Below are 50,776 nucleotides of genomic sequence, written 5' to 3' on the forward strand. Positions count from 1 at the left end.
AGAAGTGAACTACGCTATCAAGCAGAAAAAAAGGGAATGCACCTAATCATCACTACATAGAGTTAGCAATAGTGATTAAGAAAGATACATCACCAATTGCCCTAATAATACATTACCATCATCCAGATTCGTAGTCACTGGGGGGCCCGGTTGCAGTGAAGATTTGGAGAGTCCTTCCCGGCAATTGGGAAATCTCTATACAGTGCATCCACTGTATAGATGAGGCTTCCAATTTCCCTGCAAACATTCCGGACTTTTATACAGTTGAATAAACAACTTTAGATCTTAAACTATGAAAAACATCTGGTGTGGTTTTCTCCTTGTTAACTCGTAGTCACTGGGGGGCCCGGTTGCAGTGAAGATTTGGAGAGTCCTTCCCGGCAATTGGGAAATCTCTATACAGTGCATCCACTGTATAGATGAGGCTTCCAATTTCCCTGCAAACATTCCGGACTTTTATACAGTTGAATAAACAACTTTAGATCTTAAACTATGAAAAACATCTGGTGTGGTTTTCTCCTTGTTAACTTCCATCTCGAGCCTGGCCGGGGCAGGAGAGGGGAGATAACCAAAAAAAAAGAATCTACTAATCTTGATCATCTGTCTCTCAACAAAGCTTGTCATGACTTGCCACATTCCTTTGCCATCTGTGGTGACAGGGCACATCCATGCTTAATTTTGGCTACTGTTACACAACTAGTATCTTTCTGCTGACTAACCTTACACAGCAAACATTACAGCAAAGCTCTATAAGCATTACAACAAAACTTTTATAAATTGGCATATGTTAATAAGGTAATACCTTGCATATGTGATCGATATTATACATATTAGATATATTGTTAGGTTGTGAGGTTCATCTAGAGGTCAGCTTTGGTTCAGGGCCTCACTGCCCAGGCCCTAGTATTTTGATCTTCTTCCCTATTTAAACTACTATTTACTTCTTCTAGACAAAGCAATACTAATGTCCTCTCACCTTTTCCCCTCCGTACTTTTGTAATGTGTGCATGGTGTGCAAACCTTTATCTTCAAAACTTTTCTGGATTGTTAGCGCATGCTATTATTGTTTCTAGGCAGAGGATGAAATTAAGATCAGAGTGGCTATATTTTAAGGTCTGTGCTGGTTTTGGATACTCACATTGAAAAAAAAATCAGATCTATCTTTTAATGAGTATTTAACATTCTGTTCCCCTGTACATATGCCTACAACAGTGACTGATTTGAGCGTGTGACATTTTTACACCTAGAGTTTTTACATGTACTGCACAATAGGTACGCCTTCACAACCAAATTGTGTAGATAAGCAGTGTTAAAATATGCACTTTCACTTGGTGTTTTTCAAGCTCTTTTCTCACACCACAAGGATGTTAAGATTCTGGACTCATTGATCCAGTGCTGTTTCTGAAGGGATGTTGTCTCATAGCATATATGAGGCTTGTAGTATTTGGCCTGTTTTGTTTGCTTCTGTCCATTTTATTTTTTTTTAGCTTTGTTCTCTGTAAAAACTGGTATAATTATTTAGTGTATGTTGTTGCCACTTTTTCCTAAACTACCTGCCTGCTTTTATTATATGCATATCTCTCTGTTCCTTCTTGTCCCTATATTCTCATGTTCCAGATGCACAGCCTTTTCACTCTCTCACTCTAAGGAAAAGGAAGAAGAGACAGGTGATTGCAGCGAGCCAGCTTTGTATATTGTCATGCTTTTTTCTACAGCCCAGATAAAAGTTTTTGCAGGGAAAGAACCACTTGATTTCTGCAGCAGTGAGAGCTGGAGAGTCTTCGCCACAGAATGACCTGGAGCAGTGACCATGCCCAAGCTAGAACTGTTAGACCTCCATCAGTACCACTTAGTATTCAGAGAATAGAGCTGCTAAATTTCAGCTGGTCTCTTCTGAACAGTGGTGAAATGTGATGTTTTGAACAGCAAAAGTGCTTCATTAAATCTGGGAGAGTTTCCACAGGGTTAGATTAGAAATGTTAGAGTAGGAACATCCAACATATTGGACTCTTGGGCAGTTCCAGTGTAGCTCTGCCTTCAGGACAGCTGGATATACCTGGCAGGTGCAGATGATTTGGTCAGTCCAGATCTGTAACTGTAGAAGCAGTGATGCTGCAGTGATTGCTTAAGGCTGATGTTGCCAGATGATGTTGGATCCCAGCTGTAAACCCAACCCTGTTTAGCCCTGACTCTCACAGAATGGGGGGAATCCCCAGAGAGGATCCCCCCCATGCACTGTTCGTGGGATTTCCCTTTCCCTCGTGTCTTGGATGTGTAATATTTATTGCATGGCTCTGAGCCACATGAAGATTTACAGCTACTGCTCAGGATGATAGAAAGGTTGGGCAGCCTGGTGCTGAGCCAACTGCTAAATTGGCTGAAATGGTTTTAAGATGGAGCATACGATGGGTGACTTTCCCATAATTGTGCTTTGGAAAACAGACAAATTTGTTCAGCTACGGCTTTCAGAGAAATAGAATGTGGAAAATCTCAACTGGAAGCATTCTCTTTAGCAAACACAAAAATAAGTAAACAGGGACTCAAAGAACAATTTTAACCTTCTCTAAAATGCTTGTGGCTTCCGGTACTGTTATTATTCATTACTGAAATAGCTATACCTTTTTTCATCGTTTTGACTCACTGATCATAGAATCATAGAATCATAGAATGGTTTGGGTTGGAAAGGTCCTTAAAGATCATCAAGTTCCAACCCCCCTGCCATGGGCAGGGACACCCTCCACTAGACCAGGTTGCTCAAAGCCTCATCCAGCCTGGCCTTGAACACCTCCAGGGATGGGGCATCCACAGCTCCCCTGGGCAACCTGTTCCAGTGTCTCACCACCCTCATAGTGAAAAATTTCTTCATAATGTCTAGTCTAAATCTACCCTCTTTCAGCTTATACCCATTACCACTTGTCCTCTCACTACACTCCCTGATAAAGAGTGCCTCCCCATCTCTCCTGTAGGCCCCCTTCAGGTACTGGAAGGCTGCTATTAAGTCTCCTCATAGCCTTCTCTTCTCCAGGCTGAACCACCCCAACTCTTTCAGCCTGAGCTCACAGGGGAGGTGCTCCAGCCCTCTGACCAATTTCGTGGCTCTCCTCTGGACTCTCTCCAACAGGTCTGGGTCTTTTTTATGTTGGGGGCCCCACATCTGAACACAGTACTCCAGGTGGGGTCTCATGAGAGCAGAGTAGAGGGGGAGAATCACCTCCTTCAACCTGCTGCTACCGCTTCTCTTGATGCAGCCCAGGACACGGTTGGCTTTCTGGGCTGCAAGCACACACTGCTGGCTCATGATATAGTAGTTCACTTACTGCAAGCATTTAGCTGCATGTTGTTTTGCTACACACACTGCATTTTGCTGCTTAAAAATGCTGTAGGAAAAGGTGGTGCTTGATATTGATCTGGTGTATAATGCCTTCTTAATTGTACTGTGATGAAATGTAATAATCTCAGAAGTCATTCTAATGTGTTAAGCTTTTCTTGAAAGTGTAGGAAATAAAGGAGCTTTTTTATGCCCTGGGATGTATGATGTTTAGTTAAGTTATTGTCTTTCTATAAAATGAAGTCAGAGAGAAATAATATCATATGTGCTCAAAATGCTTACTGGTTTAATAGATCAAATGGTGAATTAGTGTTTTGCTTTAGACAGAGACAAGCTCTTGAGCTCTTATGGCATGTTTATTGTTCTTTCCTAGCTGTTCCGTATAATAGTGTAATGCAGGGTGATTACTGAAGTTTTTATCTGGTACATTACCCTGTTAACCTGGCACTCCAGTAAAGTGTCATGTTCTAGCAAAAAAGGCAGGACATTATGCAAAAGAGCACTTCAGCACACAAATCTGTTCAGCACACAAAGCACATTATGGTTTTCATTTTATTTTACCATTTTGTAGGATTGCATTGATGTGGGCTGGTGGGAAGGAGAACTCAATGGCAGACGAGGTGTGTTTCCAGATAACTTTGTCAAGCTACTTCCTTCTGATTTTGAAAAAGAGGTAAGCAATGTATTTTTTCATTTTTGTTTTAGAATACAGAATAAATGTGGACTTGAAGGAAATTCTCTTTCGAATATGTGCTTTTCGCAAAGTTCTAACTCAATAACAAAAAAAAAAAAAAAAGTGAAAGAAGCAAATTTCTGGGTTACAAAGCATCCATGAAGAAAACGTGTGGCACTCAAAGTCACATTATGGAGTTTCTCTGAAGGGTTTGATTGGCCTGTTCAGTCAGCCAGCCTCCACTGTGGTGCTCTGAAAGCCCTCTGTCCTGCATCCTAAGTTTGAGAGAGAAACTGGAGGTCCCAGGGTAATTTGCTGGGTCAGGTGAAGCAGTGATGACCAGATTTGTTAACTTTTCTCTGTTGTTTTTGTGGTGGAATATGGAAAGTTAGCATACCATGCTGATTGCCAGCAGTCAAGCACTCTTCCAGAATGAAAAGGGTGAAATTTTAACTGTGAGTTTCAAAAAACAGTGAACTTTTGGTATCTCAGAGACATGTTTCTTTACCTGTCTCAGAATATATTTCTCAGAATAGTGAAAGAGAAGGTATAAAATATATGCAGAAGGTTTTTCAGCTTCTCTTTATTTGAAAGAGATAGCATTGTTATTTGCCAAACAATATTTAGAAATCCTGCAGCTTCCTGGAAGAAAGTAGTGGATTACTTCCCCCAAAAGTCCATTCAGTTTTTAGGAACCTTTTCAGTCATCAGTGGGATATTACAAGCTTGCAATCAGGCTTTTGATGAGTGTTTCACAGGGACAGTGTAAGCCTTCTGTGATAAAACCGAGAATTACTGACACTCAGCAATCTTTGGCAGTAAAATTGGACGCCGGAGGCAAAAATTGAATAACTTGGAAGGCTTAATAAAGCAACTATTAAACAACTCACAGAAGCTAACATGATAATTATTGAAAATGAAGGTAGAAGAGCAGCAAAACCATGGGAGATGAAAATGCAATTCCATAGCAGAGTGGATATCCTGGCTTTAGGCCTAGTAATAAAAGAAGATGATTTCCAGAAGAGGCAGAAATCCTAAACCTTAAGACATGGTGAGCCTATTACAGAAGAAAAAAAATCTTTACTCTTACCCATTTTTTGGTGGTAAAATTTATTCAGTCTTTTTGAAGTTATAAATTATATATTGTTAATTGTTTTTTTCTTTAGAGTACAGTGAATATAACTTGTAGAATAAATTAAATATTCAGATACTTAAAAATTGCAGCCAGGTTTGCTGTAAATGTGGATAATAAAATTTTATTAGTTTTTAAAATGGCACAGATCTGACCACATGAGTAAGTAACTGGTAGGACTATAGACTCACTGTCTTTGCTTGAATCAGTGCTAAAAGAGAGGCAAGTGGATACTTTTCCAGTGGTTTTGTCAGGTATTTTCTGGTGTGATCCAGCAACCTTGGATTCCATCCCATGGTCCGAAAGTATTTGTTGCACTAGTTCTTCTGCTTCTTGAACAAAGGCTTGGGATCTTTTCTCCTTGTTCCATCCCCAGTTTTCCAAACCTGATTCTTTTCCACACATGGCTATTTGTCCCAGGACTTTTCTATTCACTGCCTAGTCCCAGTCTCCACCTCTCAGGTGGTCTCAATTACAGGATTTTCCCCTGAGCTCACTACCTGAGCCTAGATCACCATCTGGATTTACTTCTATCCCTACACCAAATTTCTTTATCCGGCTTGTTTTCCTCTCCCCTCTCACACTCTGTCCCTGCTCTGTAGTTTTGTTCTCTTCTTGTCCAGTCAATCTTTCTGTTGGCTTCACTTCTAATCTCTCTCCATCACCTTCTCGGTTACCTCATCTGGCCACACACCCTTGTAATTCCTCCTCGCTTCTCCATCTTTCCCTCAGCAGTCTTAAGGCTCGTTCACACTACTTCCTTTTTGATCTTTGTCTGCCTTTTGTATTTGCCTCAGCAGCTTCCAGTTGAAGCCACTTTGTCTAATGAACCGTAGGATCCTTTCTTCTTTGTGTTTATCTATGTTAGTGTTTTAGTTTTAGCCAGGAGCAGAATTAGTAGTGAATATCTCACTTGTCCGTCTGCACTTGCTATGCTTTGGTTTGCCTTGAAGACAGGTCTCAGGGGACATGAACCAGACTCCTTTCAGATGAGAACGAAGCCAAAAGATGTGCTAAAGGAGTGCACCTCATATATCCCAGCTGCTGACCTGCGGACAGTCAATGGGATCAGGCTCACACCACTCCAGAATAAAACTCCAAATATTTATATTGTGCTGTTGGATCCTCAGCACCAACTATTTCACTCTGCAGCCTGTTATCAACCAAACCCCCAGTTGCTATCACAAGACATTCATTGTCTCTGGCTTCTTTCCTTTCCACATTTTTCTGCACTTTGCTGCATTTAAACCTTGAACTATGTTGCCTACATTCTTGCAGAACTGTCTCTGAGAGTATAGGGGACTCACTGTTCATGGACTATGGCCCATGACAGCCAGGCTAGAGAAGATCATTCTGAGCTCCTGGGTTCTTGACCACAGCTTTCTCAGGTTCATGACAGGAGGTGATCTGGTTAGGATGAGGTGGTAGCAGAATCCTCAGGTATGCAGGATGGCAACTTCAGAGATTTAAGCTGTTAGGTTTATTCAGTCTGTGCAAAACTGGTGGGTTTTGTTTTGTTTTGTTTTGTTTTGTTTTTCTCTCAAGAGATTAATACATTTGCTAGATTTGAGAGAAATATTCCAGAAGGGTGAGTGGCAAGGGCTCAGCCTTCACAGAAAACCTGCTCCCTGTCAGCATTTGGACTAAGACTTGAGAGTTCTAGGGCAGAGGCTGAACTAGTTACTGCAAGTGAGCAAAACAATTGATCTCTCTTGAAAGCAGGTGAACCATTTGCCAAATATTTAGAAAATAAGTGGGGGCGTAGGGGGGCGGTGTGGAAATCAGTATGACTTTGATAGGAAATATCAACCTAAATGGTTGGTTGAAGTTTGTCAAAGCTATGCATATTTGGAAACATCATCTTATAGATAGTTCCACAAGACAAGACACTGTTGCGTAGCCAGCAGTGTAGTGACAGTGATTGTGATCAGTCTGTAGCAAAGGAAAAAAGGTCCTTCTCAGAAAAAATGATGGACATATGAAGAAAACAATTATTAATTTTTACTTAGTCTTTATTCTCAATAATTTTGACTTTTTTTTTTTTTTTTAAGAGCGAGAGTTAATGCATGTCTCTTGATCTGACATGGTGGTCCATTTGTTTATTCATTCCAAGTTATGTGTGGTGGATACCAGTATGGGTGTATGCATACACACACATCAACATGTGAGGAAAGCACTCCTCCTCTAGCCTGCAAGTGAAGAGAAATGGTTCTGGCACTGACTTGGTGATCGTGTTTCTCAGCCATACCATTACAGATCTATTAGGAAAATGGTCATAACAGAGAAGGTAAAAGTAAAAAGTACAGATTGGTTGGAATGGTTTATTTCAATTCACCAAACAACTAAAACTCTGCTAATTGCCTTTCACAGCTGGAGCTGTGAATGTATCATAGTGAGTGAATAAAATGTAACCTCTGCAGCATTCCCTGTCTTCTGCATTTTTGCCCCATTTATGGGTCTGAAAAAACACACTTGAGGTTTTGCCATATCTGGCTGTTTTTCATTTATGTTTTTTGCAAAATGGGTTGGAATATTTACAAGATTAAATTTTAAATAAATAGGTTTCTTCAGTAAACCAAAGGTCGTGTATTTCTCCAACCTTAAGGCACATAAACTGGACTGTTTTTTTCCCCCCAGCAGGACATTTCAATTGTAGAAAAAATTAACAAAGTAGCAAAGTAGAAAAATGTCATTTTACTTGTCAATTTTATTCTCTCTCTTCAGATTCATTTTAATTAAGTTATTTCAGGGGGAAATATGTGACAGATCTGTAGTCTCAATTTTTGTAATTATTAATGTTAAGCAATGTATTATTAACTCCAGCCTTTGTATGAATGAGATTTACAGGCATTTTGAAGCAACTTGTTTTCTTCTGTTATTAAATTTTAGAGACCGAAGAAACCACCACCTCCATCAGCTCCTGTCATCAAACAAGGATCAGGTAAGGTGCAGCTGATTTTGTACAGCACATGTCAGTGAGCACATCTCAGTCTAAATTAAGTGTATTCAAATTTATATAGAATTCATCTGTATGAAAATTGATAAGCAGGAGGTGTCTAGACAACAACTAATAAATCAGAGTCAAATTGCAAAAAGATGATAACCCTCAAAGACTGTGGTGTACTTTTAAAATCTATTGCAGGCAACCACCTGCACCATTTTAAAATAATATATTTTGCCCCTTAAACATGTTAATTTGAAGTGAGCATAATACTTCAGTTTTCAAAAGTTCTCCAGTTCTGCTCCTTGACGGAAGTTGATTGCGTACATGTCTTTGCAGTATAGACCTGATATGTTGGAGTCTAATAATACCTGCAGGAGGAAACCACATTAACTTCACACCTACAGATCTAATTTATTTTAGAAGTAAAGAGGGTTTTTTGCATATCTATAAGATAGTGTCAAAGAACTTGGCTGTAATACAGTGGCCCCGTCTGAGTTGCAGATCTAAGTCTTACAAATCTGCATGAATGCTGGAGCTGGCTGTCTCTAGGTTTTATGCTATGGTTAGATTCTTGGTTTTCAATACTTTGTAGCCATAAGTATAAAACTTAGAGGTATAACCCTGAATCTGGTTATGTAGATAATGGTGTTGCAAATGTATTAAAGGGCTGATTATGTTTTCCAAATGGATGAGTACTAGCAAAAATGGTTTTGGAATATGTTAGACTGAATTGTGTATGAAAACCACTTTTATTGGTAGTTTTAAAATGACCTCTCCATACTAATTATCAAAAGTGACTGCATGATGTATTTTTTCCATGAAACTTAGAAACAGTTAAGTATCTGTGCAGTTGACAGTTCTGACCTCAGAAACTGAATTCCTTTTGCATTAATGTAAAATCACAAATCACAAGGCATGGGATGCTCTGAGAGTTTTCATTTGTATTGCAGTTGTGTTCGAAACATAACTGTGGCTGGAATTCTTTAATCCCTTAACTCCAGTGGGTTTGTTAAAATTCTGCAGCAGCACTACCACTTCCCCCACTGCTGGTGCACATTAGAAAAACAAAACGAACTCGTCTAATCTAGCCAGATTGTTTTTCTTGTCGCTGTGGTCTGTTCCAGCTTTCAGTGCTTTAAAAAGTAAATTTCCCTCTCCTACAGTCTTAATCTATTAATAGAAGAACAAGTTACACCAGTGTACAATTTACTGTGAATCAATAGGCTATAATTTAACTAGTTAGAATTTGTGAAGCACTTCTTTGACTACAGAATCAGGACTATAAATATTTGGTTTGCTTATTGACACCCATGGTTTATTCTTTACTCTGTCTTGAGGCTCCTAAAAACGTAGATTTGATTTTAAGATCAGTGAGTCAACAGTGTCCAGAGAGAGCAGTGTAACTTTGCCATCTAGTGGTGGTTGCATACTGAAGATGTCTTGGTGACAACTGACATTACAGCCTGACACGTTTTGGAAAAGCTCTATAAAACATTATATTTCTTTCAGTTTATACTCCTATATTTAGAGAATAATATTTTTGATATGTTTGTCCCTGTTGCATTTAACACATTACCTGTGTCACCACAGCACAATGATGTGCCCATTTTCAGAAGGAAAAATGGATGCATAAAGGATGCAGACAATTTTATTAAGGCCATCTAATAACAAGGCTATTGCTGTTCTTTGTTTTCGTACTCAGTCTTTGACAAGTTCTGGCTGATTATGCACAAGAGTTTCTTCTGATATGTATGTAGAGGTGAAAATTGGCCTATGTTTTTTACCATCCTGACATCCTCTACTTTGTCAAATTATCATTTTCCCAAGACAAACACTGTATTTTACTACATCCCCGTGTCGGGCCTTACTGTTGATAGTAGGTAACAGTTTCCAGTAAAGTTTCTGCATATTTAACCAGTCGTAGTGTGATGAATAAATTGAGATCTGTCAGTTGCAGCCTAAATAATTAAATATCAGTATCTTCTGATGCAGAGCATAAAATCATAGCACAGAGAATTAGAACTGGTTTTTGTAGTACAAGCAGTACATATGTAAAAGAAATGACTAGTTTGTATTGTAGTATAGCTGAACATGTGGCTGTATTTCCAAATTCTGCACAGCAGAATGCCAGGGCCGTCTGTGCTGGGCTGCTTTACAAAGTAAGGTGAAAACTGGTGAACCAAAGTTAGGAGCATGAGTCCCCTACCTGGTCATTGAAGAGCAGTAGGCATTTCACTGGGTAGCTGGGGTAAGCAGTACAACTGTGTCGAGGCTGGAGGGTGGGAATACTGTGTTAGGTCCCTCTGGGAGCTGGTACAGAGTTCACCAGAGCTTCCTTGCAGGTGACCTTCTCCTGGCAGCTAAGGCAAGATCATAGTACCTGCCTGGGTATTGATTAATTTGGGGGTCACAACCCAAGTAGGGAGGACACCTGAGCCTGGGAGCTCCTAAGGCTCATTGTTTTAGACATGGCCTGAGATTGTCCCTCTGTGGGTTAATGATAACTGTCATTCTTACTGTAGTTAGGTGTATAGACTTGTGTCTCTGTTTTGCTTGAACACACTACTATGTGCAAGATTATCAATAAGTTGGTTCGTACTTTGCATAATTTGGGTTTAGAATGGCTTTAATTGTTTTCTAGCAACAGTTTCTCCTCTCAGGAGCGAAGTATTTTTCATAGAATCATTTAGGTTGGAAGAGACCCTTAAGATCATTGAGTACAGCCATAAAATATCAATTCAGTATTATTTATTGAAGTGATACAAGTGTTGCCTGTCCAGCAGCACAGTTATATAAGGACACAATGGCTGGCAATCACCACTGATGAGCAATTTGCACTGATGAGTACTGATTTCTAGGAACCAGCTGTAGAACAGAGTTGCAAGAGGACATTCAGAAAATGGAAATGTACTTGAGAACTGCATATAATAGAATAGTTTGAAGAAAAAAATTGCCTTGTGTTCCCTGCCCTGCCTCCCCTGCTTTTCTTGGATGCCATCTACTGTAATTTTTATTTAAATACTAATAGTTACCTAAAATGGTTTTCAACATGGCTAAGTTGAAATGGCATTAGCACCTAGTAGTTAGCCAGTGCAGCGAAGCCAATATGTAGTAAAGTGTTTTTTATAATATGGGGACTAGAAGATTGCATCTTGTATGTGCCAGGAAATTTTTGCAAAATCTTACCGTTATTAGTGCCACGAGTTCCCGTATTTCTTATAGCAGCAGAAGTCAGTATGTCAGGGTCTCTAGTACAGAGGCAGAAGGCAGAGGCTTAAGCCTTCAGGTCAAAAGCTGACAATTAAAATAGTTAATGCAGAATACTGTCAGCACTACTATTCTCATCCTTCTAATATATGGAAGTGAACAGCTAGTACTAGAGGTGAAAATGAGGGGGGTTTTAACTGAATATAAAATAAGCCCTGTATATTCGTCTATATTAAGTATTCTCTAGGCAGAAATGCCCAATTAATTGATTTATTCCTAATGATTCTCCACACTATTGAATTGCTCTTCAGTTAGATATATCTACAGTAGTAAAGGATCTGTCCACATTTAACAATCTGTAGTTACTGAATATTTTTTTTCACAGAATGGTCTGGAAGTGCCCATTCTTTTGAGGTGGATTCTTTGGAAACTGTGGACTTAACTGTGAAAACATAGACATCCAATTGTTTTTTGTCGTTATGCTGTAAGCAAATACTTTAAACTAGATTTGTGTTCAGTTCTAGCAAGACATTTTCAAATTGGAATATGTAAAAAGACTAAAATTTCAGAATTAAACCTTATGTGGCTGCATATACTGGTTTGTCGGCTTGTTCAGTAGTCCAATTTTCCTCTCTTTTACAGGTACCACAGATCGAAAGCATGAAATCAAAAAGGTACCTCCTGAAAGACCAGAATGTCTTCCTAATCGAACAGAAGAAAAAGGTATGAAATATGCTTTCCTGCGTGCTCTCTGCAGAGAGATGGGGGAAGTGGAACTGATGCACATCCTCATTTCCCAGTCCCTGTTTTCATTAAGTGTATTGTTTGGATGTTTATTTGCCATTCTGATAGATCTGTGATGATATGCATTTTGAACAGGATCGCATTGTTGCTTTTGGGCAAAATTCAGGGTATTCAGTTGTACAAATCCAGAGCTGTTAAGTACATGCAACCTCAACTGAAACCAAGGGGAGATACGCTCTCAATACATAAAATGCTGTCTAAAGCTCTGTACTCAGTAAAACCCTGGTCCTTGATCAAGTAAAATACCCCAGATTAGTGTGTGCTTTTTTCTTAACATCTATATGCCTTGGTTCTCTAGTTAAAAGCAGGGTTGGTGGTTTTCCTGCATCACAGAGAGGTTTTGTGGAGATATAGTCATAAATGCTTATGAATCACCCCATTATCATAGTCACAAAAGTCGTAGGCAAGCCTATGAAGAAATGAAAAAATTCTGTCTTCAAAGCCAGGTTTGAACATTGCAAGAAATGGGGCACAGTACCACGCAGAGCAGTAGCAAGCAAATTAAACCTCTAATGCTTTCCTTGTGTTCAGTGTGCATTCTGAATTGTTTGGGGAAAACTGATACTTTAATTGAATACAGTGTCAAGTTTCGTATGTTTAAGTAGAATATTAGATTGTACAGACAAGTTAGTTTATGGGATTTCTTAACTTTTAAGTATTCAAACTTGCAGTCTATTAAAGGGCGTATGTGTGCACGTGACTAAATGTATAATATGCAGTTACAGTTTAGTGCCACAAGATTCGGACTTTGCACCAAGTTCTGTTTCTGACTATACGTCTTAGGGATCTGACAGATGTTTTGGCACTTTGGTCTACATATGTTTACTTTTGGTTATGTGCATTACTTCTCATTATTATCTTAGCAATAAAAACCTTTGCTTTCCATTTTTGGACTTACAAAGCCAACTGTCAAAACGGTGGAGAAATTTAAATATGTTACTGTCCCTGGGTATAAATGTCTGTAACTTTTCTAAATGTTGAAGGGAGACCGTAGGAGTCATCCTTACATTTCTGGAGTACCAGTGAGTAACAGGAATTGTTTGGTGTGGTGTGAGAGCCAGGGTGGCACAGGAATGTTCTTTACGCTGTGTGTTGCTGCGCTGCCTAGCCTGTCCCTCGTACAGAGTTTAGATTCTTGGACACTGACACAGTATAAGTTGTCATAGGAGTAAGCGTGTAAAGATTACACAATACACTGGAAAAGCTTCAGTGTTACAGAGGACCCAATGACTACATCAACTGAAAGTGTACTGAAAAAGCATATATGCCTGTCAGTCTATTCCAAACCTAATGTGGATTGTGTTTCTGGTGATTTATTCCATGATCCTCTCAGACTGAAACCTAGAACCCATTAAGCAATGCTCTGTAACCTTCCCAGTACCACTTACATGTGTACAGAGGTGTAATATTCATGACATATCATAGACAGTGTTGGCAAGAGAAATGAGGTGTTGACATAGGAGGATACAGAGAGAGAAACATTGGTCCCTTTGAGAGTTTTGTCCTTTCTTTAAGAAGAATCAGGTTACCAGTGGTGTGGCAAATGTGTTTTCCTGTTTGTTTCATATTATGAATTTAGAGTGTATTATTTACAAGAGTTATTAATGTGTATTGCAGTTTACATACTCACAGGCATTGCGTGTGTGGCATTGGCTATTAGTATTGTCGCACTTCCTAACTATGCATAAGTTCTGCAAATGATCTGGTTTTTCATTGTTAAGCTGAAAAATTCAGCATATAAGTCTTTGCTTAAAAACCTAAATAGAAGGTCTGATTTTTCTGGGGGGTTTACATCCTGCCAAACATTGCTAAATTTTAATGCTCGTATTTTCATTTAACTGTAGTTCACTTGAAAGACATTTTTTTCCCCCCAGAAATGGTATTTCTCTGTTTGTTCAAGAGATGTTAAGAATATCTTTGTGACCTTCTAACTTAATATTGTTTCGTATTAGAATTTGATATAAGTTATGCTCACGGGAAATTTTTCCGTATGGTATGTAATTTTTTGCCATTCCTCTTTTTTACAAGCAGAAATAAGGAAGTTACTAAAATAAAAAATAGCATTCCCATTCAGTCACTGCATACACATTTCAGTCATGATGAATTACAGGAAGAACAGTTAGGCACGGCAAACAACTGATTGGTGGTAAACATGTAATTTCAAATACAGAATGATTTAGGACAGAAGTGGAAACGAGGTTTTTTCTTTGTATACAGCGTATCTACAATTGAAGATTTCTTGTTTAATTGTAGACTTGTGAGTGTAAATGAATTCCACTTGATAATATCTGTGTTCTTTTTTCTGGATATAATTGATTTAAAGAAAGATCAGAGAGAGAGCAAAAACAGTTAGACTTGCAGAAGCCTTCAGTTCCTGCTATACCTCCGAAGAAACCTCGGCCACCCAAAGCAAACTCTGTGAATAGACCTGGTACCTTGCCCCCGAGACGACCAGAAAGACCAGTTGTGCCTGTGACTCATACAAGGTATTGGTTTTCCTCTGTTCCGTGCTTTTGAGATTATTGGGAAAAACACACATTTAAATAATTTAGATTTTACAGTTAACATATTATTATTTCACAGTAAACCGTATTTAAGGGACAAAGAAAAAGAAAAAAAGAAAAGCCTTCTAGTCATCTGGCTGGATCGTAACTATCTTTGCAAGAATAACAGTCTTAGACTGTTCATTATTAGTTTATTTCTACTGATGAACACACTGTTACTGCAACTTCATAGTTTCCACTGCAAAATATGTATGAAATAGCTGAAATAGCTGCATCAGTATGTTGCGCTGATGTTGACTTTCTTAGAGTACCTCAAATTATTCCATCTTAGCCAGGGCACTAAGTTGGTGCAGAAGCTTGGATTGTACTGAGGAACGGCATTAGACAATGCATATTTCAAACACTGTCAGCTTGGTTTCAGTCTGTTTTCTTTAATAATTTTAGATTGATTTTTAGCAAAATACATTTGTCTTCACAGAATGTTCTTTAAGCTGGTGCCACTGCAAAACACTGCTGTCAAGTATTTATGCTCTAATGTTGATTGTTATTCTATAGTTACATGATGCTCTTTATTAGAGGTGGTTACAGCCTTTGAGGAGCACTGAGAAACAGGACTTGCCAACACAACAGCTGCCATTGAACTACTGGAGTTCAAGAATACTAATGGTGTATTAAATACTAGGATGGAGTATAGGGTAGAGTGGAATAAAATAGAAATCCTAGACATTGATTCCCTTGTTCTTCCACATATGGTTCATTAAACAAATGCTCTCAATGTGAAATCTGAGACACATAAATAAAAAAACCACTGCCTGCCTTGTGCTGCCAGTTTCATCTTACTGAAGTGCCTTGGCTGTGCGTCTCTGAGAACTTACCCTTCTATCCAGGTGCTACTGCCACAACTTCTTTTGGACTTCCTGGCTTTGAACACACTTGCCCAGTTATTCCAGAATATAGTCCACACCTGGTGGTCACTTGGAAAAGCAAGTATTTGCTACGACATTTAGATTTAGATAAATTATGTCTTCTTGGCAAGACCAATATGTATTCCAATGGCGAGGCTTGCAACAGGGTTAGCTATTCTTTTGTTCTCTCATTTGTCTGGAATATTTTAAACATATTATAAATATGTTTAGACATTTAGAGTTGTGGAGAGGTGTTTTGTTCTTCTGGTTTCCTTTTTTTTGAAGTACAAGTTGTATAAAGAAGCTGTACATTTTAAAAGATATTTCAATTTTTGTGTTAACAAAGTGAAAAAAAACCAGATCTAAACAGTAACCTTGTTATGTTCTTAATTGTCCAAACTCTGCTATGTCTAGCAGAGGAAAAAATGCTTCATTCTTTTTATCTAATGCCATTAAATTTGAAAGAATTTTACTTGTAACAATAGAGAGATTAAAACTTAGAAGAAAAGGTGATTTTTAAGGTGATGATGCTGCATGTTGCTGATCGCAGTGCTAGCACTTTCCCTATGAATTTCTTTGTCAGCTAATTGAAATTAATGGATTTATCTCATATAGCTATTCTGCCTAGTAAGCTCTAGCTTGTAAGGGTGAAAGAGGGCAGAAAGTTCACATAATGAAATAATCTGTGGAATAGACTTTGAATTACTTGAATAATTAAGAAATGTGAAACTTCAAATGGAAGCAGTCACTTCAGTAAAGGTGTTTTGTTTTTAAATCAGTTCAGTTTAATAAGATAGTAAATATTTTTAAGACCTGCTCGTTTCCATTTCCAGAATCTGAAAAACCTAAGGCAATTAGAGTAAAAACTGAACCAGCAGAATTTTTGCTGACCCATTATGGTTTAACCCAAGTGGGCAGCTCTGTCCCACCCAGCCACTCGCTCACTCCCCCCACAGTGGGATGTGGGTGAGAACCAGAATGGCAAAAGAGAGAAAATTCATGGGTTGAGATAAAGACTGTTAAATAGATGAAGCAAATGCTACGCGTGCAAGCAAAGCAAAATAGGGAATTCATTCACTGCTTCCCATCGGAAGGCAGATGTTCAGCCATCCCCAGGAAAGCAGGGCTCCAGCACGTGTAGCAGTGACTTGGGAAGACAAATGCCGTATCTCCAAACATCCCCCTCTTCCTCCTTTTCCCCCAGCTTTTATTGCTGATCACGATGTCATATGACATGAAATATCCCTTTGGTCAGTTGGGGTCAGCTGTCCTGCCTGTGTCCCCTCCAGCTTCTTGTGCAACCCCGGCCTCCTCGCTGTCAGGGCAGTGTGAGAAACAGAGAAGGCCTTGACACTGTGTAAGCACTGCTCAGCAATAATGAAAACACTCTGGTATTATCAACACTGTTTTCATCACAAATCCAAAACATAATACCATGTGGGCTGCTGGTAAGAAAATTAACTCTATCCCAGTCAAAACCAGAACGTGATCCTAGGGGGGAAAATTGCTGTAGTTATAAAGTGAGTCCCATGAGATTTCTATGGCAGCTGCTGAGCAGAAGAGGGGTTTTTTCTGTTCTGAGTAAGTGGCTTACATCTTATGCATCTCACTGACTTTTTGTGGTGATGATTGCTTTTCCATTTAAATATAATCCTCCTTCTTGGAGGCAGGTTAGGGCTTCAAGGGCAATAGAGAGACAAAAAACATGTGGGACAGAGAATAGCTGTCAATTTGTGCTGAAGGCTTCACAGCTTATTTAGAAGTACCTGTGATTATACAATTTACGGATGAGGCAATTCTCTGGAGTAGGCAAGCCGTAAAGACCTACAGAAAGTGCATTTTTACAGTGTCTAAACTAATCTGTGTCCATACTGCTGCTAACATGGGCAGATTCCCTCTCCTGGCAGCCCATTCCTGCCTCCTCCCTTATGTTAGCACCAGCATTTGTGCAGCCAACCAGCCATATGGGTCAGGGAGTTGTTCCAGCTGGCAATTAATCCGTTTGCAGGGGGTTTTCTATTAGTGTGGGGTTCCTGTGAGGCTGATCATGGGTCTGATCAAACTGACAGCCTGTCTGCATGGGCACAAGCAGAGGGAGGGAAGACACTGTGACTGAGAAGGGATGGCTCCACTCTTTTCACAGCAGTGTGGACTTAGATTGGCATAATAAGCCTGTTGACTCTTTCGACATCAGTTAGGTTTTTTGTGGGGTTGATGTCATATATCTTGGTATGTTTTGTAGTCAAATGGTAAATGTTGTAACTTTCAGCCCTAAATCACACCATCCTAAGAATCTCCTCCAAAACTGTACTCACACATTTCCCAGAGTGCTTCCAACTCACGTGGTGCTCTTAGTTTGCTGGGAGATATATGTATGCAAAACAGAGTATGCAGTCAAATGCTCATTACCCTGTCAGCCAAGAAACTATGTTGCTTCTTACAGATTTACAAATCTATAAGCAATTTTTAAAAAAATGTTAAAGACCAAAAGATAAGTAAACTAATTGATTAGTTAGATCACTTGGAGAGTATCCTTATTTATCATCTCAACAATTAATACATTTTTCTAGGAATATGTTAAATTTATTCTGTTTCCTTCCTGGTGCAGACTGTCTGCTATATTGATAGCTGTGTAGGACTTGTTTGTTTTTCAAGTCATAAACTGGTTGTCTATCTTCTTTAGTTCATAACATACTTGTCACCCGACCACAGTGTTCAACTGGATATGTGTTCACTTAATCTGTTACTTCCTCCGGTGTTTAACACAAATTTTCAGACCCTTTATTTATCACAGCCTTCCTGAAGTCTGAAATAGAATTTCCAGCCCATTTGTGTTTTGCTTATATGCTGCTGCGATGAGTTGAGGTTCAAGCCTCATCAGCTTATGTCATCATTTTATGGCATCAGAAGCAGAGACAAATTAAAAAATCAACAAGAATCAGGAGCTCGCTATGTGTTTTACTGTCAATGGCTAATTATTACTGTTCATAAAAATGCACGCCTGCCTGGGTATTTTCAGGGACAGATCTATATTTTTATCCGTAATTTGGGTGCCTTACATACATCATAATTGTTACAGCGCTATGCTGGGAATAGTAATTGTGGAAAAACTATGATCTTTGTTAGGTGTCCTGATAATGATGGTGGGTACAATTTATTGCGTTAATTGAACAGTTGCTATCACAGTAAATGTTACAGGGACTTGTCTGTGTGATGTTTGCAGTGCAGAGCTACTCACCTACCACTGGCCCTTCTTTAATTAATTGTTTCAACAATCAGATTATTTTGCTAAAATTAAGTAGTTGTGGGATAGAAAGTTCTATGAAGAAAGGCTAATCATGTTGCTTATGTTTGATCTCCTGTTTGATTTAAAAATAGTTCCTCTGTATAAAATATCACAGCTCTTGACACTTGCCTATTCCAAAGACGTTTCAGACAGACTAGGTGATCTTGTTTCTTTGGACCTGGGGAAAAAATACTCATAGTCTAATCTCATAAGCAATGTGCAAAAACATGTTGGAGAAGCTGCATTTATGAGTAAATACTAGGAACCTCTGAAATGCAGGATGCTAGCTTGAGATTCTCTTCCTTTCTGCAGTATTCTAGATTATAGATCTGCAAGACAATTGATTATAAAAAATTACAAATAAGAAGTTGAAGAATGTCCCTTTGCCCTTAGGTTTCCTTCATGTAGAGATGCTGTGAACATCTGAAGAATTATTCAGGACACTACGGTGTCTAAACTAGGCTTTTTTGACAGGTGTTAAGGAGAAATGAGATAAGGTTAATCCATACAGCATGTCTACTTACTGGAGATTGCTCTCTGACACATTGCTGTTACTGTGGTGCTACAAAGGAAGAATCTTTTGCTCTCTCATTATTAATTGCAAGTTAGCTATCAATTTACTGTAAACTACACAAAACCTCCAATAAAATATCTCCTCTTCTTGATCCAAATTCAGGAGTGATAGTCCAAAAGTGGAATTAGTGGGCAGTACAGTATCCGGCACTCTAGAGAAAGACTCCTCTGAAAGAAGCAATGACATCGGTAAGTTACAGTGCTTTTTATAGTTTGCCTAAGAAGTTTATGGTGTAAATCTCTGCTTTTTAGTGACTTTGTTATGATCCAAAAGGCAGATTGAGGATTTGGCAATGAATGTGAGTGCATTTATGTCAAATTTTAACTGACAGATTAACTACTTTACTTTAAAAAGTTTTGTTGGGGTTTTCTGTTTAAAAAACTTTTTAAAAAGGAAATATGGAATGGTGAGCTCCTATAGGAGGGATTTTGTTACTTCTCTTTAAAAGCGTGAAACAAGTGAGAAGGCCAATGACAATAAGTCATACTTGTTTAACAGATGTGATATTAGTGCTGCCATATTTTTAGTGCTGCAAAAGATTGTGGGTTTGGTGCAGTTAGTAATCTTTAAACTATCCAATACAGAGCCGTAGAGACTAAATTGAGGCTAATTCGAATAAATTTTACTGCAAACACCAATTTAAAAGCAGTGTAAATTTCTCTTGAAAATAATATGTGTTCCTGCAACACAAACAGTTTAATCGGTAAATCACCTGGAAAGGAGTAACGGTAGGTTGTTTTTCTGTCTTCTCTCACCTTCCTTCCTTCTTCAGTTGGCAGTGCAGGAGAAATGTTTGCTGAGGTGGGTGTTGCAGTAAGTGGCACTTGCAAAGCAAAGTGCTCTGACTCTTGTGCCAGGGCTGTAAGCCACAACAGCCATCTTCTACCTCTACTTAGAAATACGGCGGTGTCAGCTGCTGCTGTCGCTCTTCTCCACAGCTGCAGCTGTTACACAAGAGACTCCTTTTTGTAAAAGGCAGAACCAGGGTACCCTGAATGTGTAAGCATTACTACCTTTCGCTGGCAGCATTAAATGGTATTTCAGTGTGGTGGTTTCTACCCAGACTGCTTTATTAATAAAACATTTCTGTCAAATAGTATCCTTACAACAGCCAAGCCTGCCTTTTCTTCAGACTGGAAAGCAGAGCTTTAAGTTATAGATGGATTTTAATTGCAATGTAATAATAAAATACTAAATTGATTTTACATTGGTTTATGAGCTTTTCAGCATCCATGTGTCTGCTTTTTTTTAACGTTCTGCTGTTGCTGTGGTTTATGATAGTAGCATTCTTCTGCAGGAGCAAGATTTTCATTTGGGATAAACATGGAAAGCTAGAAACTTGTAGAGTAAATTGCATGAACGTTTTTATTGTAGAGATTAATATAAAGGAATGGTATGGAAATTCAGTCAAATTCTACAATTTAATGTTTGTTACTCATGCTTACAAATTTGCTTCAAAGCGTGTAAGCCTTTGCTTACTTGAAAGAGAAAGCTATGACTGCAAATAGCATATAGTGGCGTGAGGGAAGTAAACTTTTTTAATCCTTGCCCTAGTTTCCTTGAAATCACTATCAGGATAAAAGTTTAGTGTGTTTTGTGTTTTTTCTGTCTTTTTTTTTTTTTTTTTAACAACCCATAAAAGGTTAGGTAGGAAATTTGATTAATAATAATTTTTGTTCATTTCCTGAACCTAGGTGGGGTCCTTCTGTTGTTTTGTTTTGTTTTGTTTTGTTTTTCATGGAGAATGTTGCAAAGGGTTTAACTGATGACCTCCTGTTACCACTAACCAGGAGAACCTATTGAGCCTAGGGATAAAATAGTGTGAATACTTAGATAAGTATAACTTGATAGGGTCAAACCAGAATGGCATTTACAAGGGCAAATCATGTCATTCTAGCCTGTTAGACAACTCATTAAAAGAAAAAAAGAAATAAATGATGATTTTGTAATTAAAGTGGACCCAAAGATCATAACTGATATGAATTTTCAGGAGGCTTTTGACAGCTCATTGAAAGTAATGTTAAATAAATAAACAGTCATTTAAGAGAGGATAGAGCAATAAATTAAAACTTCATAAGCCAAAACAATTCACAGTAGATTAATGTCTTTTACTATGTGGAAAGGTTTGGAGTTCATAACAGTTTATGGGGCAGTGTAATTGGGAAGATTTATGATAAATGTGTTAGATTTTTTTATTTATTTACAAAGAGAACAATAGATTGGAGAAATCTTGTGGCTGAATGAGTTATTAGTAAAAATGATGCGTGAGCAAGTGGAGTTGTTCAGTGTATTCCGAAACATTGATGGATTAGGCAGTGTGAGTCCAGATAATATTTAGCTGTGGTATGTGTTACTGGTGTTGCCCCAGTGTCATGTACTCTGTGGAGAGGACAGCCTCAGCTTCTCCAAGGTTCATCCTTCTGGTCAAAATGGATCTGATTAATGGATTTTATGTCTTTTCAGTAATCCAAAATTACACAACAAATTAGAGTGGACCTATGTGACAGACAAGGTGGGGCTTAGCAGTAGCCTCTGAAGCAAGTAGAAGTTAAATAGCTTTTGCAGCAGCTTGGGTGTATGACCATTCTCGTTACTGGGCTCCTCTTTATTCTTCCATTAGCCCCAGTGCCATTCCTGGGCACTTAGAGCTCTCAGAGAGGACAGAGGGAAAAGCAGCAGTCAGTTGCATGTTGCCTCACCCTCTTCAAATTTATGCTAAGTACTGATGGTGAATCCTGGACTGAAAATGAATCCTACAGCACTCTTCTGGCTTGTTTACGGTAGCGATGTTAAGCTGGATAGTGACTGTTGCTTTCTCAGTCCTATAGCCAGTCTAAAGCTCATGCATTCAAAGCAGAGAGATGTACAAAAGAGCTGGAGAGACAGTTTTGGTTTTAAAAGCAAACCATGCTAAAGCTGGATGGAGAGCAGTTTTCCATTCTGCGAAACCTTTTTAAGGATTTCTAAGTTGGTTCCTTTTTTTTATCACGATGAGACCAAAACCTTTACAAATAGGGAGGAGAAGGTACAGGGCCTTTCCCTGTGGCATCTCCCAGAAACCAAACAAGTGATCAGCAACAACAAAATCAGTAATTCCATCAACAACTGAGAAGCAATATGCAGAGGGGAATTGGAACTTGTAGTCTGTCTAGGTCCCCTTTTCTATGAGATCAGTGTGTTAAACATTGCTTGTTTCAGAAAAAGCATTTTTCTCTTTATTTTCTAAGTAATATTCCATCAGTGGATCAGTGTTGTCTAACCAGAAAACCCCAGACCTTTGAAAACACCATTGAAAATATTCACTCAGCTTTCCTGATCAGGAAAGTCACAAATCCTTGAGCAAGGCTGAGGTGATGTGCAATACTGTGCATAATGTTCTGTCAGTTGCATATATAAAACTTTACTTTTATGTAGATGTTAGCACATGGCTTGATTTCACTAGCATGTTCTGCAGAGTTGTGACTTGACATTTAAATTTATTGATGGTAATACAGCACTGATTACAATTTTGCAATCTGTACTGACAAGAGCAAGTCATGTTGAGCAGCATCACTGCTGATTGTAAATATAATGGCAGCTATTACTGCTGTTGTTCATGTCTTTGCTTCATTCCACAATCCTTACAAAAAAAACCAAAACCAAAAACATTGGAAAAATAGCCTTCAGAACCACTCCCCATTCCTCCTCACTTCTTCTTTTGTTTTCTTTTTCCCTGTTTTCAGTGATGCCTTTACTTTCCTTTCCACACACCTTTCATCCAGCTTTTCCTATTTACCTCTCTTTGCCATGGGTAACTCTTCTTCATTTCATGAGGGTAAGGCTTTTTTTTCCCATTTCTTTTCTGTCCTGCCTTTGCTTTAGTTGACAATGCATAACAGACAAATACAAAAAGAAATATTTTGTAGAACACCTAATGTGTACATGGCTGTGGCAGATTTTTTTTTAATTAAAAGTTGAAATTGAGTGTACTGTGACAGAAAATCTTGCACCATAGCATTGAAATGAAAAATCATTATAGTTTATTTTATTGTACCGTAAGAAATTTTAGTGACTTAAGTGACATGTACAGTTTACATGTTCTGTTTGTCAGTGCTGTGGTTTCATTAACCTGTTCTTACAGACAGATGGTGTCGTCACAAAGTTTAATGCATATGTTTTGTTGTGGTGTCCTTACGTGGGACAAACAAAAAATATTTTGCAACATGCTAGGATGGTTCTCTAGTGTGAAAGAGAAAAAAAAAAACAACAAAACAAAACATAGAAATTTGAAGAGTGCTCAGTGGCTATCTGAGGAAAGTGTATATTCATGTCACAAAAGACATTGTCTCCAATATTGCTGTGGTTAAATCACAATAGTTACATCTGTTGTAAAGTCTCATGTACCAACAAGTGTTCTGGATTCACAGTGGCTTTTTGAGGTTAGTTTAAAATGCTTCTAAATGAACGTAAGCTACACTGAAAGTAAGCCCTGTTCTACCAACAGAAGGGTAGTCCTTATGTAGAATTACATTGATTACAACAGCTCAAATTCATGCCTTGTTGCATAACTTGACTTTTTGTTAGGTTGCGTGTTTCCTTTTAATTTCACAAAGAATTGTTACATCTGAGGGCCAGTGCAATAACAAACATCCAGCACATATAATAGCTTACTGGATCAAAAACTAGTGCTTCCAGAAAATTACAGAATAATTATAATTCATTGTTGGTCTTGAGTTGTTTCTGCAAGTCAGGATTAATCCTAAGTCTTTTAACTATATATATGCACACACACTTTGGAATCTTGCAATCCTGAAGCAAGTCTTGTCTATCCAAAATAGGTTTGCTTTGAAGTCATCTAACACTTAAAATCATATGTATTTCAGCTAAGTCATTTAAAGAATAAGCCACAAAGAAATAAAAAGAATGTATCTCCTGTGGAAATGCTCAGTTAATCCACACAAGAAGCAGTTTCTGTGCTTTGCAAAAAGACTGAGTTGCACAGGCATTTCCCACACAAAGCCAAGTGGACACATCTTTCCAATATTTTTCCTGGCTCTTTACACATTTTGCATAGTATTTGTGAAAGCAGTTAATAATCTTCATCAGTGCTAGCATAAGGCCTAAAAAACCTGCTGAAACACATAGTGTTGGTATGAATGTTCTTAAGAGATTCCCTGAAAGCTGGTTAATGTGAGTCCATTTTTCAGTGTTTCTTCAGACTTTAATCTTCAGAGCATTTGCTGGTGGATCATGGAGTACTGGCTAAACTCACATTATTGGCCGTACGCTTTTTCTGTCCCTCCCCCCAGGCCTTGTGCTAGGGTAGTTAAAAATACCCTACCTGAAAATATCTAATAAACAAACAAATAAAAAAGTCTCCAGTATATCGTGTTTCCTTGAGCTGTATTTGCAGTTGTTCTAGAGCTGTTACGTGATCATATTTGTTAGGAGAGCTGATTGCTGTGCCTCTGACTGGAAGAAAAAGTGATCTAATAAGATTTGGCCCACACTAGGGAAAAAGACAGAGAATCTTTCCAGTAAAAGGTTGTAGAATGGGGTAGGTTTATCTTTAAATCACAGGCTTTTTTACTGTGAGACATTATAATTATTTTGCCTGAAGATGCAGAGTAAAAGTTGGAAAAAAGAAAATACTGGTAAATATAAGGGTTGGAGGACAAAATGTGACTCATATGATAAAGACCAAAGTCTGCCTAAACCAGTTATTTCTTTCTATGCTGCTGTTCATGTTCATTTTAATAGAGTGAAGCAAAGGAACAGAATTACCCAACTGGGTTAAGTTTTAGTATTTATTTCAGTGAATCAAAATCACCCATAAACATAGTTATGAATTGTAAATATTGTAATCAGGGATATCTTAATGGTCCATTACGTAAATTAATTAGGTCTCTTGCACCGGAGGGTCCAGAAAAGGGCAGTAAACCAGAAATTTAAATCATTCTCCATGTGTGTCAAGTTGAGGTGCCTGAAAACAGCATATCCATTTCTTCTAGCTCAGTTTTCTTGACCTTTTAGTTCTTTCTTGGCATCTCCTGAATTGTTAAAAATAAAATCCTTATGAGGGCACTGGCAAGTGGTTAGCAAAGCTCATTAAGGCAGCTTTCTACATTCAGCTATTAAAGCGATAAAAGTCAGGGATGAAATGGGAAAAGACAGTTATATACTTTAGGAAAGGTGGCTGTCCAGTGACTGTCTGGGGAAGCTCGGTGAGCTAAGCTGTTTCCCTCCCAAGCCAAGCACCATGCAGGCAGGCCTCCCCAGCACATCACTGTTACACTCCTGAGCACAGTAACCCTGCAGCCAGAGAGCTCTCCCACTAAAAGTGCATTACCCAGATCTTAAAAAAGTCTGCAATTCATTATGGGTGAAATTCTGCTGCCCTGACCCTGGCTGGGAGCATGGCTGTATTCCTTGAAGGGTACAATGCTATTCAGCGTGGACGGAGTAGCAGAATCTGGGCGCTTGAAGTATTTAAAATAGTTGTGGTCTTATGAAAATTCCTTGTAATATTCAGATTATTGTTTGAGTTATTTTTAAATTAGTGCTATATATTGAATGGACATTAATGCAGAAGATCTCATCTGCAGTGTCTCTGTCTCATTTGATAGCTTTCAGGATTATTGTATTTAAAGACAGTTTATATACCGTTTCACAACCCTATTGTCAATCTTTTAAATGTATTGAAATGTATTATGAAATGAAATCTACCTCTGTGGCTTTTGTGACATTAGCTTCTTCAAATGAATTGAATGTCACCTTGGCCTCGTTTCTTCCAGCCCTGCTGTATTTCTGTCACATGAAACCTCGCCATTGTCATTCTGAATGTGTTGATTCTGCTATTATCTGTCTCTTTCCATTTCAGTTTTCTCAAGGTGAAATCTCTGTGCTAATGCAAAAGCTTTCTGTCTTCATTATGCATAAACTACTTTGCCCCAAGACTAAAAACCTAATTGGAAGATGAAGTTGAGGCCTAGATACATTTTGTGCCAGAATGGTAAATGCAAGGGGAAAAGGGGTAAGGAAGGATGCATAGCCAGTTAAATTTTTCATTTTTTTTTTTGTTTTGTTTTGTTTTGTTTGTTTTTTTTTATTATTATTTTTATTTTCTGGAGGGATTGAAAGTTGTTTTCCAGGAAGGTACAAGTCTAACAGCCTGAGAACTTTTTCCTTAAATAATTGTTTTCCTGGATCTCAACCTTTTTTAAAAACACCATCATCATGCTTAAATAACCATGTCTCCAAATGAACATAGCAGTGAGGAAAAATATCCTATTCTTAACTGGCTTGGAAGCATACCCGGGAGTCACTCTACACAGCTAACATTTTTCGTATTCATTAAACGTTTGCTCACTAAGCCAGACATTTTATCGTACTACGCTAGTATACTAGTTACTCTGATGTCTTTCTCCCCATCTTGTGAATTACTTAATGAATTACCAGCTTGATCCTGAGACAGTAGTAATGATGAATGCATCTGTTTAGTTGTAGAACAAGTATCAAGTATTTTTTTAATTAGAGAGTGCCATTGTTAATTGAAGGGTGTCCTCGATGTTGTATGTGTTCAATAGAACCTTCCTTGCTGTTTGTTGTTACTAATAGACATAGAGAAAGCTGGACCAGTGCAGAGTTTGGGTCTGTTGGATGCTGACGCTGCCTTATGGGCAGTTAACATGGCTGTGAATACAGTAAGGCAGACTTTTATTTTTAATGACTTCTCATTTGGTCCAGCTCAGGAAGGTTTTACATTTTGCTTATTAAGTAAATTTAAGCTCCCACTTTCTGATAGCTAACTAAAATCAAATCTCTGCGTTTAGTCATCTCAGTGAGTATGATATAGTCACACCCATACAACTTTGCTTTCCATTAGCAAAAAATGATCAAATAACCAGTATAAGTGGACTCATTACTGAATCTACAGTATAGATGACAGCAAGGCAGAGGTCTCCTGAGTGGTTGTGTTCCTCATTTTCTTTACCTGTTTACTACATGGGCATTTTCCTGAATGAATACCTCATGGGTGATGACTGTGAAAGGTGATGATAACCTTAGATGCAGTGTGGATTTGGGAGTGAGAAACACATCTAAATAAGGAGACCAAACTCGGGGGGGATAAAGGGCATATGGAAGTACTGGAAATGGATTTACTGTTTTAGCAATGTACCGAGTGTTGTCTGTTACACTTAAATAGAATTTCATTTATAGTGTCAGCTGAATGGCTGTGATTTCTCTAGTTTGGCAGCAGGTTCTACCTGTGGAGCCTTTACAACCTCTGCACAGCTCTTTTTTTTGTTTTGTTTTGTTTTGGTTTTTGTTAAATTCAGTGCAGGTATAGGCTGCTTTAGTTCATTTTTATAGCTATCAGAAATGCATTCAGAAGTGGAAAAAATGGAGGAATCCCAGTATTTCTTGATAATAGAAGCTTTGCACAGAAATGTTTGTCATTCATGGTATTCATAAAATGCGTAGAGATTTTATCTGCAAGTGCTTATGGGTCTCAAGGACACAAATTCATGCACTCTCTGTATATCAATACATTTTACAAATTAAACTTGAATATTTGACTATTCTGGTCAAACATAGAACTCTAGGTATTTGTTAGCTTGATTAAACCAAAGAAACACATCGAATTAATGCTGTCACTATTTTTTTTCATTGATTGTTTTCCATACTAGTATAGATACCTACTTTTGTAAGAACAGAGGAAGGGACAGTGGTGCTTACCATAAAAGCAGTAACACAGAGAGAGGGAGGTCATGCACAGGAGCCTTCCTAGGCTGCAAGATAACTCCAGACACTTTGCTACCCCCCAAAGCAGTAGTCTGCTCTTCCTCTCGGTATTAGCTGCTTGTATCAGTCCTCTGGTACTGATACTGATCCTTCCTTTAGCATGGATATTTGTGTGGCTGGGCACATGCTGTTGGAAAATGAGCTGGATTAAAACTAGCTCAGGAAAAAAAAAATACTAAAAACTGTTAGTTGGGAAAAAATGGAAGGATTGCTTCAGCCTCCATTTGTACTTGTGTATATGAGCTTCACATGTTTATAGACAAGTGTCTGGTTTTGATGGCTGTATATTCTTGCTGTTTGGCTTAAGGTAGTAACACAGTGGTGAGAACAAAGATGATATATTCAAATACATCACTGATTTGCTGTGTGATCTTAAGCAAGTAATTTTGCTGTCTCATGTGTCAGCTTCAAACCAGATATTACTGGAAACTAGCTCTTAATTTTCATCCCCCAGCCCCCCCCCGGAAAATAAGTTTTTATTTCCATTTCTCCTCTCCTGAAACTCTGAAGTTCTGTAAGACTACAAATAGGTTTTGTGTAGTCTGCAATGTTAGCTCATTTTTGCTTTAAAAGCACTGTAGCCTCACATGATGTGTTGGGTACAGTTGAGGCTTCAGATTGCCAAATTCCCATTGGCAGACTGGGTGACCTACCTTTGGATGTAGGTTGCAACAGTCAATAAAAAAGCAATGAGAGAAATACCTAGTAGAGGACAGTGGGATCACTGGTTAAATATAGGAAGAGTTGCTCCAAAAATAGAGTAGTATTTGGAGGTGAATAGCCTTAGACTATTTCAGGGCTATTGAAAGAGGTCTATTTTTTTTCTTTTTCTTCCTTTTTTATCTCTCAGAGATGGAAGAATATTGCTGAATAAGGAATGTCTGATCCCATTTACTTTGCAGCTGCCAAATCATAAGTACTTGGAACCAGTTTAAGTGTCCTTCAGTGCATATAGTTTACTGCATGGGCCCATTAATTCATTTGGTTCTCCACTGTGTAATTTTGTACGACAGTTGTAATACAGCAACAAAGCTGGATCTTCAGAGATTCATTGTTCTGTAACAGTTCAGAAAACTAAGTGCCCAGTATATATAACTATTAACTTAAAAGCTACTCCTTCCTACATGTGTGCAATGAAAAATAGTCTCTGACTAATGAATATAATCCCACTACTTGATTCATCTGAATGTAATTTTACAGAATTTTGTGTTGTCTAAGGTACCTCTTATATGTTTTCTGACTTATTTCTGATTAACATATGCGGTAGGGCATTTTGAAATAGAGGTGAGTGAAACTGATATAACCCATAAAAATAGATGAATGGTGTTAAACCATTTGATTCAGGCATGTAATCGTGAGCTGTGGTATTCCTTCAGCCTTCACATCGTTCTTTCACGTAAACATGCTACCACGTGGCTGGATTCAGTAAACACTTCCCCAGTGCATTTCACTAACCGTGGAGGCAGTCTAGACTGCATTAGGGCAGACTTGTTTTTCCTGGGCTCTGTACAACTTCGGGAGCCTGTTGGAGTTTTTACTTACCATAACCTCTGGACTGCTGGAGATCTATCTCTCACCTATAGCTACTGGAAATTATGCTGCCTCCAGCTGGGAGGGAACGAACATGCAGATCACTTCCAGCTCGATCATTCCCATTCTGTGCTCCCGTAAGCAATTGCTGCAGGTGCAGTGCCGACAGTACAGTTCTTGAGATGCGTGCACTGTCTTATGCCTCCACTTATTCATGAAAAAAATTACTGAGCTCTTCAATAGCACGATGGAAATTTTGAAACTGTTTATTCCATGCCATAGGACCCATGTTGTCATTTGGCTTTCACTAGGCCAAAAGCAAAGCCAAAGGCTCCTCTGCACATTCCCCCTCTGCTTTACTGTGTTTGAGATGGAAGGGTAATTGGACTTGGCAAGGGTGACTGGATTACAGCTGCCTTTGAATTCCAGGTTCTTTTCATGCCATCATGATGCCTAAACATGTGCAGAACACTGTGACACAATGGGGAAAATGGGATTTGGTTTCTTTGAAATTAGAAAAAAAAATGTGATTCTTTCCCTTTGAGGACAATTGCCAGAAAACCAAATCAATTCTATTTTATTTTTAAGACTTGGAAGGTTTTGACTCTGTAGTACCAATTGCTGAGAAGCTTAATCATCCAACTACAACCAGACCAAAAGCTACTGGCAGGCGACCACCCTCCCAGTCTCTCACATCTGTAAGTTATTTTTCCTTTTCTTTTAAAAATACTTTTTCTGATCTTTTTCCGTCCTCCTATTTGTGTTCCCTGGTGTTTTTACTACGCTTACACAGCCACTCCTTCACACGTACAGTGAGGCAGAGAGATGCAGGTCAGGAAAATTAGTGTCAAAAGGCTGTTTTGGATACTGATGTTTGAAACATTCCTTCCCTTACAAGATTTGTACCCCTTTATTTGGGTGCTGCCAAGTATTCCTTGCCAACCATGACTGAAGCCAGAAAAATCATTTATAAAAATATTCACAATAAACTAGTTTGTGCTAAGTATTAAGGATATCGAAAGTGTTTCCCAAGAGAAGCATTTCCCTTGGTTTCTCTAGGACATTTATCAGATTTTGAGGACAAACTGACTATTTCAGGCTTCAACAGCTCTCCTTGAGCGACCATGTGATTCTTCTCATTAAACTTAAAATTGTAAATATAAGGGTGATTTAAATTTCACTCTCTTATATGTGTCTTTAGACAAGTTGGTCTCATAAACCATAACTTTGGAAGTGACTGCTTTAGTTTTTCCGTGTCTTTTTTTGGGGGGGAGTTGTGCATTGTTGATTTCCATGCTTTTTTGAATTCTGGAATATCAGAATGAGAGCAACTACCGGTGGTTACCTGCGTTCATGTTGCTGAAGAAAAACAAAGTGGAGGGAAGCATTATTATTATTGTGAAACTCAATAGAAAACATAAAAAAGAAAGCCTTCAAAATTGGCAATGTATATAAATATAGAAATGTAAAAGACAAGTTCAAGGGTCTTTCTTCCCCTGTCAAATCTATGGGGAAAGGAACAAGGAGTGTAAGGAACCTTGCACGTTTGCACGTTTACAAGTAAGAGGCTATGCACAAGGCAGCCCTGCAATGCCAGCAGTGTGCACAGGCAGCACTGAGCAAAGCTGTGGCAGAGCTGCCATCCCCACAGCACAGTGCTCAGTGTCCCAGCCAAGGTACAGTTCTTCTTGCAAATAGGAGGGTGTTTTCATCTTCCAATATAATGCAATGAAAATATGTAAATCAATGTTGAATCCAACTGTTAAGTATATCTCATTTCATGAATGCTTTGAAAGCATTCTAGCCTTAAAAACAAGACATAAAAAAGGGGGAGTGTGAAGAGGGAGAGGCCTGATTTTAAGTGTTGTTGCTTTCACAATGATAATTTTTTAAAAATATGGGTTTTTTTACTTTGTTAAATTTTTGTACAATGAAAATACCTGCATTTTTTCCTCTCTTGGGGTGTGGGTGTTCGTCTATATAGTCATCCCTTTCAAGCCCCGATTTCTTTGACTCACCAAGTCCTGAAGAAGAGAAGGAAGAACATGTTTCCATTACACACAAAACTATTGAAGTGTCAAGGAAATCAAGAACTGTTACAATATCACAAGTAAGTTAATTGCAATGCCTCTGCTTAACCTTATCACATGCATCTTCATTTTTGAAACCAGTATTCAAATACTTATTTTTAAAATTCAATTCAAGAATTACCTGGTAACTAGCCCTTTAAAAAAGCTTAAAATAAATTGTAAGGGCTACAAAATATTGTTCTGTGTTTGAAATGCAAGTCTACAGTGAATTGAACATTTAAAATGTCTCCACAACCATACTGTGAAAAGTTCCTTCTAGTGTAAATACGTTTCACAGAATCAGAGAAGCTAGAGAAAGAAATTTTAGAAACAAAGGCCCCCTTTTTTTTTTTTTTTGCTGCTGTAAATTGAGTTTACATTAGAGTAGCCTGAGCAGAGAAAATACAGCTCTTTGACCCACTCTAGTAGTATGTGAATTTAAATTTACAAGTATAATCACTTTTTGTGCAGGTATAATTGTATTCATTTCATAGGCTTGTGCCATTCTCACTGTATATTGCTAGAAAACTATAGGACAGAAAGAGTATGTAAATCAGGCTTTAGAGGTTGGAGCTATTTTTTAATACATAAGGATACTTTTAATAATACAAATATTGCATTCTAATAGTATAAAAGAAGTATTTGAAAGATGAAGTCATGCACTTCTCTGATCAAGTTAGAAGGATAATGTTTTGCTATATAGCTCCCTCTTCTGGGAGCACTTGCATTAAGGAATACTCTTGGGCCAACATTCGTAAATTACATGCTGGTATGCCAAGGATGTAGATGTTGTTCCTGTAAAACAAGATGACCACTATCAGAAGGTAGCTGCTTGACATTTTAATGTTGATAGCCAGTTAATCTCTGGAATAAAGTATTCAGTGTGGATGACTTCAGTTGTGCCTTGTTCACTTGCTCCAGGTTTGAACTCAGGCTAACGTCTCTTTTCAGTCCAAAGGAAACTTGCATCTACTGATACAAATATTGTTATCCATGAAAGATCCATTTATAGGTACACAATACTCACACATGCATACATGTGTATATAAAATTAAAAAAAATATTACTAAGGTCATGAAGTCAAGCATTCGAGTCACTGGGCTGATTCAGCTTTCTTGTGATTATAACACCATTTTTATTTCTATGGTCACACTGTTTTTTCTGCAGAACACTTTTTTAATGCAGTGCTTGCCCAGGACAGGTTTTGTGCTCAGTCACACTCATGTAGTGGGGAAGACTGGTTTTTTTGCCGAACTCGGTGGATCCCGCTCTAACACACTTTCTCCTAATTTTTGTCTAACCACTAACATTTTTGTCATCACAATATGGTAAATAAGACTCACTTACCATTGTGATAACTGTACTTGTACACCATTCTGTGTATGCAATGAAGCAGCTGGTCGTGTATGGTAGGTGGACTTCAGATTTTCTATACCTTGTCTAACAAATAGAGCACTAGGTTGCATTTCAAGAAGAATGGGATCCTTCTGAGCTGGCCACATGGTTCCAGGGTAACTAGGTTAATGCTGCATTTTTCTGTTAAGTTCCTGAAGGAATAAAGAGCCATTGCTATTTATGGGAATTCACAGAAGATTCAGTGAACAGAGGACAGTACAGTGCATTTATTTCTTATTAATATAATTTTGAAGTTATGGCATTTTGTTTTTATATCATACCAAGAAGCATGCTTATGAATATTTTGCTATTTTTATACTGCTAAGGGCAAAGTGTAACACATTTTTGAATTTTTAAAAAGCGTTGGGTGTTAAAGATTCCTTCAGTGGTTAGTTGACGACTGTAAATTTAATCTGCAAAAAAATACAACTTGAATTCTTGTCCGTGCAGTTTTATGCTGTGTGGGAGAAATCCACGGATGTAGGTGCATTCTCACAAACTTCTAAGAGAAGCATTGAGCAGCTGTCCCTGGTTCGTTTCACTGCTGGGTCTGAGATCTTGGAAACGCTTGTTGCTGACTGGTTATAGCAAATGTGGAAAGTCTTACTGAAGCTGTCTGAACTTCTGCATCACAACTAGGCCCCCTCTGATGTACAAGTACAAAGATAATGACTGATTGTTCTATTTATCATCTTTTGGCCAAAACTGTCCATGTTTGACTACAGACTTTCAACATTGCTGAAGAGCAGCAAAGTACTTCATATTTGTTAGCGGTCAGGTCTACATAAAGCTTTCTCCAGACATTAAGTGTTATTGTTTTTGTTGCAGGTGTCTGACAATAAAACTTCCTTGCCTCCAAAACCAGGAGGTTTGGCTAGTGGCAGTAATGTACAACCATCACTATCCCCTTCACCGTCACCTGGATTTCACTCAATTGCTATGGGAACAACAGGCCACAGGTCAAATTCCCCATCCCTGTTCGGTACTGAAGGAAAGCCAAAGACTGAGCTCTTGAGCCAAGGTCAGACTGCCCTGGAGGAGCTGAGAACGCAGATTAAGGAGCTAAGAACCATCATTGAAACCATGAAAGACCAGCAAAAGTAAGTACTGCAAATCACAACTCTAGGTGGGATGCATCCATTCATGCACGATGGTGCCAGTTTCTTCTTGAGCTTGCCTTCATGTATGTTACTCTGCACAGTTTGTCTTTGTGAGTGATTTTCTTCTGACAGAACACATTCAGGGGCAGTAAGCTCAGGAAAAAAGACTGGCAATGTCTGTCTTGAACAGCTTTTTTTTCCTGTATATGACATAAGCAGATGTTGAGGTGTTGAAAAAGTTAAGTTACAAGCTATAAACAGTGAATAAGGTTCTTATGTTGTTTTATTTGCCAGTTACGATTTGGGAACTCATGCATTGATCTTAGTAAGAGGTGCATTTGTTCTAGTTGTAGTACAAATTGCTGCAAGATCCTAAAAATATTAAATCAATTTGTTGTTTGACTGTTAGCACATTTTCCCAGGAAGCTCATATTACAAAAGAAGTAATTGAATTATGATGAGGACATTTGAAGACCTTTGAGATTATGACGCTGAATCTTACTATTTTGGTGTTGGGCATCTTTATTTTCTTTAAGCTGCTCATTTCTTAGGAGAAACTCAGGCTGGCGTATAGCTTTTGCTATTCTTAAGAATATCTAAACCTTCGCTTACATTGTCAGGTATGTGTAGCCCAGGCAGGGGAAAAAAAAAAAAAAAAAAGAGCAGCGTGCAGAGACTGTGGTGGAACAGAGGTGGGTGTGGGGTGAGTTTGGGAGAAGATGCAGGAAGGTGTAGCTCAAGCTGGATCTAGCCAGTGAGCCCCACAGCTTCAGCTCTGAGGCTGACCCCTGCTCCCATGGTCTTCTCAGCCCTTCTTGCAAGGGCTGCTTCTGCTTGCTGGTTTCTCTCTGAAGGTGAGATCACTTAGTGGGAACATGAGAAGGTGTCTGCTCCTTATACCTGTGTTCTCCTTCCCGACAGAGAAGGATGACAGCAAATCCACATTTGGGATCAGTAAGTCTTATAAATGAAGTTGAAGGTTACATTGAGTTGCTGGCATACACAGCTTTTAAGTGGCTTATGTGCTAGCACAGGCAGGATTTGTGTTACCAGTTCCCCTAACTCACCAGCAGCCAATCCATTGACATTTCGTGTGGGGAAAAAGAGGCAAGTGGGTGCTGATACAGTGTTGAGACAGCTAGTCCAGAGCAAAGCCTGTGGATGCAGGGCTGTTAGGAGGAAATGTATTATTCATTAGCCATGTGGGGTGTGGGCTCTGCTGTCCTTTTATAGAGTCTTACTTTGCTGTAGTACAGCATATAGTATACAGGAGTATACTGGCTTTAATTAATTGTTCAGAGTGAAAAATGTTAACTAGTGAAGCAGGGAAGATATGTCTCCAGGAGGTGATCTTTTGTATTTTACTAGTTTAAATGTTTCCATGCCAAGCTTTTTCTGTATTCTTAACAGCAAAGTTCCTTGTTTAATCTCTTTTTCTTAACAGAAAAGAGATTAAACAGTTGCTCTCTGAATTGGATGAAGAAAAGAAGATCCGTCTACGATTGCAGGTACTTAACTTATAATGTTATGAAAGTATTGGCAGGTTTGATTTAGCATCAGGTATAGAACATAAAACTCTGCTAAGATACTTAGATTCTAGTGAATCCAAAACTACTAACATTTCTGAAGGGGATATGTACCTGTTCCCTTCATAATGTTGCCACTCTGTGTCATCTATATTGCGATACTGGGTTCTTACTGAAAAGCCTGCTAATTATCTAAACATTTATCAGCATAAGTAGACAAATTAAAAAAAAAATGAACACAATATAGGATTGAAACGATGATATTTTTCAGTCTCAGTTTTAATGGTTTGATTTTGTCACAAGTGAAATCATGTCTTTTTAAATTATTTGCTCTCTCCCAAGGCTTAATATTTTGTAGTAGGCTTGTCTTAGTGTTGTTATGCTTGGAATATTATTTCATGTAGCAAGAGTTTTATGTCTGCTTTACAGGCTGTACTCCAGTTGTCTTTACTAAATCCTAAACAATGTAAGAGAAGGTGCTCTGATTAAGACCCCAGTTATTGCTGCCATAGTTTGTATAGTTAGTACCTTAGCTCTATATGTTGTCCTGCTGGCTTAGTCATTTGCCAGGTTGCAAATTTGCCAGGCTGCCTATTTCTGTGAGAGGGGTGGAGCTGGGCCTTTGCTAGAGTCATTGACTGTGCAGCTTTGGTATGGAATGAAGTTGAAGCTGCTTTTCTGGATTTTGGAGAGTGATGTGTGTGATAAGAGGTTTGGTATTGATTATATTTTATAATGTTATGGTATAGGTCAACTGTACTTTTTGTACTAGAGACAGAAAATCAACTTGTAGTTTCATTGGGCTGTTCCTGCTCAGTAAAGTGCTTGGGAACATGGCAAAGGGTGGCAGAGCTGGGGTGACCGATGTCTGTGCTCCAGGGCTGCCTAAAGGACATTATGTGTGCAGCCACATAGGAGTATGGCTTCTAGTAACACACAGTTCATGTTCAGCTAAAATTGAAATTTATTCAGATAAAATCAATGAACATTTTTAATAGCGATCATTGATTTAGTCTAACAGGCCAGACTATTTGCAGGTCTTGATTCTAACTCCAAGGATGGCTTTACATCTTATACAGAGACCTGCATTGATGGTTTTTAAATTGTGATCTTATAGCTGAATGTTTTTACTCCAGTTCAAATGTTGCTTATGCTGGTAAATGTTCAGATGCTAGCCAAGTTGGCATAAGTAGCTTTACATGAAGATGAGAGTTCAACAAACAAAAGTTGCATTAGTTTAAGAGCACTCAGGTAGTCATAAAGTAGTGCAGCTCTCAGCCCACATATTAAAGACTGCCCTGATGGTATGGCGCAGTTGAGCACTGAGGGTGTGTTTGAATAAAGCCAATACCCCCACCTCAGGGTTCCCAGTGTCTTATCAGAGGGGCCACGTGTACAACTCGGGGGGGGATGGTTTCAGCCACCTCCTTTTACCACAAGGCCGAACGTCCATCAAAGCCCTTAAGGTGCCTGGATGCAGGTTTGATGGGTGTAGAAGGTAACCGCCATCCCTACAGAAGAGAGACAGGAGGTTTTGCTCTGCAGCTTCCAGTGCTCATTGTCAGCAGTTCAGTTTACTTGTGCAAGGTGTAAGTGCAGCAGCTGGTGCCTGGACATAGTGCTCATTCTGCAAGTAATTCCTGGCAATGAGCTAAGTGGCTTGTAAATAATTATCTAAAAATTTATCAGCATAAGTAGACAAATTAAAAAAAAAACAAACATAATACAGGATTCAAAATACGATATTTTTTAGTCTCAGTGTTAATGGTTTGATTTTGGCACAAGTGAAATCATGTCTAAAAATTAAAGAGTTTGAAAGGTCCTGTGGTACATTAAATGACTTGTTAAGCTCTGAGGGGAGGAAGCTGTGAGTGGTCACCTTACGCAGTTGAGAAAGTCCACCTCCATTTGTGAAATCTGTGGAAATGAGTAGTATAAAACCTGTACTCAACACCTGTGGACAAGATGGAGTGTATTTTTCAAGCAACACCAGCTGTACGTCAGGATCGAATTTCATCACAAATATTTTTGTTTGTTTCTTTTCAGATGGAAGTTAATGACATAAAGAAAGCTCTTCAATCAAAGTGAATACTTGATAGGTGGAATGTTGTATTATTCTTCATGACTGAGACTCGAATTTATGCCCCAGCCAAAATAACTTTGTGCCAAATGATTTAAGAATTGCCTCAACATCCCTTTATTTGAAGGATTAGCACAACAGTTTTTGATAGCACAACAAAAATTCCAACAAGGACAAAATTTCCACCTGAAGCAGTGCTGTGCAGCACTAGTTGTGACTGAAATTGATCTTATTGTGCTAAAAGCTCTCTACTTCAAGATCCTAGGTGAAATGAAAACTCAGGCAGTTTAGTCCATAGTGGTACTATTTTGATGATATTTTTCCATAAATAAAGTGTATTTCAGATTATCTGTTTACAAGCTTTATGATTTTGACTTTTGGTTTTTAATTATCTTTTGTCACAGATTTTAAAATGTTTGTACTGCATATAGCCAGGAATGAATGTTAATGTTGGGGCTGGAGGGATTATTTTTGCTTCGAGATAGAACAGCCTACTTTTTGTTATGGTTTTAAGTTCTGTTAAATATGCAATTTTATGTCCCTAAATCCCCTACACTTTAAACTTATGTTGTGTACAGTAATGTATTTACAAAAAGGAAACAAACCACCAGAAATCTGGTCTTTGCAATGATTTGTGCCTTTCTTTGCCACACACAGACTGGAGCCAGTTGCAAGCCAGGTCTCCCTAATGTAGCTACCACGATGACTCCTGTCCCTGGTGTCCGGTGGCGGTCACCTTCTCAGTGTACAGCTGCTCAGTCAGTAGAGCCACGTTTGTGTGAGGTGGCAGGACAAAAGGGCACAGCTGAAAGCAGCTTTGTCTTGAGCAGCTGTGGCTTTTAGCTTTCCTGGTTTTGGTAGGCCTCTCCCTCAACTTGAATGTTCATCTCCGCTTGATTTTCATTAGACGATTTAGACACCCGCCTCTGTCCCCAATTTTGCACAGAGTGAACAGAATATGCATTATTAAAGCAAAAATAAATAAAAGTAATCTATAAAACATGAATAAAAAGTTGTATTATTTCATGCACGAGGTTCTCTATTGTGTGACACTGTTTCATTTGCTGGTTTTGTGTGGTACTGTTTGCTACATGATGTTGTGTGCTTATGAGCTGATACACTTTATAGTCCTGTTGTTGCAGCAGGACCTTCTTTTCATCATTTTATTCAACCTGATACTGACTTCATTTCTTACAATTTCTCTGTTTGCTTTCTTCCTTTCAAAATAAGGTCTCTCTTTTTTCTGTTTGTGGTTTTGTGTTCTTTACTAGCTTCAGCTAGTACTTTATCAGCAGTCTCTGTTCAGTTTATACAAAGCTTTTAAATAGTGGATATTTTTTCGTAGCATGGAGTGGGTGGGTGGGTGATATTGGTGATGCTTCTGCGTAACAAAAAACCTCACACAAAGGATCTATTTGTCATCTCATCAAATACTAGACCTGGCTCCAGCCAGCATATCTTGTATCACAGCTAACCACCTTGCCTGCCAAGGAGCTGGATGAGACGTAGTGTTCAGTTGGCTGGTCACATTCACACATGGTTGGCAGAGTTCCCATAATCTTTTTGGTATGCATAGTTATATAAAATGCACACTCCACCATACCCAGATCTTGCTTTATGAGTCTCAACTGTCAATACAGAAACTCACTTTTGGGATGATTTCCTCTGCCATAACGTGTGCTTCTGTTGTAACGGGGGTGTCTGGGATTGAAAGATCAGAGAGTGAAACTTGAGAGGTTTTTTTAAAGTCCCGATACATTGCTCAATGCACTCAAACAGAAGCACAAATAAAATATTTTTATCACTGAAATGCTCTTATTTAAGATTTCTAAATAACTGCATTAAAATATTTTTATACAAAGGATGTTAGTCCCATCATAGCTTTCCAGCAATAAAGATTTCCAGATTACTTCCATATTTTTTGTGAAGTTAGTAGCAGAGTTAGGAGGAAATGAGGGATAAGGAATAAGAATTGTGTTTGGGTTTGTAGTCATGTATTTGCAACATGTATCCAGAAATGAACAGCTCTGACTTCCTAATCGCAGCTCTAGAAAGAGATAAACTATTGCATCTGTGGTAAGTATTGATTCCTGAGTTGTACCTCAGAAATATAAGACATATCTCAGAAATGTTCCATTTTTTGCAAATGAAAGTCTGAATTTGGCACGGCATTTCCTTAGATTACATTTGGGTTTTGTTTTTTTTTTTTCCTCCTGTTGAGATGGTAACTTGTCATTTTTATATATGCAAGTTAAAAATCCAACATATCGTGCTTTGTAAAAGAAGGTTAAATAAGAATTCGTGAAAATGCTTTTTTCTGAAAGTTGATTATTCTGGAAGAAGAGAGTTGTTGAAATACAAGATCTTCTTGCTCCATTTCCTGATAATAATAAAAAGTATTTCACATAACACATTAATTTTTCCCTTTCTAAAGTGGATCAGTGATGCATTAAACTTATGGATATAAACTGCTGCTTTAAAAAAATGTTTGGGTTTGTATTTAAAGAAAAGCAGAAAATGCTGGTGAGCTACAAAGTGATTTTGATGTGAAAATTATTAAATACTGTTGTTTGAAGAGTTGTGTAAAGTGACTTTTAATTAATATGCACACACTGGTCTTGCAGCAGACTTCTATTTACATGTAGAAGTCAGGTGTGAAACATCAGGCTCATGCCTTTGGATGATAATATTCAAATTCTTGATTTGGAAATTTTTTAGGTTATTAAGAAAACAGCTCTATGTTCTTTTAATGTTCTTTTTTCAGCTCTAAAAGGAGCAAATATTTCTTCATGTGGGATCATAGCACTTTGCATTTTAAAAAGTTCTACATGGAAATTAGAAGGTAAAGTGTTTATTATGTTCTGTTACTTAAATTTCATCTTCTGTGTTTTACTTATTAATGAACCATTCATAAATGAGCAAAAGTGTTAGATGAATCTGTTGTTATGCGAACAGGTCAAAGAACTGAACACAACCGTATGCAGTAAATTTTTGTTTCTAGGTGTATGTGAGCCAGCTGCCCAGTAAATTTTGTGACCCACTTTGTGTATGAAATATCCGTAGGTGTGCCATACTCCGTGACTGCCAGGACTGAAATTTGCACCTGTGAAAGCAAGGTGAGAGAGTTTGGCACCTTTTGGCCTCAGCTGACTCTTGAGCTGGCCTCAGGGTGAGCAGCTGGCCCACGCTTCCTGCAGCTGCTTCCTGCCCTCCCTCTGCCCCTGCCCTTCCCTGCCTCTGGGAAAGAACCAACTTCCTTAGGTCATTGGCCCTGAAGGTGAGGGGATGCCAGTGTGTCCCAGCCTGGAATAGAGCAGCTGAGGAAGTAAAAGACACTTTTTTAAACGTCCACAGGCAGCTGTGGCACTGTGTGTGCTGCTGGGGGTGAGGGGCCGTGGCGCCCACCAGGCTGGTGCTGGGCAGGCCGGGGCTCCCAGCTGCCCTTCCCTCCCCTTTCTCTTCAGGTGATGAAGGTCATTGGACCCACTCAACACACCTTGTGATGTTACCTCTTTTAATTAAAATTCTTTTCAGTCGCATGCAGGCACAAAGTTTCACAGGTAGCTGGTGTAAACCACTGGCAGCCTCGGGAACAGATGCTTGAGAGACGCTGTGCTGCCACAGTCAGGCTTTTCAAAAACTCGAAAATTACAACAAAGCAAATTAGATAAGAATGGCCAAGCTCCACAAGCAATTTTGAATATCAGAACACTAAAGAAGTATGTGTTTTCAAAACTTTCTCCAGTATAACCCCTTCCCTTCGCCGTGCCCACACCTGGCATTTTCATTTGCTGTGGGAGATCGTTTTCCTCAGTATGACAAGCTCTTCCCTCTGTGTTTCTTCCCAGGTAGTGAACAGGAAGCGTGCTTACACGAAGGGACCCCTCGGGCTGCTCTTCACCTCCTCAGGGCACAGCAATTTAGAGTTTGGGCTTTTGTGAGAGTGCTTTTCAGGCTCTTCTTAGAGAAAGTGAAAATTAGGCTTAGCAGCTGTGCCTGCTACAGGATGACCTGTCACTCGGGTTTGCCCCCTTCTGGGAGTTGTTTTCTTTGTGAAAGGCACAACAAGTGCAGGAGATGCACAGAGTGTGTGAACTGTGCCACCATGCTCTTTCTCCTAGCACAAAGCACGAAAAAGCAGAACAACAGCTAAGAAGGGATAAGTAGAAAAGTAGGTGCACCTGCATGGAAATTGCTGCTGCTAGATAATTTGGCTACTCTGGATTCAAAGATCCAAATTTACTGAGCCCCACTGGCAGCACAGATGCAGCCATTTAGCAATAAAAGCACACTGCAGGGGGAAATATGACATGAATTTTGAGACCCCAGCAAAAACAGTGTTGGCTGGAGAAAACTAGTTCATTAGTGGATGGCAAGTCTCTACTGGAGGTTCAAGATGTTTGTTGTGCTGTGATTATGCAGTGGTGCCTTGGCATGTGTCACTGGTCTCAGGAGAACAGAAAATTTCTGATGCTCTGACCTGAAGTACCTGTTCACCTCATGAAGGCAGCTCGGTATCCTGTGCTTGGGGAGCTGTAACAGAAGAAAGATGCCATGTCACTGCAATGGCTACAAGCTTCAATGTTGGCCTTGGACAAATTGAGATATATTAAATTCAATGAGGCTGATTCAGTCAAAGTGCTAATTCAGAGCTCCCAAATGTCACCAGTGCAGCAGCAGGTGACAGGTACCTGTCATCAATGCACTAGCTGGAGCAGCTTGTCTGTCTCCAGCTGGGTGCAAGTCTGCAGTAAGCCCGAGTTCTTCACTCACCTTCTAGGTCCCCCTGACTCAGGCCTCATGCTTCCTCAGCCTTCTTCTGCATAAGTACAAATGGCAGAAATTTCAGACTCTAAACCTTCTCTTGTCTTAAATCTGACACCTTCCCACTCTAGAAACATATGTCCTAGCACCCCTGTGACACATAGGAGGGGAGCTGCCCACCTAGGGATGCAGCCCACCACCCCTGCCTGTGTGAAGGTGCTGCTGCTGCAGCTCAAGCAAGCTGGTTACTTTCTGCAGGCTCTGGCTGGTGTCTCTTGGACTCTGATGTTGCTGTGCCTCTGTTAAACAGAAAACAAATGGGATGCTCCACACGTTGGTTTCATGCTGCAGTGGTGTGTGCATGCCATATGGAAAGCTGCAGCTCACGAACCTCACTTGAGGATGTAAGAAAGAGTATCTGACATTTGTCCTATATGCGTATGTATGGCAAAGTAATAACCTTATTTTTATTTCTTTGTTGCTCTGTGGATAGCTAATAGCACTCCAGAGCAATACTGAAATCATAGCAATACTGAAATCATTCACAGTTTTCCAACTGGATTTAAACTTCTAGAGAAAACAAGGCTGCCAGGTAACAAGAAACATTACCTTTTACTACTGCTTCTGGAAATCTTACTGCTATCATCAGCTCAACTCTTTTCTTCAAATAGCTGTTATTCTGAATTTCCCAAATCAAAAGAACAGGTGGATTTTTCTATTACAAGGCTGTTAGCAAAGCATGGATTGGTTCCTGTGGAAAGGTCAGGAATGCTCTGTGCTTTCTACGTGTCTTGGATTTGAACAGGAAGTGAGTTATTGTTTAACTTGTTTTTCACTGTGAAGTGCAGGAAGAAACTCTGGTACTTTGACAGAAATGTGATTTGACACAATGGTGGGCTGAAGGTCTCGCTCTTGTAGCATTGTAAAACTTCCCTGGAATAATGCCTGTCATGCTGGCAGGTAGGAATAGGGACTGCGTTTGAGTGACAATGTATCTGGCCATAAAATTTTCCAGCTGTACAAGAGTGACGTGTTACTTGGCAGCAGCTTTATAACCTCGAGCAGGTGAAACTGCTCTAGCAAAGAATAAATGTAATACAAGTTGACAAAGCAGAGGAGACAAGGTGTCTGGCATCACATCTTGTCTCACTGTGTAACCAGGAGAGCTTCAGGACCAGTTATAGATTGGTGCACGGCGAGTATAATGTACATTCAGGTCCCATCATTAAAAGTACTGAGAACTGCACCTAGCCAAACCCAGGTATTAAAATAAGACCCAGTGCTCACACTTACAAAGCAGGGGCATCATGCAAGCAGGGAAAATAATTGTCAGAGGTTTTGAGAAAAGCTAATGTTGCTTTCTGTCTCACCAGGTACCTTAGCTGCGCTCCTACTAATTATTGTCTGCTTCTCCCATGACCTTTCACACTGCTACTTCATGAATGGTAATTACTTATTGATTTAAAAAAAAAGAAAAGCCTCTGTTTTGGACATTGGTAGGCTTCTTTCTTCATGTATCAAGCTAGTATTTAATAAATGTTGCAATTTCTCGACTGCCTTAGCAAGAAGAAAATTCAGGTGCAATTTAAGGATTCCGGCTAAAGTTGTACTAAATTTCCGTATTTGCCTAGACATATGAAGTTTTCATTAGTACTTACTATAAAAGCAAGTACTGACATAACAGATGAGGACTTTTCATTTGTCACTTGAAAGCAATTTTTGCCTCTTCAGGATTCCTTTACTTTTCCCAGTCCCAACTGGTAATACCAAAACCATTGTGATTACAGATATTTGAAATACTTTTGAACAGCATTGACAGCTTTACTTTTGCTAAGCTTCAAAGCCCCATGTATCCTCATGTATCTGGCATCTACAGCAAAATAAAAGTTGACTAAAGGTGAATAAAAATGAACGATGTATTCTTGTCGTCTTCATTGTTTGTATTATATGCGTGCATAACCATGTCGTGTTCCCTGCCACAGCCACAGTTTTGCTGGGCTTTCATTAGCCAGTAGACAGAACAAGCCTGTTTAACTGAGAAGCAACATGAGCTGGCACTGTGCACTTGCAGCCCAGAAAGTCAGCCATGTCCTGGGCTGCATCAAAAGCAGCGTGGCCAGCAGGTCGAGGGAGGGGATTCTCCCCCTCTACTCTACTCTCATGAGACCCCACCTGGAGTACTGCATCCAGCTCTGGGGCCCCCAACATAACAAGGACATGGACCTGTTGGAGCAAGTCCAGAGGAGAGCGACGAAGATGATCAGAGGGTTGGAGCACCTCCCATATGAGGACAGGCTGAGAGAGTTGGGGTTGCTCAGCCTGGAGAAGAGAAGGCTCTGGGAGGACCTTATAGCAGCCTTCCAGTACCTGAAGGGGCCTACAGGAGAGATGGGGAGGCACTCTTTATCAGGGAGTGTGGTGAGAGGACAAGGGGTAATGGGTATAAGCTGAAAGAGGGTAGATTTAGACTAGACATTAGGAAGAAATTTTTCACTGTGAGGGTGGTGAGGCACTGGAACAGGTTGCCCAGGGGAGCTGTGGATGCCCCATCCCTGGAGGTGTTCAAGGCCAGGCTGGATGAGGCTTTGAGCAACCTGGTCTAGTGGAGGGTGTCCCTGCCCATGGCAGGGGGGTTGGAACTCGATCTTTAAGGTCCTTTCCAACCCAAACCATTTTGTGAGTCTAATAAAAGTGAATACTCAGGTGGCCTTTATAGTAAATATTTATTCAGTGAGAAATAACTTGAGAAAGAATAAAAGCGAGAATCTTGTCTTGTCTTAAGCAAGTAAGAACAACTGCAAAGAAAGCACGGAGACATGACATGTACAGAAGGCAAAGATACATTGATCAAGCCGAAAACAGGAAAATTAATCAGGCCCAGTGTGAATATTTAATCTTCTGCCCATGCAAATGTTTTATACCAGACCTCTTGAATTTGCTTCTTATTCTTGAAGGAAATGTGTGTTTCTCACCCCTATGAACGGCTGAATTGGAAATTGACCTAACACAAGGAGCAATCTGCTAGGTTTAGAACTGTGAAAGAGAAAATATTTATCATGTCAAGATAAGAAATCCAGGGCTGATATTTTTAAAGTATTGATATCTGGTACTTGAATACTAAAAATCAGAATGGTCAGCTGAGGACTCTATCCTCCTAAGTTGAAAGTGTTCTCTTTCACCAGGTTTTCTCAAGGTTTTCTCTAACATTAGTCATTGTAGTGGGGGTTCAGAAGTGTCAGGGTCTTAGGGAGGTCTTTCTGGTTGGGGACCTGGTTTAGTTTTATTCCATCTGAAGTATGAACTAGAAGTTATTTGAAATGTGTTGAAAACTGGAGATAAGTGACTTTCTGTCTGACAACTGAGTAAAGATTCTACTTTGGAAAACTTGAGCTGACTTCTTGTTCTAAGCTGGCTGTTTGCTTCTCAGTTCCTGAATTGAGTGAGGAAAGCCAGATAACTACAGGTACCTGAATCAGAACAGAGTTTTTAAACAGACTTTATAAATGCACATGCCTGAGTCTTGTGCAATTGATCTATTCTGGCTATCTGATAGAAATAATTTAAATAATGCCAGCTGTTGGACATATAGAAAGTATGATCTTTCTGCATCAACAGAGATTCAGGAAAGGGTTGCAGTGAGGGGGGGGGGGGGGTTTATCCTTCTCTTTGCTACTGTATTTACTGGGGAGTTGGGTTTGTGTGGGGTTTGTTGTTTGGTTTTTTTTTTTATTATTCCAAATGCAGACAGTCATCCACAAGCGAAATTCTGGAAGCTATTGAGAAGACCTGCATAATTTCTTCCCTGCTAGCCTGCACTCTTTAATCATTCATGCTTCCAAAGACCTGCCCTATAGCTACCCAAAATCCAAGGACAAGAGCTTTTGATTAGTGCCGGATGTGCTGAAAGCTGAAGGAGATGAGGAATTTGGAATCAAAGCCAATTTTGAAACTGATTACATTTTGCTCCATGTACTTGTGAGCACATGGAGTGTATATATAAAATTATCATTCTCCAACAAGGCAGGTGGAGAGGAAAGGAAGAGAAAGGTCAACCTTTGACTAACCTTGTATTTCGTACAAGATGTCACTGTCCTTCATTTGCAAGGGTGTAGAGACAAGCAGATGCTGTGTGCAATATGCTTCCCTGCGCAAAACGGTGGGTCTGAATGGAAAGCTGTGCTAGGGGTTATATCCTTTGACCCTGCACTCGTTTTCTTTGCCTTTGTTCTTTGTCTGTAGGTCAAGTGAGCTTGTGAGGCCTCACACTCTTGGGTGAAAGAAAAGCAAGAGGAATCCCTGAGATCTCTGAACACAGTTCTAATGTTGATTTGCTGGCCAAGGTGTTTTGACTTTGCATCACTCTGAGGCACCCAAGTTTCCCCTTGCAGAACAGGTGTGCTTTGCTACATATCAACATTTAAAAATTGTAGCATTTTTAGGCCTCTTCTTCATGAAGCTTTTCTTCAAGAATCATCTGTGTTGCTTAGCTTCCATTGTACAGATTCACTATTTTGAATCTGAGTTTTGAACAAAACCAAGCAGTTTACTAGAATCCTTAGGGAGAATTTGCAGCATTTTATTTAAACTCTCGTAAAGGTTCTACATAATGACCTTGAAAAAGAAACATCTTTTGTCTGAATCCATACTTTAAAAAAAAAAATCTTATTTTCCTGTTCATTAAATAAATTAACAGTTTTCCTCCTCATCCAAATGACAGCATTATCCTTATGGTTACCTGGATACCTGCTCACTGTGAATGAAAATAAGTGAGCTAGCACACTAGCAACAGTGATGTCAAAAAGTCCATTAACAAAGCATTTGCTCAGAACAGTTAAACACCAAAAAATCTTATGGAAGGTTGGTACAGTGGCTTGCCAGGAAAGAATTTGCCCATCAAGATATTTTCCCCAGTATCTGATCTTCACAATACAGAAAAAAGTTCTCACACCTGAGATACAGAGTTCAGGCTCTCTGGATGTGTGTCCGTGCAAGGCGGCTGTTGCCTTCACAGTGCTTCCTGGGGAGCTGTACAGGAGGCTGCTGCCGTGGGCTCCCTGCCTGGAGCGCAAGGGCAGGAGAGAGATGCTGTCGTGGCTAAGGATGCACCCACATGTGAGGCTGCTCAGTGCCAAGCACCCCTAGACAGCCTCCTGCACACCTCTGTACCAGGTGTGACGGGTGCCTGGGACATTGCGATGGCGGGCAGTCTTCAGGAAATGCTGCTGGGGCACGGATGAGTGGATTTGAACTTTGGAAGAACAGCTCAGATCTGCAGATTCCACGTGGACGTGAGTGTCTTCTGGTTTGCTTGGTACTTACCTGAACCAAGACACCTTGGCTTTCCTTGACCCTGGGAGGAGCCCTCTTTATAGCTGAAAACGTTGGAGTGTGATGAAATTGAGATGACACTTACACCACCAGTTCTAGTGTGTGCTTTCTTTAAAAAAAAGGGAAGCTAAAGTATGCTGTAGGTATGTATACGCCCCAGAGGAAAAGGTGGCATGTCTGCCTGTTTATTCAAACTTGTATACGTTTACAACTCAGCTTTACAGTTTGAACTGTAAGTTTGTAACTCTTGGGAAAGAAAGGAAGGACTGGCTCCCCATTAGCCCAATTATGTCTAGAGAAACAACTGCTGCTTAGGCATTGTCAAAATGGAGAAGAAAAAAAAAAAAAAAAGGTGGTTTCAAGGACATCTATTTTCTTTGGAGCATTTGCCGTCTTTGTGAGTCGCAGCGAACATATTGCTCCTGGTGTCTAAGTGGTAATTAATATTCTTCACTAAGTGGATTTGATAGGTGCAAAGCGCTGCCTGAGAAAATTGTGGCATAATCTTTATGTTACTGTAAAAGAGCAGATGTTGGCTTCTTGGGTTAGTGCTTGGCTATGTTAGGCTGGGTTCTGTGCAAAGGCAAGAGGTCTTGGAAAGGTATATGATAGCTGAATGTTCACTTCTGGCCTGGACCTTTGAATAGCCAATTCTGGGGGCAGAGTGGCTCTTTTTATAACCTTGTTACTGGACCATATTTCTGAAACAGGAGAACAAGTTGCATGACTTGCCTTTTTCCTTCTAGATTTAACATTTTTAGTTTGCACAGAAACAGTTCAAATATCCCAAAACCTGAATCTCCCATTTGTTCTTGCAAGGTCTGAAGATACGGTTGCTCACTGGAAATGTCAGGCATACCAGCACTGAATCATGTTTTCAGAAGTCTCGGTTGCAGTATATAAAATGAAGCTTCTTCCTTTAAAATTCTCCTTGTTTCTGGCTTCAAAAAAAAAATACAAACTCTGAACAAATTGCACCAGGTTAAAATACTGAAAACAGATACTCAGAACATGACAGCTTGTTAGGGAAAATGCCCAAGGAATAGTGAAGATACTGTTTGGAAAACAGGTGAATATAATTAAGAAGAGGGTATTTTTTTTTCTTTTCTTGACTGTGTTCACGTAATGTATCAACTAAGAGAGGCTGTCACTTTGTTTCAAGACCAAGCCACAGACCTCTCAGCAAGCAATTTTAAAAGGTACCAAGTGTTAAAAACTGCAAAATGAAACCCAAAGACATGTCTTAGATCTACAACAATCCAGATTGTGATCATCTCTAGAAGGCAGAAAGGCTTATTTGCTATGTCTCAGTGGCGTCCCGCTGAGCAATTCCAGCCTACGTATTTGTTCTAAATTGACACTTCAACAATTTTCACGATGACGAAAGCACCACACCATGCATCTGCTGTTCTGAACCCATTAAATTGCAATTTGTTTTTGCACGTTAGTTGCTGAAAGACCGAGAATTTTCTTGAGTAATATAATTGCTTTCCCGTGCAAATAGTCCCTTAACTTTGCCAGTACTGTATTTTTCATTTCAAGTTTTAATACCAGCCATTCAACCAAAATTTCTTATAATGCAAAAAAATACAAAGTAGTATTTGTACTGGGGGGGATCATGAGCATATGTGCTCATGCTTTTTGTTGGTCAAATGCTTCAATGTACACACTGAGGGTCTTCTAAACGCAGATTTAGATTTTTCCCCTGTTACATCAGCTAATTGGTACATTACTGGATCAAGGCTAATACAATTAGAGCCATCATATAGAAAGGCCTGCTCTTGCCTAGAGAGGAAAGCTGTCAGGAATGAGTGGGATCTCTGGTGGCCATGGTTTATCATTCCTCCAAAATCTCATGTACTAGTGCTTTTGTTGAAAACACACACACGCAATCCATGGACCAAATCCAACAGTTTATTTACCCCAAACTCTTCAAAATGAGAAACAGGTTTGCCTCTTAAATTATTTCTCCACATTCTCTCTAAAGTCCTTACGAGGCACTCAGCAAACATAAACGCTGCACAGTGCTATCCTCATGTTGGAGCATTTCTTAAAAAACCTGGCTACTTCGATTCTTACTATGGTCTCCAAACCACCATGCCAGGCACCTAAAGAGGAAAATGCTGTGCTCTAAGTCTTTGGTTGTTGCTTTTGCTGTATCACAGCACATGGTAAATATATTAACCTCAGACAGCCATAAGGAGCCACGCTGCTGCAGAAGATGAAGATGCTATTTGTTTAAAAACTCTTCTGTCACAGTAAGTGAGAAAATGCTATGAAAAAGCTTTCCAGCCAGGTTTACTGCTTCAAATACAATTTTCCACCGCTTCTTCGACTGCTGGTGGGCCATGACTTCTGCAGCGTGTATTGGCGTCCTTTTGACAGCTGGGGTACAAGGCTGAGACACAAAGTCATCCACAGACAGCCTGCCTTTCGCTTTCTCTTGCTGCAAAAATCCGTAGCTCGCCCAGCAGCAGTGCCAAAGCCGAGGCTGCCGTCGGGCAGTTCAGACAACAAGAAAAATGTGTTAGGAAGTGGGATGCTCAGAATTAATTTTGTTCTTATAAAGAAGCCTGGAGTTGCCACAGAGCTTCTAGGAGATGATTTTGCCATGATCATGGGAGCCTTTAAAGAGAAGGAATTGAAGGACGAACTCTCATCCAAAGTTCTGACAGAGTTTGTCTGTGGGCAAAGGCATTTAACCGGTAACAGAAAGAAGAATCAGGGAGAAAAAGCTCCGGTACCGCCAGTCGAAGGAAGAAAAAGCGGCAGCAGTCGCCTTTCCTTCTTCAGAAACAGGGCGGCTCTCAGATCCCAACAGCGGACAGACCCCGGGGGCTGGG

General features: G+C 39.3%; 1 protein-coding gene across 1 annotated transcript; it reads left to right on the forward strand.

Moving 5' to 3' along the window:
• Positions 1–3,899: 3,899 nt before the first annotated feature.
• Positions 3,900–38,472, forward strand: SH3KBP1 (SH3-domain kinase binding protein 1; the record flags this gene model as incomplete). Its single annotated transcript, XM_010083759.1, has 10 exons — positions 3,900–4,001; positions 8,023–8,074; positions 11,927–12,007; positions 14,412–14,574; positions 19,460–19,545; positions 30,260–30,369; positions 31,656–31,781; positions 33,964–34,235; positions 35,680–35,743; positions 37,808–38,472. Coding segments are annotated over 10 exons (1,098 nt in total), but the record flags the coding sequence as incomplete, so codon positions are not given.
• Positions 38,473–50,776: the final 12,304 nt, after the last annotated feature.

This window comes from Pterocles gutturalis, unplaced genomic scaffold (genome assembly GCF_000699245.1).
Source record: "Pterocles gutturalis isolate BGI_N339 unplaced genomic scaffold, ASM69924v1 scaffold7840, whole genome shotgun sequence".
NCBI lineage: Eukaryota > Metazoa > Chordata > Aves > Pterocliformes > Pteroclidae > Pterocles > Pterocles gutturalis.